Consider the following 70,789-nt stretch of genomic DNA (forward strand, 5'->3'; position numbering starts at 1 on the left):
CAATGTAACCGATCAGCGAGAACCCAGACCGCGCCACCATGGTGTCCATTCCTGCTCACCTTGTCTAGGCAGTTGACTTTTTCGGTCGGATAGACGATTTTTTTACATCTAGCGCACGGCGGATTCATTTTACAAGGCTTTTTGTTCCCTCCTTTCGTTTTTTTTTTGTGTTTTTTTTCCCCCGAGACGCAATTCAGTCTTTCCAGACGCGTGGTAAAGATTTCTCAATCCTTTTTTTTCCCCCTCCCTCGCTCGCTCGCTGGCTCTGACTCCGTTTGAATCCGCTTCTGTGCGAAGCTGTTTTCTCTCTGATCTAATCAGGGTATAAACAGGAAGGGCACCGAAGAGCGAGCACGTCCAAAGGAGAGGGTTGGGTCTGGTAGCTGGGGGTGGGGGGAAAGATTTCCAGTGAGCGCGCACTCTGTCTGAGACGTTACACGTTTAGAGGAGGGACGTGGGCTGTAAAAGAGGGAGGGAGAGTATTCACAGAGAGAGAGAGAGATCACATGGATGACGAGTTTTTATACGCCACACGCACGCAATCCACAGCCAATGTTCAATGATTGTGCATCAATGTTCAATGTTTGTTGTTCGAAGATCAGACAGATTCAACTCACTGAAGAAGGGCTACACACAAAAAAACTGGAGAAACTCAGCGGGTGCAGCTATTTCCTTCACTCCATAGTTGCCGCCTCACCCGCTGAGTTTCACCAGCACTTTTGTCTACCTTCAACTCACTTTCATTGATTGAACTGAATAAAGAAGCAGTCATGTCGGCAAACACACACACACCCACACAACAGGTTGGGCGATGATTTATGCGCCTCACCCGGGTTTATTACAAGTCGAGTTGCTGGAGAAAAACTCAGCAGCACTTTTGTCTACCTTCAACTCACTTTCATTGATTGAACTGAATAAAGAAGCAGTCATGTCGGCAAACACACACACCACCCACACGCAGGTGTGGGCGATGATTTATGCGCGGCTAGACGTGGCTGATAACGCAAGGGTTTATTACAAGTCGACAAAAAGTAAATGCTGGAGAAACTCAGCGGGTGAGGCAGCATCTATGGGACAGGATTGGGGTCTCTAGATGTATTAATTCATCGGGAAGTTGGCTTTCATAATTGATTGGAACAGAATTAGGCCATTCGACCCATCAAGTCTACCCCCATCATTCAATCATGGCTGATCTGTCTCTCCCTCAAACCCCATTCTCCTGCCTTCACCCCATAACCCCTGACACCCGTACTAATTAAGAATCTATCTCTGCCTTAAAAAATATCCATTGATTTGGCCTCCACGCCGTTCTGTGGCAATTAATTCCATAGAGGATTCCAGAGTCCCCGGTCTCTTCCTGTTGGAGGCCGCTCCTCATTGCAGCCCCAACGATAACGGAGACCCGACGAGAAAAGGTGGGGTCTCCCGTCCAGGGGGAGATTAAAAACCCCACCCCACCCCCACCCCCCCCCCACACACACCCACCCCAAGAAAATATAACAAAAACTACATAAAAACATAGACAGAAAATAATAAAACGCGGACGGGCTGCAGAGGCCGCTGCTGACGAGAGTCGCGCCGCCCACCGGATTAAATGGATTGAAGGGCCGAATGGCCTACTCCTGCACCTACTGTCTATAGTCTAGATTCACCACCTAAAGGAATATCCTTTTAATTCTGAGGCTAGTTTAGTTTAGATTATTGTCACGTGTACTGAGGTACAGTGAAAAGCTTTTGTTGCGCGCTAACCAATCAAACTAACTAATCAAATCCCTCTCACCTGTATCCACCTATCAGTCTAAAGAAAGCTCCCGACCCAAAACATCACCCATCCATGTTCTCCAGAGATGCTGCCTGACCCACAGTTACTCCAGAACTTTGTGTCAACCTATCACTATGCAGCCACCCCCCCCCCCCCCCCCCCCCCCCCCCCACCCCTCCCCTCCCCCCCCCCCCCCCCAAACTTTTCCAGGTTTCTGTCCTCCTATTACAATAAGTCCAAAGAAAGGTCCTGAAATGTCTCAGTTGTAAACACGTATTGTCTTTCCACTATCTGGATAGCATCCAAAAGAAAGCTTTTCACTGTACCTCGGTACACGTGACAATAAACTCAACTCAATGAACTAATTGTTGCCGAAGATAGATACATAAAGCTTGAGTATCTCAGCCAGTCAGACAGCATCTCTGGAGAAAAAGAATAGGTGACGTTTCACGTCGAGACCCTCCTTCAGACTGAGAGTCATAGAAACATAGAAAATAGGTGCAGGAGTAGGCCATTCGGCCCTTCGAGCCTGCACCGCCATTCGATATGATCGTGGCTGATCATCCAACTCAGTATCCCATCCCTGCCTTCTCTCCATACCCCCTGATCCCTTTAGCCACAAGGGCCACATCTAACTCCCTCTTAAATATAGGCAATGAACTGGCCTCAACTACCTTCTGTGGCAGAGAATTCCACAGATTCACCACTCTCTGTGTAAAAAATGATTTTCGCATCTCGGTCCTAAAAGATTTCCCCCTTATCCTTAAACTGTGTCCCCCTAGTTCTGGACTTCCCCAACATCGGGAACAATCTTCCTGCATCTAGCCTGTCCAACCCCTTAAGACATTTGTAAGTTTCTATAAGATCCCCCCTCAATCTTCTGAATTCCAGCGAGTACAAGCCGAGTCAGGGGAAAGGGAAACAAGAGACATAATCAAGAGTCAAGAGTGTTTTATTGTCACATGTCCCAGATGGAACAATGAAATTCTTACTTGCAGCAGCACAACAGAATATGTAGCCATAGACGGTGATACAGAGAGAAAGTGTTCAAGAAGGAACTGCAGATGCTGGAAGATCGAGGTACACAAAAATGCTGGAGAAACCCAGCGGGTGCAGCAGCATCTATGGAGCGAAGGAAATAGGCGATGTTTCGGGCCGAAACCCTTCTTCAGACTGATGGGGGGTTGGGGGGGGAGAGAAGGAAGGAAAAAGGGAGGAGGAGGAGCCCGAGGGCAGGGGGATGGGAGGGGACAGCTCAAGGGTTAAGGAAGAGAGAAGAATACAGAGAGAAACATTGACTGTCCATATCCTCCACAGACCTGTAGAGTTACTCCAGCACTTTGTGGTTTGCTCAGGATTCCAGAATCTGCAGTTCCTTCTGTCTCTACTGTCTCTTGGCTGGGTCAAAGTCAGGCGTGGCTTGATAACACTCCTGTGAACTATATCAGGATGCATTACCACTTTATAGGAGCCATATAAATATAAATGTTCTTCTGACTCTCAATTCATGCACTAATAAGTGAAAGTCATAAAAGCTGCCTGAGGGCAGTTTCCATTAAGTTAAATTAACTTAAGGGAGTGGTGGGTATATGGTGCGATCTGCCAGAGGAGGCAGAGAGGGCAGGTACTATAATTTGTTTAGAGATACAGCACAGAAACAGGCCCTTTGGCCCACTGAGTCCGTGCCAACCAGCGATCCCCACACACTGATACTATCCTATACACTGGGCAACATTTACACTTTTTACTTAAGCCAATTAACCCACAAATCTGTTTGTCTTTGGAGTGTGGGAGGAAGCCCGAACACCTCTGGAAAATCCTGCAAGGTCACGGGGAGAATGTACAAACTCCGTACACACCGTACCCATAGTGAAGATCGATCCGGGTCTCTGGCGCTGAAAAGCAGTCGCTCTATCGAGGCACCACAGTGCACACACTCGAACAGGTACATGTATAGGAAAGGAAAAGAAAACTAAACTCGGGGAGAAGAAAGGAAAAAGGGAGGAGGAGGAGCCGCGGATGCAGTAGATGAGGTTGGAGGAGATGCAGGTGAACCTCTGTCGCACCTGGAGCGACTGCTTGGGTCCTTGAATGGAGTCGAGGGGGGAGGTGAAGGGACAAGTGTTGCATCTCTTGCAGTTGCAACGGAAAGTGCCCGGGGAGGGGGTGGTACGAGAGGGAAGGGAAGAATTGACAAGGGAGTTACGGAGCGAGCGGTCTTTGCGGAAGGCTGACATGGGGGGAGATGGGAAGATGTGGCGAGTGGTGGGGTCACGTTGGAGGTGGCGAAACTGACGGAGGATTACTTGTTGTATTTTACGGCTGGTGGGGTGAAAGGTGAGGACTAGGCGGACTCTGCCCTTGGTGCGAGTGGGGGGATGGGGAGAGAGAGCAGTGTTGCGGGGTATGGAAGAATCTCATCTGTGGTGGAGGAGGGGAACCCCCGTTCCCTGAAGAATGAGGACATTTCAGATGCCCTGGTGTGGAACGCATCATCCTGGCAACAGATGCGGCGTAGACGGAGGAATTGGGAGTAGGGGATGGAGTCCTTACAGGAAGCAGGGTGGGAAGAAGTGTAGTCCAGATAGCCACTGGAAATTGGAGGAACAGCACCTCATATTTTGCTTGGGGAGTCTGCATCCTGCGGGCATGAACATTGAATTCTCCCAATTGTGTTAGCCCTTGCTGTCTCCTCCCCTTCCTCAGCCCTCGGGCTCCTCCTCCTCCTTTTTCCTTCCTTCTCCCTGCCACCCCCTATCAGTCTGAAACATAGAAACATAGAAATTAGGTGCAGGAGTAGGCCACTCGGCCCTTCGAGCCTGCACCGCCATTCAATATGATCATGGCTGATCATCCAACTCAGTATCCCGTACCTGCCTTCTCTCCATACCCCCTGATCCCTTGGCCACAAGGGCCACATCTAACTCATCTAACATCTAACATCCACATCTAAGACATCTAACGTCTGAGGAAGGGTTTCGGCCCGAAACGTTACCTATTTCCTTCGCTCCGTAGATGTTGCTGCACCCGCTGAGTTTCTCCAGCATTTTTGTGAGCCATGGGAGTCAGAAGGTTTATAGTGGATTATATTTTGATTTTCCAGCATCTGCAGTTCCTTCTTAAACAGTTTAATTTCACTACATGAGCTGACGTTGCTGGAAACCAGGGACTGTGGATGGGGCAAATTAGCATGTAAATCCAGGATCAGCTTGGATTATTAAACCCAGCATGAATGCAATCTGTGGATCTGTAATTCTCATTTTTTATCAAATGCTTTGTCCCTGAAACATATGCAGCAGGATTCAGAACATAACAAGTTGGGCGCTAACAGCTGAGAATGCTTAATTGCATCTTTTTGCACCTTCTACATGACTGTGTTCTGGACAGTAATCAGCCAGCGAGGAGCTCATGGGTGCCCTCTCATGGAGAGATGATTTGATTTGTAGATGGAACATGTTATTTCAAGAGTCAAGGTCATAGCTACTGAAATGGAAGTATGAAATTCTTACTTGTGGCAGCACAATGTATATGTGAGCACGGTACTCTGTAAACACCGTCATAAACAACACAAAATAAACTCAGTATGGAACAATAATAGTGCAAAGACAAAATTAATTTCCCCAAAGTCTATCAAGTTCAGAGTGTAATTGTAACTTGTAGCATAAAATCTCCAAACATCTTTTTGGAAAATTGACTTTTTTTAACTAATAAAAACCTATTCTGACAGTAGGTGCGGGCTCTCCACAACTTGCATCTCCATTCTTTAAGTGACTTGCAAAATTCTCAGATAGACCACTGATTCGTCAGAATTAGGTGTGTGAATTGCGGTTCAGTTATTAATTTAGTTTATTGTCACGTGTACAGTGGTACAGTGAAAAGCTTTTGTTGCATGCTATCCAGTCAGCAGAAAGACAATACATGATTATAATCGAGCCATTTACAGTGTATAGACACATGACAAAGGGATAATGTTTAGTGCAAGGTAAAGCTAGTAAAGTCCGAACAAGGATAGTCCAAGGGTCATCAATTAGGTGGACAGATGGATAGTAAGATGAAGGATATGGAGGCTTTGGTGCAGGACAGGTTTACCTGAATGCCAGACCCGTAACGTCACCTATCCATGTTCTGCTGAGATGCTGCCTGACCCAAAATGCTGGAGTAACTCAGCGGGATAGGCAGCATCTCTGGAGAGAAGGAATGAGTGACGTTTCGAGTCGAGACCCTCCTTCACCCATTCCATCTCTCCCGCTGAGCTACTCCAGCATTTTGTGTCTACCTTCGATTTAAAACAGCATCTGCAGTTCTTTCCTACACATGCTGCCTGACCCATTGAGTTGCTCCAGCACTCCCTGTCTTCATTACCAGATTTACCAGTGTTACCTTAAGAAGAGGTTGGACAAACTTGGATTGTTTTATCTGGAGAGTCAGGAGGCAGAGGGGCGACCTGATAGAAGATTATAAAATTATGAGAGGCGTAGATAGGGTAGACAGTCAGAACATTTATCCCAGGATGGGAATGTCAAAGTTTGGAGAGCATAGGTTTAAGGTTTAAGGGACAAAGTTTAAAGAAGATACTGTATGTGGGATGTTTTCTCCTTCACATGGAGAGTGCTGGAATGAGGATGAAATATGAAGAAAGACTGGATAGACTCGGCTTGTACTCGCTAGAATTTAGAAGATTGAGGGGGGATCTTATAGAAACTTACGACATTCTTAAGGGGTTGGACAGGCTAGATGCAGGAAGATTGTTCCCAATGTTGGGGAAGTCCAGAACAAGGGGCCACACACAGTTTAAGGATAAGGGGGATGTCCTTTAGGACCGAGATGAGGAAAACATTTTTCACACAGAGAGTGGTGAATCTGTGGAATTCTCTGCCACAGAAGGTAGTTGAGGCCACAGTTCATTGGCTATGTTTAAGAGGGAGTTAGATGTGGCCCTTGTGGCTAAAGGGATCAGGGGGCATGGAGAGAAGGCAGGTACGGGATACTGAGTTGGATGATCAGCCATGAGGAGACAGATTCACTTCTGTGACCAGCATGCAGAGAATCGCCGAGCTTGGGTGCTCTAGGTGGTTTATGCATGCAACCTATAATGTAGCTACCTCATCACCATTAACACGCCCCATCATATCAGTATAACTATGATCTCCTCCCCTTCCTTCCTCCCATTTAGTCCTGGTACGCCTGAAGGCTGGATGCAGCCAGTGCTGGGACGTGTGCCATGTGCTATAATCAAGGCTCTAGTAAAGGTTACTGTGCGTCAGACTGAGTCCCTTTACAGGTGCCATACTGTAAGTGGGTCCCCACTACTCCAGGCACCATCCTGGTGAATCACCTCAACACTCTCTCCAGCACAAATCAATTCTTCCTACAGTGTGTGGGGCAGAACTGCACACTGTAATCATATCTAATCATGTCAGTGTTCGGTAACGTTGTAACATACAACCTCCTGACTTTGATAGTTATTATTGAATCTCCCTCTACTGTATGGTAACTCAAATCTCACTGTAACACTTGGTGCATGTGACAATAGACAATAGGTGCAGGCGTAGAGGACATTAGGCCCCTCGAGCCAGCATCGCCATTCAATGTGATCATGGCTGATCATCCCCGATCAATACCCCGTTCCTGCCTTCTCCCCATATCCCCTGACTCTGCTATTTTTAAGAGCCCTATCTAGCTCTCTCTTGAAAGCATCCAGAGAACCTGCCTATGAGGCAGAGAATTCCACAGACTCACCACTCTCTGTGAGAAAAAGTGTTTCCTCGTCTCCGTTCTAAATGGCTTACTCCTTATTTTTGAACTGTGTGTGGCCCCTGGTTCTGGACTCCCCCAACATCGGGAACATGTTTCCAGCCTCTAGTGTGTCCAAGCCCTTAACAATCTTATATGTTACAATAAATGTTATTTGAACTTGGTTTCTGATCCATAGGCCAGCTATCAGGGCCAGCACTATTAGTGAAATGTGACTCTAATGCTGTTGGGCAGCAGAGCAGAGCAGCGGTAGAATTGCTGCCTCACCGCGCCAAATAAAAACTCTCGATTAGTCTATTTCGCCTAGAATTTATAGGTTTGGATAGAGTGGATGTGGAGTCATTGCCTCAAAATTAAAGGATGTTCTTTTAGGAAGGAGATGAGGAGGAATTTCTTCAGTCAGAGGGTGGGGAATCTGTGGAATTCTTTGCCACAGAAGGCTGTGGAGACAAAATCAGTGGATATTTTTTAAGGCGGAGATGGACAAATTGTTGACTAGTACAGGTGTCAGATATTACGGGGAGAAGGCAGGAGGGTGGGGTTAGGACAGGGAGATAGATCAGCCATGATTGAATGGTGGAGTAGACTGGATGGGCCGAATGGCCTAATTCTAATCCTATCACTGATGATCTTACTACCTGGCTATCTACCTTACTATCTGCCAAGGCAGGAGGGTGGGAGTAGGGGTTCGGCCGAACTTCACTAGGACTTCAGGGAGAGGTGCAATAGATCAGCCAAACAAAATGATTGAATGGGACTGGCTGCTACGTGGCAAACTGCCATGCGGTGATGGAGCCGAAATGGACCGCCTATCTCACCAGGGACTAACTCTACAGAACGTCCTTCCATTATTTATTATGTAAATGAATATGTGTGTTATGATTGTGTTTATAATTTGTTTGGTTGTTTTGTTGTTTGTCTTTTGCACAAAAGTCCGCGAGCATTGCCACTTTCATTTCACTGCACATCTCGTATGTGTATGTGACAAATAAACTTGACTTGACTTGACTTGGCTCCACAGATTGACTTATTGAGTGACTGGCACAATAGAAGCGACAAGATAGCCGGGGACAGAGAGGGAGGAGGGGGTGGGGGAAACGAAGACAAAATGTGCAAACTGGAGTTTAGAAGGATGAGAGGGTATCTCATTGAAACATATAGGATTGTTAAGGGTTTGGACACGCTAGAGGCAGGAAACACGTTCCCGATGTAGGGGGAGTCCAGAACCATGGGCCACAGTTTAAGAATAAGGAGTAAGCCATTTAGAACGGAGACGAGGAAACACATTTTCTCACAGAGAATTGTGAGTCTGTGGAATTCTCTGCCTCAGAGGGTGGTGGAGGCAGGTTCTCTGGATGCTTTCAAGAGAGAGCTAGATAGGGCTCTTAAAAATAGCGGAGTCAGGGGATATGGGGAGAAGGCAGGAACGGGTTACTGATTGGGGATGATCAGCCATGATCACATTAAATGGCGGTGTTGGCTCGAAGGGTTGAATGGCCGACTCAATTCAATTGTTTTCAATTTAAAAACTTTATTGGCATGATAAAAACATTGTTATATTGCCATAGTATAAAACATGACATACATATTTAAAATGCATAAGTATAAATACAAGTATACAGTGCATGGATAGATATGTCCCTGTACATAAACTCGCAATAGGCCTAAAGCCCTTTATTGATTGCTACACATTCTTGCAGCTGTATGCAGTACAACACAATAGCAAGTTTAGCAATTCAATATTAATTTCTTAGATTCAGATTCAGATTCAGATTCAACTTTAATTGTCATTGGCAGTGTACAGTACAGAGGCAACGAAATGCAGTCAGTTAATGTCAATTAGTGTGTGCGTGCATATGTTCATGTTGGTCATTCACCGTCTCTCAGGTTATGGCATGCTGTTACGTATTGTGCATCAAGATGTGCCGTATTTCCTTCGCCAAGGATTATTCTTAGTTTTGATGTGGTGAATCTCTGGAACTCTCTGCCACAGGGGGTAGTTGAGGCCAATTCATTGGCTATATTTAAGAGGGAGTTAGATGTGGCCCTTGTGGCTAAGGGGATCAGAGGGTATGGAGAGAAGGCAGGTACGGGATACTGAGTTGGATGATCAGCCATGATCATATTGAATGGCGGTGCAGGCTCGAAGGGCCGAATGGCCTACTCCTGCACCTAATTTCTATGTTTCTATGATGTATCATCTAGTTCTTTAAAATCAGGGGTTGCCACCCTGAGTTTGTCAAAGTATGCTTTCCTGCACCTATTGTCTATTATCTATAAAAGCAAACAGCCAGGAGAGGGTCCAGACCAAAGATCCTATAGCGGAGGATCTTTGGCCCAGACCTATAACTTACGAGTCTGAAGAAGGGTTTTGGCCCGAAACGTCGCCTATTTCCTTTGCTCCATAGATGGACTGTTTGCCCTCCTCCCATTAGGGAGGCGGTACAGGAGCCTCAGGTCTCGTACCAGTAGGATGAGAAACAGCTTCTACAATAATACCATCACATTGCTGAACTCGGAGTCCTGCCGATAGACTTCTCCAGTCTCTCCGTCCACATTGTTCGATTATTGTTTGATTATTCTGTATTTTTATTTTTATTTCTATATTGCACTATACTACGGACTGACGCTAAACTGCATTTCGTTGTACCCATACTCGTATTTGTGCAATCACATTAAAGTTGAATTGAATTGAATTGAATGTCTTGTATCCAGGACAAGGGGTCACAGCTTAAGGATAAGGGGGAAATCCTTTAAAACCGAGATGAGGAGAACTTTTTTCACACAGAGAGTGGTGAATCTCTGGAACTCTCTGCCACAGAGGGTAGTTGAGGCCAGTTCATTGGCTATATTTAAGAGGGAGTTAGAAGGGAGTTGACTCTGACATCGGGGGGAGAGGGAAGTGCAGGGGAGAGATACGTTTTTTTTTCCTTCCATCACAGCGAGGTGGAGATGCGCTGTGATGGATGTCTGTGTAAATTGTGTTGTGTCTTGGGTCTTTTTTTTATTGTATGTATGACTGCTGAAAATTAGTTTTCACTTGTTTTGTTATTTGTTCAAGTGACAAATAAATTGTAGCATTGCCACTTGTCATTTCATGCACATCTCGTATGTGTATGTGGGGATAAGAGGGTATTGACTTGTATCACAGCTCGTAACACCAAAGATCCTATAGCAAAGCCATGATCATATTGAATGGTGTGCAGGCTCGAAGGGCCGAATGGCCTACTCCTGCACCTAATTTCTATGTTTCCATGTATGTATGTTATGATTGTGTTTATAATTTGTTTGGTTGTTTTTGTTGTTTGTCTTTTCCACAAAAGTCCGCGAGCATTGCCACTTTCATTTCACTGCACATCTCGTATGTGTATGACTCTGACATCGGGGGGGGGGGGGGGGGGCAGGGGAGTGGATAGATAAGTTTATTTTGGCCTTCCATCACAGCCATGTGATGGATGTTTATGTAAAATGTAATTATGTTGTGTCTGGGGTCTATTTGTGTGTAATGTATGGCTGCAGAAACGGCATTTCATTTGGACCTCCAGGGGTCCAAATGACAATTAAATAGACTATTGACTATTGATATGTGACAAATAAACTTGACTTGACTTGTGTCACAGCTCCTAACACTTCCGCATCCCTGGTCATTTCCTGGTCCCCCCGTCACGTGACGAGGTTGAATCGCGCCCCCACCCCCCCGGCTTCAGGGGGAGTACGCGCTTGCGTCATCGCGCGTTACGCGTTACGTCGATATATCCCAGAATGCACGGCGCGCGGCCTCTTTCCCTGCGCCAGCCACCATGTCTAAGCGAGGTAAGCGGGAGGAGAGACCGGGCCCGGCATAATCCGCCGCCATCCGCTGTCGGGGTTACAACATCATGGACGTTACCGCCCCAGCCCGTCGTGTAACCACCCTAGCCGTCTTTCCACCCGGGTATTGGTCGACCATCAACTAGATTACGCGGGTGGTAGATAGATGTTGGGAGTTGTTCTCCGGTGGCCCTGCCGCCATGTTGGGGGGGATGGTGGTGCTGGTGGGACTGGTCCTCCTGCTGGTCCTCCCAGCCAGGCCACTGTTCTGTGCATTGCAGTCAGCAACATGGGCTTGAGGACTCTCTTGAGGACTCTGGATCCCAGCTGGTGGGGCTGGTGCTCCTGCTGGTGGGGCTGGTGCTCCTGCTGGTGGGGCTGGTCCTCCTGCTGGTCCTCCCAGCCAGGCCACTGCTCTGTGCATTGCAGTCAGCAACCTGGGCTTTGGGGCTCTCTGATGAGGAGGAGGCCTCTGGATCCCAGCTGGTTGGGCTGGTGCTCCTGCTGGTTGGGCTGGTCCTCCTGCTGGTGCTCCTGGTCCTCCTGCTGGTGCTGCCAGCCAGGCCACTGCTCTGTGCATTGCAGTCAGCAACCTGGGCTTGAGGACTCCCTGATGAGGAGGATGAGGCCTCTGGATCCCAGCTGGATTCATGCATCTCTCAACTGTGGAGCCAGAGTGATGCAAAGGCCACTTCATGGCACAAGTCAGCAGCCTTGTACTTCCACGGTCCCTTTCCCAGCACTGTAGTTCTGTGTGTGCCTCCTTTAACAGTCCTGTCTTTCTGGTTTCATAGAAACATAGACATTAGGTGCAGGAGTAGGCCGAATGGCCTACTCCTGCACCTAATTTCTATGTTTCTATTCGGCCCTTCGAGCCTGCACCATTCGCCATTCAATATGATCATGGCTGATCATCCAACTCAGTATCCCGTACCTGCCTTCTCTCCATACCCCCTGATCCCTTTAGCCACAAGGGCCACATCTAACTCCCTCTTAGCCAATGAACTGTGGCTTCAACTACCCTCTGTGGCAGAGTTCCAGAGATTCACCACTCTCTGTGCGAAAAATGTTTCCCCCTGTAGTCCTGTATGCCCTCCCTCCTCTTTAGCAGTTGTGCAGGGTCTTGGTGAGAGTGAGACTATTATCCAGGTCAAGGGGTCACAGTTTAAGGATAATGGGGAAATCTTTTAGGACCGAGATGAGGAAAACTTTTTTCACACAGAGAGTGGTGAATCTGTGGAATTCTCTGCCGCAGAAGGTAGTTGAGGCCAGTTCATTAGCTATATTTAAGAGGGAGTTAGATGTGGTCCTTGTGGCTAAAGGGATCAGGGGGTATGGAGAGAAGGCAGGTACAGGATACTGAGTTGGTTGATCAGCCATGATCATATTGAATGGCTGTGCAGGCTCGAAGGGCCGAATGGCCTACTCCTGCACCTATTTTCTATGTATCTATGGAAAAAGTCAGCAGCCTTGTACTTCCATGGTCCCTTTCCCAGCCTTGTAGTTCTGTGTGTGCCTCCTGTCTTTCTGGTTTCCCCCTTTAGTCCTGTATGCCCCCCCCCCCCCCCCCCAAACAGTTGTAGTTCTGTGTTCTTTAGCAGCCTTTAACAGTGTTGTAGTCATGTATGGCCCCCCTTCAGCAGTCTTTACTTTTGTACCTCCTCCCCACAAACTTAGTAGCCCTGTACCCCCTTTAGCAACCTTGTTTCCAGCTATCTTCCCATTCCTTGAAGAACACCAAAATATTGGATTGCAGCATCAATTGCAGTGAATCTTTCGTTTTCTACTAAGTTTATGTTGAGGTATGTGCGCCTTTGAACTGCTGCTAGGCTGGGAAATGGTAGTTCTGGTTCAGTGTTCTTCACTCTTTATTTTTCACTTTTGCACTACCTGATGTACCTGTCAATGATATGAATTGTTGAGAGGTGTGTAAGACACTTGGCCATGATAACAAACAATACCAATACAAGGCCTTTTATTGCCACGTGTACCAATGTTAGGTCCAGCGATGTATCCTTATCACCTTGAATATAATATGAAGGACTGGCATCCCTGTCCTAAGATATAAATGTGCTTCACCAAGTTAATTATTGAGTTGAGTGGGTAACAGTTGTCACAAGCAGAGTCAATGCAGTCTTGAATTTAGAACGGCGGTGATCTTTTTAAATGGGTATTGTTTGTTTTAAAATTTCCTCTGACTTGAGGTGTCTTAAATCAAGAGGTCGGCCCCAATAACGAGTGTAAAAAGGAAAGGTAAAAAGTCTGAACAAGGGTTCTGACACAAAACATCGTCCATCTCATTTCTCCAGAGATGCTGCCTGGCCCACTGAGCTGCCCAGCATTTTGTGTCTTATCGCACAAAACAATTGGCCATTTGGGGCTGGGAAATTTCTTGACATGAGAATAGTAACGCTTTTGAATTCTCTAGCCAATAAGGACTATGGAGATTTAAACGTTAATGATTTTTAGATACTAATGCAAGGCAATATTTTAGACCAGGTTTGAGGGAAATACGAGTGGACTTGAATTAATTCTAGTAATTAAGTATTTTCCTCCTGGGTTAAATAATCCACTCACCTCTATAAATCCTTGTGTTTTGGTTTGTTACAGGACGTGGCGGCTCCTCGGGAGCGAAATTCCGCATTTCCCTCGGTCTTCCCGTGGGAGCTGTAATCAACTGCGCTGATAACACGGGTAAGAGCAGAGCTAAATACCTGGTGAGGTAGAAGAAACAGTGCACAACCTGTGAGTCACCGTATCTAAGGATTGGTATAAAATGTGCACTGTGGTGCAGTTGGTAGAGCTGCTGCCTCACGGCACCAGCGACCCAGGTTCGATCCTGATCTCAATGTGCTGTTTGCACTTTCTCCCTGTGACTACCTGGGTTTCTTCCGGGTGCTTGGGTTTCCTCCCACATCCCAAAGACGTGCGAGCTTGTAGATTAATTGGCTTCGCTAAATTGCCCGTCGTGTGTGGGGAATGGATGAGAATGTGGGATAACAGAACTAACAGAACTTTGAATGGACAGACACTAAATGCTGGAGTAACTCAGTGGGACAGGCAAGGAATGGGTGATGTTTTGGGTCTCGACCTGAAACGTCGCCCATTCCTTCTCTCCAGAGATGCTGCCTGTCCCACTGAGTTACTCCAGCTTTTAGTGGCTTGGGTCTAAACCAATTTCTGCAGTTCCTTCCTACAGAGTTGGAATGGTGGTCAGTGGAGATTTAGTGGGTGGGAGGGGCCTGTTTCCATACTGAATCACAAATTGTTTTATTTCCTGTGGTGTTTGTTATTTGCAGAGGCCGTTTGTTTTGTTGACCCATTCGCTCGATTGAGTGCATTGTTGTGTTTAATGCAGTTGTTTCTGGCTGCATTGGTTGCTGATTATGAATCAATCCAAAGCCTGCAGTTAACTTGCATAAGACACCTGATTATATCTAATAAGTTGATGGTGAAAGTCAATCCTCCCCATCATCGACTACATCTGCCTTTCACACTGCCTTGGGTAGGTAGCTAACATAATCCATGGCCCTTTACACCCGTGGTCATAAGGCCAGATACAAAACCTGGAAAGTGATTCAATAACAAGGTCCCACATAAGAGATTAGTATGCACACTTAAAGCACACGGTATTGGGGGTTCAGTATTGATGTGGATAGAGAACTGGCTGGCAGACAGGAAGCAAAGAGTAGGAGTGAACGGGTCCTTTTCAGAATGGCAGGCAGTGACGTGGGGTACCGCAAGGCTCAGTGCTGGGACCCCAGCTATTTACAATATACATTAATGATCTGGATGAGGGAATTGAATGCAACATCTCCAAGTTTGCGGATGACACGAAGCTGGGGGGGGCAGTTGTTAGCTGTGAGGAGGATGCTAGGAGGCTGCAAGGTGACTTGGATAGGTTGGGTGAGTGGGCAAATACATGGCAGATGCAGTATAATGTGGATAAATGTGAAGTTATCCACTTTGGTGGCAAAAACAGGAAAGTAGATTATCTGAATGGTGGCTGATTAGGAAAAGGGGCGATGCAACGAGAACTGGGTGTCATGGTACACCAGTCATTGAAAGTAGGCATGCAGGTGCAGCAGGCAGTGAAGAAAGCGAATGGTATGTTACAAATTCATAGCAAAAGGATTTGAGTATAGGAGCAGGGAGGTTCTACTGCAGTTGTACAGGGTCTTGGTGAGACCACACCTAGAGTTTTGTGTACAGTTTTGGTCTCCTAATCTGAGGAAAGACATTCTTGCCATAGAGGGAGTACAGAGAAGGTTCACCAGACTGATTCCTGGGATGGCAGGACTTTCATATGAAGATAGACTGGATAGACTCTGCTTGTACTCGCTAGAATTTAGAACATTGAGGGGGGATCTTATAGAAACTTACAAAATTCTTGTATTGGGTTGGACAGGCTAGATGCAGGAAGATTGTTCCCGATGTTGGGGAAGTCTAGAACAAGGGGTCACAGTTTAAGGATAAGGGGGAAGTCTTTTAGGACCGCGATAAGAAAAATATTTTTCACACAGAGAATGGTGAATCTCTGAAATTCTCTGCTACAGAAGGTAGTTGAGGCCAGTTCATTGGATATATTTAAGAGGGAGTTAGATGTGGCCCTTGTGGCTAAAGGGATCAGGGGGTATGGAGAGAAAGCAGGTACGGGATACTGAGTTGGATGATCGGCCATGATCATATAGAATGGTAGGCTCGAAGGGCTGAATGGCCTCCTGCTTCTATGTTCTATGTTTCTAACAGCTTCTTCCCTGTTGTTTCAGACAACAAACCAGTTCTGCCAGAAGCTGGGGTGTGGTGCCCATCTTCAAGCCTACCTCATTGTGAACTTTTTTCCCCGTAGTACTATATTCTACACTTATTTTGCCTCTGTACTTGTTTATGACTTGATAGTACTTGTGTATAGTTTGATTTGAGTGGACAGCAAGCAAACAAATCCTTTTCACTGTATTTCAGTCCACATGACAATAACAAACAATATCAGGTGCCAGAACTGCAGCTTTTATTCTGAGCAGGTGTGGGTAGCAAAGTTTCATCAGTCTTTCGGCCATGTGCTTTCAGGTGCCAAGAACCTGTACATCATCTCTGTGAAAGGGATCAAAGGGCGGCTGAACAGGCTGCCAGCCGCCGGCGTTGGAGACATGGTCATGGCCACCGTGAAGAAGGGCAAACCAGAGCTCAGAAAAAAGGGTGAGTGAGCTCTTCGAAGTCGCGAGGATGCGGCGCCATGCAAGCGCCTAATAAGTCCGTAGATCATCCCGCCACAATAACCTGTTAGTCCACAGAAAGGTAATTCTGGAATGTAGATGTGCTTTACATTCCCTTCCCGTGGACAACCCGGAATGTAAATCTGGATGAAATCCGTTCATTTTTCAGCCAAATTATCTATTGTCAGGTAGTGCTGGGAATGGTTTATTGCTCCATGGTGTCTACACTCTGCGGCACAGCGGCAGAGACCCAGGTTCCACCCTGACTATGGGTGCTGTCTGTACGGAGTTTGTACGTACTGCCCGTGACCTGCGTGGGTTTTGGTTTGCTCTGGGGTTGCTCCTACACTCCCAAAGACATAGGTTTGTAGGTTAACTGGCTTGGTATCATTGTAAATTGTCCCCGGTGTGTAGGATAGTGTCAATGTACAGGGATCGCTGGTCGGTGTGGACTCGGTGGGTCAAAGGATCTGTCTCCGTGCTGAATCTCCACACTAAAACACAGCACGGAGATGGTGATTTCAGGAAGTATGGAGACCAATTTTGAGCAGCCACTTCAAATATTGGAGGTTTGTTGGGTTATGTTGTGTTTCTTTTTCATCATTAAATCACTGAGTGAAAGTCTACTGTAGTTTGCCTATTGAGTACCCATGTCATGGAATATCCTGACTTGGTTCCACTGACAGAATGGGTCACCCTCCTAAAAGCACTTGCTTGGTCCATGCCGTGGCTGTGGTGAGTTGTCGTGGATGGGGAAAGTAATTCATTCATTGCTCTTGGGTGAGATTGCAGATATTTTGTGCTGTACATTCTCAATCGACAGTGGAACAGTTCAACAGCATTACCTATTGCTTGGCGGAAAGAATGACCTGCTTCAATGTCACGCCTTCCATGGCCTGGGAACATCGCGCAGTGCATTTGATCTGTAGTTTCTGGGGTAACTGCGAGAGAGCAGCAGCCAGTCTGCACATAGCAGCATTGCATACATTCCTGTGCAATAATTCTTTTAAGATAGAACTGCAGATGCTGGAAAAATCAAAGGTAGACTGAAATGCTGAAGAAACTCAGTGGGTGAGGCACCATCTATGGAGATAGGGAATAGGAGGCCTTTCGGGTCACGGCCCTTCAGAATCTATACAAAACTATGCAAATCTATGTTTATGGAGAGAAGGAATAAGTGACGTTTTGGGTCGAGACCCTTCTGTCGCCTATTCCTTCTCTCCGTAGTTGCTGCCTCACCCGCTGAGTTTCTCCAGCATTTTGTGTCTACCTTCCTGTGGGATAAAACATTTTTAGTTTGTAAATCCTGGTCACGGTACCAATAACTTGAATGAACAGTGCCATGAATTTTATCTTCTGTCATCAGCATAACATTATAACAGCTTAGGTGGCCTAGTGGCGCAGCGGTAGAGCTGCTGCCTTACAATGGCAGATACCCGGATTTGATTCTCACTCTGGGTGCTGTCTGCACAGTTTGCATGTTCTCCCCGTGACCATGTGGGTTTTCTCCAGGTGTTCATCCCACATTCCAAAGACGTACAGGTTTGTAGGTTAATTGGCCATGGTAAGTTGTAAAATTGTCCCTAATGTGTAGAATAGTGTTTATGTGCGAGGTGATCGCTGGTCGGCGTGGACTCGAGCCAAAGGGCTAGTTTTCGCGCAATGAATTCAATGAATTACTGCTGATAATGCAGAGTGTTCATGTCTGGAGTGGCGGGTTGAGCTCGTAACCTTTGGATTCAGCTGGCAATGCTGCTGACAAACTTCATGCAATACTATTTAGAGCCTTTTTTTGTATCTTGTTCGTGCTATTTAAACACTCTTTAGCCAAACTCTTTGTGCATGTAACTACCACAACATGCGTGTTGGCAACCAAACCAAACTCAGTCGCTGCTGATGACTTGGAACGAGTCCGGGGTATTGTTCTTTGTGCCGTGCCGTCAGTAAAGGAGGGGGCTCCTGCAAATCGTTAAGTGAAATTATTTCAACTGAATCAACCCATGTGTGAGAAGATATGAGAGATTGGCGTGCAGGCTCGGTCAGTCAGAGTGCGGACTGCTGGTTGGGATGCTGCCCGTTTTCCACTGTATCTCATGTTTCTGTGTGGTCCTGTTGCAGTGCACCCTGCAGTTGTGATACGGCAGCGGAAAGCGTATCGGAGAAAAGACGGCGTGTTCCTTTACTTCGAAGACAATGCAGGAGTAATAGTAAATAACAAAGGAGAAATGAAAGGTATGGATGGGCATCTTGAGTTGGAATTAGCCTCTTGCTGTAAATTTGAAGCTGATTTAAAATTTAAAATTTGACTTTGAATTAAACACTAGTTCAAACATTCTGAAGAGGTATCCTGTGTCCATCAGCATGGATAAGGGCAGCATTATATCGATGAATGGCTCCAATACGTTTTTAACCTTTTCAGAACTCAATAGTTTTATCTGTCAGATGGTCTATTCCCTTCCAAAAAGCACTTGCTTTGCCTGTTCTCAGTGGCTCGGTGAGTTGTCAAGGGAGGCAAAGAAACACATTGCTTTTGGGTGAGGTGGCAGCTTTTAACGTGCTGTTCAATCTCAATCAGTGATGTGACATTTTTCCTTTAGATCTTGTCACTTTACCACATCAAGGTACTGAGGTATCTGGGTTGGTGTCGCTAAAGTAGGAGTGAGTCACTTGGTCACCACGCAATAGCTTACAACCCAACGGTATAAACATTGAACTCTCCCATTTTTATGTAGCCTTTAAAATCCACCCTTTCTCCCTCGCATCTACAATACACGGCACCTCAGGAAGGCCGTTAGCATTCATAAAGACTCCTCACGCCCTTGCAATAGTCTGTTCGAACTTCTACCATATGGCAGACGGTTCAAGGCCTTCTACCCCCGCACCTCCACTCTTAGGAGCAGCTTCAGCCCCAGAGCTATAGCTGCTCTGAACCGGCCCTGCTGAGTGCCCCCGACTCCCCACATGAACTGTCTCCCTCGGATGGTCACGTCGCCCATTGACCCGGGCACAGACATATTTGCACTTTCTACTGCTTTAACTTTTTTTAAATCTTGTTTCTCTGGGTGTCTACATTTTTAGCTAATTAAGTTATTACATCGGATGGAAATTGCATTCCAAATCTCGTTGTACCTCTTGTGCAATGACAATAAAGATATATTATTATCCTCACTTTCTCCACCCACGCCTGTGCCCCACCACCTGAACTCGCGCCTATTTCTCTCCTCTCCTCTGGCTTCACAATTTGCAGCTCTTCAATCTTTCTGACTCGCACCTTTTTTAATCTCCGGCCTGTGTTCCAACCATCTGTCTTATCAAAACCCGTATGAGTCTGAATGTCTGAATGAGGATCTCATCCGAAACATCCGCTATCCATGTTCTCCAGAGATGCTGCCTGACCGACCCAGTTACTCCAGCACTGTGCCCTTTATATATTAACTTTTTCTTGCTTTCCTTTCTGGTTTTATTAGAAGCTTGTTTATTCATTCTATCAGCTCCACTTGCTACCATTCCTAGACGTGGAAGTATGTTTTATCCCGACCTGCGTGGTCCGTGCGGGCTCTGCCACTTGAGGTTCCCCTGTTCTCCTTCCTGATGGTGTTTCTGGTTTGTATTTCCAGGCTCGGCGATCACAGGCCCCGTGGCCAAGGAGTGCGCAGATCTGTGGCCCAGGATTGCTTCCAACGCTGGCAGCATTGCATAAGAGTTGGAAAGGTTTCCTGTCAAGATTTCTGTACAATTCAATAAATTTTTACCCAGCCAGAAAAATGATTACTGATTTATTTTTGACTTTTATATCGCGAGTTTTATTTGTAGTGTTCTGTAAGTAAAGATGCAGATTTCAATCCCCATGTTTGTAAATAAATTATCAATATTTAATGCATTCTTCAATTAGTCTTGCATTTTGATGTCTTTTTGACACAGTGAATTAGTACATGTGTGAACTTTATCCATCAATCTATCATGTTCATTCTCCCAGCCTTGGTCCTCTGCCTAATTAGGCAATGTTCTGAGTGAAAGTTACGCCCCCTAAACATAATAGTGGCGCAGCGATAGAGTTGCTGCCTCGTGCAGCGCCAGAGACCCAGGTTTGATCCTAACTGCTGGTGCTGTTTATATCTTCTACCTGTGACCACGTGGGTTTTCTCCAGGTGCTCTGATTTCCACCCACACTTCAAAGACGTACGGGTTTGTAGGTTAATTGGCTTCAGTAAACATTGTACATTGTCCCTGGGGCTATCTTTGATCAGACTTTACTGGCTTTACCTTGCACTCAACGTTATTCCCTTGTGCACATTGTCATTCGCACCATTGTAATCGTGTACTGTCTTTCTGCTGATTGGTAAGCGCAACAAAACCTTTCCATTGAACCTCAGTACACGTGACAATAAACTATACTGAAATTGTCCCAAGTATGTAGGGTAAAACTATCCTTGAGTATAGGAGCAGAGAGGTTCTGCTGCAGTTGTACAGGGTATTGGAGTCGGGATATGGGGAAAAGGCAGGAATGGGGTACTGATTGGTCATGATCAGCCATGATCACATTGAATGGTGGTGCTGGCTGGCTCGAAGGGCCGAATGGCCTACTCCTGCACCTATTGTCTTTCTACTATTTCACTTCCCAAGGCTGCCTTCTGGAACATTTGTAATGAGAGCACTTCCACACTTCCATTGTCTATTATCTCAAATTGGATCTCAAAGTGGTTCAGAGACTTGGCAACATTCATATTGGATGATATAGGCTGGGTTATAATTCGGCTTGTACTTGCTAGAATTTAGAAGATTGAGGGGGGATCTTATAGAAACTTACAAAAATTCTTGTCTACCTTCTGAGGAAAGACATTCTTGCCATAGAAGTACAGAGAAGGTTCACCAGACTGATTCCTGGGATGTCAGGACTTTCATATGAAGAAAGACTGGATAGACTCGGCTTGTACTCGCTGGAATTTAGAAGTTTGAGGGGGGATCTTTAGAAACTTACAAAATTCTTAAGGGGTTGGACAGGCTAGATGCAGGAAGATTGTTCCCAATGTTGGGGGAAGTCCAGAACAAGGGGTCACAGTTTAAGGATAAGGGGGAAATCTTTTAGGACCGAGATGAGAAAATCATTTTTTACACATCGGTGAATCTGTGGAATTCTCTGCCACAGAAGGTAGTTGAGGCCACAGTTCATTGGCTATATTTAAGAGGGAGTTAGATGTGGCCCTTGTGGCTAAAGGGATCAGGGGGTATGGAGAGAAGGCAGGGAATGGGATACTGAGTTGGATGATCAGCCGAATGGCCTACTCCTGCACCTATTTTCTATGTTTCTAATTCTGTTTCCGCCCACACGATGGAGACTGCAAGGCCCTGGTGCCAACTTTACCTGGCTAGTCCTCTTGACAAGCTTCTTCATCGCCTTGCCGCCGAAGGCGTGTTTGGAGTAAGGGTCTTTCTGCGCGTTATAGGGAGGGATTATATCAGACAGCTTGGGATGGACTCTCTCGTAGGCCAGGGATTTGTTGGAGTATTGCGTACAGTTTTGGTCTCCTAATCTAGCTCTCTTGAAAGCATCCAGAGAACCTGCCTCCACAGCCCTCTGAGGCAGATAATTCCACACACTCACCATTCTCTGTGAGAAAAAGTGTTTCCTCGTCTCCGTTCTAAATGGCTTACTCCTTATTCTTAAACTGTGGCCCCTGGTTCTGGACTCCCCCAATATCGGGAACATGTTTCCTGCCTCTAGTGTGTCCAAACCCTTAACAATCTTATATGTTTCAATTAGATACCCTCCCATCCTTCTAAACTCTAGAGTGTACAAGCCCAGCTGCTCCATACTCTCAGCATATGGCACTCCCGCCATCCCGGGAATTAACCTGGTAAACCTACGCTGCACTCCCTCAATAGCAAGAATGTCCTTCCTCAAATTAGGGGACCAAAACTGCACACAATACTCCACATTCTGTGTGAAAAAAACAAACTTTAAGCTTTGCTCCATTCTTACATGTTATTTGTTTCAATAACTGAGCGCAGGAGTAATTTCCACCACCTTCACGTTGCCTTAAAGAGGATTAGGTGAGATAGCATGTGTCGGAAGGAACTGCAGATGCTGGTTTACACCAAAGACAGACACAAAAAGCTGGAGGAACTCAGCGGGACAGGCAGCACCTCTGGAGAGAAGGAATGGGTGACGTTTCTGGTATCGTTCGCCATATGACAGGATCCGACAACCTGACGAACATTCCCCCTCCAGTACTTTACACGAGTTGCGTTTAGTCGCTTCCCCTAGCTCTCTCTCTATCCCTCCCCCACCCTAGTTATCCAACTGACAATACCTCAGCTGACAATGCACTATCGTAGATTTCCTTAAGCATCGCCTGCTTTGATATGCTGTTTTCACACCTCACTCTTCCATATCTCTAGTCTCCCCTGACTCTCGGTCTGAAGAAGGGTCTCGACCCAAAACGTCACCCATTCCTTCTCTCCAGAGACGCTGCCTGTCCAGTTACTCCAGCATTTTGTGTGTATATCTTAGTGGAGAAAAACGGAGCCGGGAACAGTTAGACACGGCAGAAGCTGATCGATAAACCCCTTGGATATCGTAACAAGTAGGAGCATTTCTTCAATAGTAATACGAGAAGGTCTTACAGACTATTTGTAAATTGTCCCTAGTGTGTGGGATAATGTAAGGCATACGGTAGTCGCTGGTCGGCACGGACTCTGTGGGCCGAAGGGCCTATTTCTGCCTTGTATATCTAAAGGTAACCAACATCAAAACTGCACAAATTTCCAGGTGTTTAAGAAGGAATTGCAGATGCTGGAAAAATCGAAGGTAGACAAAAATGCTGGAGAAACTCAGCAGGTGAGGCAGCATCTATGGAGCCAAGGAATAGGTGACGTTGAAGAAGGGTCTCGACCCGAAACTCCACAGATGCTGCCTCACCCGCTGGGTTTCTCCAGCATTTTTGTCCACCTACAAATTTCCAGGTGCTCAGCCAGCAAGGCCCCACCGTGTTCCTCTTTGAACACGTTCTCGGTGACTAATACCAAAGGTAGACAAAAATCATAGCAAAAGGATTTGAGTATAGGAGCATTCATAGCAAAAGGATTTGAGTGTAGGAGCAGGGAGGTTCTACTGCAGTTGTACAGGGTCTTGGTGAGACCACACCTGGAGTTTTGCGTACAGTTTTGGTCTCCTAATCTGAGGAAAGACATTCTTGCCATAGAGGGAGTACAGAGAAGGTTCACCAGACTGATTCCTGGGATGGCAGGACTTTCATATGAAGAAAGACTGGATAGACTCGGTTTGTCCTCGCTAGAATTTAGAAGATTGAGGGGGGATCTTATAGAAACTTACAAAATTCTCAAGGGGTTGGACAGGCTAGATGCAGGAAGATTGTTCCCGATGTTGGGGAAGTCCAGAACAAGGGGTCACAGTTTAAGGATAAGGGGGAAATCTTTACCTAGTCCTGCACCTATTTTCTATGTTTCTATGTAAAATGCTGGAGAAACTCAGCGGGTGCAGCAGCGACTATGGAGCGAAGGAAATATTCAACGTTTCGGGCCGAAATCCTTGTTCAATATACCAAATTCTACTTTTGGCACGTCTTAGTACTACCACAAACATAGCTCGATGCTGCTTCTTTGAGAGAGAATGTTTTTAAACCAACTTTAGATCAAGATGGCCCAATCTAAATGGTTAGTGAAGCAGCCTCTGCTGCTCCTTATATCTAAGCGTGTCAGCCTGTTCTTTGGAGCTAAATCTATACCTCGCTGGAGAATTGGAAAATAAAATGTGATTATTTTACTCGCGTCGCAATTGAAATTTGCAGGAATATTGTTTATTTCATTTGCATCTGGGGTTTTTTTTTTAATCGTCGGCTAAAAATAGTATAACATGATATTTAAAGAAACGTAACAGTGGTTTCCCTGCATGTTGCCGCTGTGACATTTTGTGCCATTTGGTCGGGGCCGGTTTTTATATGTCGGCGGCGGTCGGGAGGCAGGCAGATTTGAACCGGCGCTGCAGTCATGACTGATCGTTCCTGTCCTTCTGAGCTTTGTTGCCTGGATTATGGATACTTCAAGAAAGAGAAGGGTTTCGTGTTGGACAGCGTGGCCGTGTCCCACAAATCCCTGGCCTACGAGAGAGTCCATCCCAAGCTGTCTGATGTAATCCCTCCCTACAACGCGCAGAAAGACCCTTACTCCAAACACGCCTTCGGCGGCAAGGCGATGAAGAAGCTTCTCAAGAGGACTAGCCAGGTAAAGTTGGCAACAGGGCCTCGCAATCTCCATCGTCTGGGCGGAAACAGAATTAGAAACATAGAAAATAGGTGCAGGAGTAGGCCATTCGGCCCTTCGAGCCTGCACCGCCATTCAATATGATCATGGCTGATCATCCAACTCAGTATCCCATCTCTGCCTTCTCTCCATACCCTCTGATCCCCTTAGCCACAAGGGCCACATCTAACTCCCTCTTAAATATAGCCAATGAACTGGCCTCAACTACCCTCTGTGGCAGAGAGTTCCAGAGATTCATCACTCTCTGTGTGAAAAAAGTTCTTCTCATCTCAGTTTTAAAGGATTTCCCCCTTATCCTTAAACTGTGACCCCTTGTTCTGGACTTCCCCCAACATCGGGAACAATCTTCCTGCATCTAGCCTGTCCAACCCCTTAAGAATTTTGTAAGTTTCTATAAGATCCCCCCTCAAACTTCTAAATTCCAGCGAGTACAAGCCGAGTCTATCCAGTCTTTCTTCATATGAAAGTCCTGACATCCCAGGAATAAGTCTGGTGAACCTTCTCTGTACTCCTTCTATGGCAAGAATGTCTTTCCTCAGAAGGTAGACAAGAATTTTTGTAAGTTTCTATAAGATCCCCCCTCAATCTTCTAAATTCTAGCAAGTACAAGCCGAATTATAGCCCAGCCTATATCATCCAATATGAATGTTGCCAAGTCTCTGAACCACTTTGAGATCCAATTTGAGATAATAGACAATAGAAGCGTGGAAGTGCTCTCATTACAAATGTTCCAGAAGGCAGCCTTGGGAAGTGAAATAGTAGAAAGACAATAGGTGCAGGAGTAGGCCATTCGGCCCTTCGAGCCAGCCAGCACCGCCATCCAATGTGATCATGGCTGATCATCCCCAATCAGTACCCCGTTCCTGCCTTCTCCCCATATCCCCTGACTCTGCTATCTTTAAGAGCCCTATCTTGCTCTCTCTTGAAAGCATCCAGAGGACCTGCCTCCACCGCCCTCTGAGGCAGAGAATTCCACACTCAGCTACCAAGACAGACGTGTACAGCAATTCATTTTCTCTCCACACAATTAAAGCAGGAATAATCTCCACCCTACCATAGTTACCCAACCAGACGCAACTAAATTTAAGGTAGCTCTTCTTCTCCAAGAACCCTTTTTTTGCTGAAGTCCACCCTCCGCCACCTCCAGTTTAGATTCCATTTGGAATATTTTTGGAGGATCAAGAACTATTTCTAAATTATTTGACTGAATTATATGTTTATTAGATGTTATAGAGTCATAGAGTGTGGAAACAGGTCCTTCGGCCCAAACTGCAGACACCAACCAACATGTCCCATCTAAGATAGTCCCACCAGCCTGCGTTTGGCCCATATCCCTCTAATCCTGTCCTATCCAAGTACCTGTCCAAATGTTTCTTAAACATTGCCCTGGTACCTGCCTCAACTGCCTCCTCATTCCAAACACCTACCACCTTCTGTGTGAAAAGATTACCCCTCAGGTTCCTATTAAATACCCCCCCCCCCCCACACTAAACCTATGTGCTCTATATTACCATATAGTGGAGTATAGAGTATACCATATAGTGGAGTAAGACTGGATAGACTTGGTTTATACTCTCTAGAATTTAGGAGATTGAGAGGGGATCTTATAGAAACTTACAAAATTCTTAAGGGGTTGGACAGGCTAGATGCAGGAAGATTGTTCCCGATGTTGGGGAAGTCCAGGACAAGGGGTCACAGCTTAAGGATAAGGGGGAAATCCTTTAAAACCGAGATGAGAAGAACTTTTTTCACACAGAGAGTGGTGAATCTCTGGAACTCTCTGCCACAGAGGGTAGTTGAGGCCAGTTCATTGGCTATATTTAAGAGGGAGTTAGATGGGCCCTTGTGGCTAAGGGGGTCAGGGGGTATGGAGAGAAGGCAGGTACGGGATACTGAGTTGGATGATCAGCCATGATCATATTGAATGGCGGTGCAGGCTCGAAGGGCCGAATGGCCTACTCCTGCACCTAATTTCTATGTTTCTATGTTTCTATATGCTTTAGTTTCGTTTCGAGATACAACATGGAAACAGGCCCTTCAGCCCATCAACTCCACATGAGCCATCGATCACCCATTCTATGTTGGTCACTAGTTCTATGTTAGCCCACTTCCATGTCCACAACTTTATCTTCCACAATATGTTGTACATCTCTCATCTGTACACAGTGGACGACTTGATTGGAATCATGTATCGTCTTTTCTTTGGATAACATAGAAACATAGACAATAGGTGCAGGAGGAGGCCATTCGGCCCTTCGAGCCCGCACCGCCATTCATTGTGATCATGGCTGATCGTCCCCTATCAATAACCCGTGCCTGCCTTCTCCCCGTATCCCTTAACTCCACTATAGATAGCATGCAACTAAAAGATTTCACTGCCTCAGTACATGTGACAGTTCTAAACGGAACTCCCCAACACACTGGGGACAATTTACAGGGACAAATGCACCAACAATCCCCTTAGTCTTTGGGACGTAGAAGGGAACCAGAGCACCTGGAGGAAACCCATGTGGCCACAGGGAGAATGTACAAACTGTGAAGGCCCTGGTTTAACTTCACAAAATGCAACACCTCGCACTGCTCTGCATTAAACTCTTATCAGCTGTTCCTCAGCCCGCGTCCAACTGATCAAGATCCCACTGCAATTTTTGATAACCATCCACAATACATATAACAGCCTCATATATCCAGCACGGAGGTCGCAGAAGAAGACCAGGCCGACATGCTGGTGCAGCGGAGTTGCTGCCTCACAGCGCCAGAGACCAGGGTTCGATCCTGACATGGGATGCTTGTCTGTACAGAGTTTGTACGTTCTCCCCGAGAGCTCCAGTTTCCTCCCACCCTCCAAAAACCTACAGGTTTGTAGGTTAACTGGCTTGGTATAATTGTCAATTATCCCTAGTGTGTGTAGGATAGTGTTAGTGTGCGGGGATCGCTGGTCATTGTGGACTCGGTGGGCCGAAGGGCCTGTTTCCGCGCTGTATCTCTAAACTAAACTAAACTAAAGTTCTTGGCACATATCTGAACATTTTTTGGAAAACATGGGCAGAACTAAAAAGATAAGAGCTGAGTAAAAGATGAATGCAAGGACTACCTTATTAATAAGTATTCTTTATTAGGATCACGGTGGCACATCAAACAGCGGCTGGCTTGTGGACTATTTTTACAAAAATGGACCTGCTCAAAGATACCTCAGCAAGAGAAATATCAATGGAGCAGGTAAGTTATTTTAGATCCTTTTGTGTAGGGGGGTTGCAGGCAAGGTCATCGGGTCAAAGGGCGTGACGCACGGAGCAGCTCAATCCATGTGGAGGATATGGTGGCCTCGGTATATAACACACGAAACGTATACTTTCTTTCCTGTTAAAAACCGCCAAAATGATCATTTTTTGCGCTGTAAATAATTGGGTGCTGTCATTGAAAGCAGGAATGTATCATGTCTAAACTGGTGTTATCTCATGATGTAGAGTCTTTTACAATCCACCACAAATTGCCTCCTTCATTAGCGTGTCCAGAGACAGCATCATCTCGATAAGCCTTCGCTAAAGAAAGCGAACTTTAGATGCAGGAAGATTGTTCCCGATGTTGGGGAAGTCCAGGACAAGGAGTCACAGGTTAAGGATAAGGGGGAAATCCTTTAAAACCGAGAGGAGGAGAACTTTTTTCACACAGAGAGTGGTGAATCTCTGGAACTCTCTGCCACAGAGGGTAGTCGAGGCCAGTTCATTGGCTATATTTAAGAGGGAGTTAGATGTGGCCCTTGTGGCTAAAGGGATCAGGGGGTACGGAGAGAAGGCAGGTACAGGATACTGAGTTGGATGATCAGCCATGATCATATTGAATGGCGGTGCAGGCTCGAAGGGCCGAATGGCCTACTCCTGCACCTAATTTCTATGTTTCTATGAACTCAAAGTCAGAGCAATTTGGTTGCAATATTGTGGGGTTATGTTTTTGGGTGACTGGGCGCTCAGAACTAAATGCTCTAGTATCGTTGCTCAGAACCCGAGCGCCACGGTGTAAGCGGCCAAAGGAGCGCATCCCTCGGGGCAGCCCCCGGGGTCAGCGGTGTCCGGCCACAGCCACCCAAGCAAAGTTGGGGACGGTCTGCTCCCTCCGCCCACCCAGAGTTACTGATCGCGCTGCACTGACCCGCTCCTCCCCCCACCTCTCTCTCCCTCCCCCCCCCCCCCCCCCCCCAACCTCCCTCCAAACCCACTCCTCCCCCCCCCCGGGGATAGACGGCCCGGGGTCCACGATTGTGCAACCAGTCCGGAATGTGGGCCAGAAGAAGGGCCGGCTGTGCCAAGCCGGCAGCCATAGTAAATGCTTACCTGCAGTTCATCGCCTGTACTCCAGTTGGCGTTGCGTGGCAACATTACGGGTGAAAGGTCGTGACCTTGACTGCGTCCAACCTGCCTATAAAAATAATCCTATTATTGATTTCCTTTGATGATTTGTGAAATATTACAAAAGGGGGGCACAGTGGAGTTTGTACGTTCTCCCCGTGACCTGCGTGGGTTTTCTCCGGGATCTCTCGTTTCCTCCCACGCTCCAAAGACGTATAGATTTGTAGGTTAATTGGCTTGTATTAATTGTAAATTGGACCAAGTGGTGTGTAGTCTAGGGCTAGTATATGGGGATCGCTGGTCGGAGCAGAATCGGTGGGCCGAAGGGCCTGTTTCCTCGCTGTATCTCTAAACTAACCTAATCTGAGTGTGAAAGATTTGCTCTTGGACGGCATCCTTTGTATATAAAAATTCTTCCAGAATGACTCTCTTGAAAAAAAAAAAAGAAATTGCAGGCTCGAAGGGCCGAATGGCCTACTCCTGCACCTATTTTCTAGGTTAAATTATTCATTTGGCACTGGCAAATCGACCATGTGTCTTTCATGGGGGGGTCCAGAACCAGGGGCCACAGTTTAAGAATAAGGAGTAAGCCATTTGGAACAGAGACGAGGAAACAGTTTTTCTCACAGACAGTTGTGAGTCTGTGGAATTCTCTGCCTCAGAGGGTGGTGGAGGCCGGTTCTCTGGATACTTTCAAGAGAGAGCTAGATAAGGCTCTTAAAGATAGCGGAGTCAGGGGAAATGGTGAGAAGGCAGGAATGGGGTACTGATTGGGGATGATCAGCCATGATCACATTGAATGGCGGTGCTGGCTCGAAGGGCCGAATGGCCTACTCCTGCACCTATTGCCTGTCGTCTATTGTCTATTTCACTTCCCAAGGTTGCCTTCTTGAACATTTGTAATGAGAACACTTCCACACTGCCACTGGGGTTCGGGGTCACGTGTACAAGCTCAATAAACTTAGGAAATAAGTTGATGAACATTCACAGACACTACAATGAGACCTTGCTTTAACACAGCCATAACTGACGCATGGCACAGTGGCACAGCGGTTAGAGCTGCTGCCCCACACCCCCTGACACCTGGATTAAATCCTGACCTCAGCGGGACCGGCAGCATCTCTGGAGAGAAGGAATGGGTGACGTTTCAGGTCGAGACCCTTCTTCAGAATGCCTGTCCCGCTGAGTTACTCCTGCATTTTGTGTCTACCTTCACAATATTAACAATAGACACCCTAGGGACAATTTACAGAGACTAATGAACCCACCCGCCACCCTTTGTGTGATAAAATTACCCCTCGGGTTCCTATTAAGTCCTTCCCCCCTCACCTTAAACCTATCTGCTCTGGTTCTCTATTTCCTTACTCTGGGCAACAGACTCTCTGAATCTGCCCGATCTATTCGTCTCATGATTTTGTACACAGTCTGAATAAGAAATTTTCAGTCTTCTGAAATGATCAACTCTGTCAAACATGAAATGTACAAAAGAATGAATCCCTAAAGGGTAAAATATTACGGATGTCAAGATGCATCCTTTATGTCTTTGTGGCGCTCTGTAATCAGACAAGAACAGCGTGAAATGATGTAATTAAAGCAACATTGGGGAAAAATAGCCCGCAGAAGAATTGTATTCTCAGATTAAGCATAACTGTGAGGACAGGCAGAATATAAATGTAGACATTAATGCCATCTTGGTAACTCACAATGAATTGATTGATAATATCCATTGACTCCAATGACAGGCTGTGTGATTTAGTGCCTAGTAACATGACATAGTAACAGCATGAGTTTGAATATCATTGTCCCACGATATCTCTTGTTAGCTGCTGCGGGCTGGCGCTGAATCCCCTCTTTAGAAACAAGTTGGCATCGAACACCATTCAAAGGCATTTTCGTCTTTGCCAGAGAGGTACAGTGGGCAAACTTGGTGGCGCAGCGGTAGAGTTGCTGTCTCACAGCGCCAGGGACCCAGGTTCAATCCTGACCACAGGTGCTGTCTGTACCGTACCTTCTCCCCGTAGAATTGTCCCTAGTGTGTAGGATAGAGCTGGTGTACGGGGATCGCTGGTCGGTGCAGACACAGTGGGTCGAAGGAAGGGCCTGTTTGAGCGCTGTACCTCTAAACTAAACTAAAGGGGAGATGTGATGTTTAGAGGTGAGTGGAAAAATGTGGCTGAGGGGGGCACCAAGGTCTTTGAAGATCATTAGGGGCATGGATAAGGTGAACACTCAGTCTTTTTCACAGGGTAGAGGATTGTAAAATTAGATGACATGGAGTGAAAATTAAGTACTTTTGAATTTTAGAGATGCAGGGCAGAAACAGGACCTTCGGCCCACCGAGTCCGTACCGACCAGTGAACCCCGTACACTAGCACTCTCCCACACACATAGACACATAGAAAATAGGTGCAGGAGGCCATTCGGCCCTTCGAGCCTGCACCGCCATTCAATGTGATCATGGCTGATCATCCAACTCAGTATCCTGCTTTCTCTCCATACTAGCCTTCTCTCCATACCCCCTGATCCCTTTAGCCACAAGGGCCACAACTCCCTCTTAAATATAGCCAATGAACTGTGGCCTCAACTACCTTCTGCGGCAGAGAATTCCAGAGATTCACCACTCTCTGTGTGAAAAAAGCTTTCCTCAGATTCAGATTCAGAATCAATTTTAATTGTCATTGTCAGTGTACAGTACAGAGACAACGAAATGCATTCCTCATCTCGGTCCTAAAAGATTTCCCCTTTATCCTTAAACTGTGTGACCCCTTGTTCTGGACTTCCCCAACATCGGGAACAATCTTCCTGCATCTAGCCTGTCCAACCCCTTAAGAATTTTGTAAGTTTCTATAAGATCCCCCCTCAATCTTCTAAATACACTAGGAACAATTTACCATTTCACCAAAGCCAATAAATCTACCAACCTGTACGTAGATTTGGAATGTGGAAGAAAACCGGAGGACCCGGGGTAAACCCACACGGCCACAGGGAGAACGTACAGCACCACCAAGTCCGTGCCAACCAGCGATCATCCCGCACACAATACAGAACACCAGTGGTGTAAGGTTAAATTGAGCTGTGGTTAATTAAAAAAAAAGAAACAACAGCAGAGTTTGGAAGCTCAGCATCGCCAAGGACTGCTCTCACCCCAACCATGGACTGTTTACCCTCCTACCATCCGGGAGGCGCTACAGGGCTCTCCGTTGCCGGACCAGCAGGTCCAGGAACAACTTCTTCCCTGCGGCTGTTATACTACTCAACACTGTCCCTCGATGACTGCCAATCCCCCCCCACCCCCCGGACACTCCTCCCACCAGGAAAAAAGTACTATGACTGTATGCACGTAAATAGATTTATTTATTGCTCATATTTATGTCGCTCTTCTAGAGAGATGCTAACTGCATTTCGTTGTCTCTGTACTGTACACTGCACAATGACAATAAAGTTGAATCTGAATCTGATCTGATCTGAAACCTACGTAAGAATTTTGAATAAGAATATGGGCGATGAAATGGTGCAAGGGGTTTGCATTGATTCTGTGCGCATTGATTTTGCAGGTCACGCGTTCAACGAATTCATCGGACACAGGGGATACTTAATGGATGCCAAACCCATTTTTGGATACAATGGACAGTTTGGCTACAGGAGGAACACCCCCGGCCTGAGACTGAAGCCACATATATTCGGAGATATCTTCAATCTACCACTGCATTAGTGATCAGAGGATTCTTCTCTCAAGAGGACCAAGAAATCAGGAGAAAATCATACGTTTTAAATAAGGATGTCTTTTTTTTTCAAGGACGTTAGCTATTCTGAAGGACTGACTTAAACGCAATAGCAAGGAGAGTGTTGTGAGTTGAGACAAAAGATGCGTGTGACTGAAAATATGAAGTAAATCCTTAAATAAAGCAGTTATGGAACGGCAGAATGTTATCAATGTTTGCTTAATTTGGACGTTAGTCCTGTGTTTGATATAAATCCACTTTGTAGGTGTCTCCATGTTGTATAGCAGAACACAGAACAGTACAGTGCAGGAGCAGGCCTTCTGCCTGCTATGTATATGTCAAACATGATGCCAAATTAAGATGTAGAAACAAGGAACTGCAGATGCTGGATTACAAACCAAGACATCATCAGTGTTTAGTTTAAGAAGGAACTGCAGATGCTGGAAAAATCGAAGGTAGACAAAAAGTGCTGGAGAAACTCAGCGGGTGCGGCAGCATCTATGAAGCGAAGGAATAGGTGAAGTTTCGGGTCGAGATCCTTCTTCAGAATGATGTGGGGGTGGTGGGGGGCGGGAAGAAGAAAGGAAGAGGCGGAGACAGTAGGCTGTGGGAGAGCTGGGAAGGGGAGGGGAAAGAGGGAGAATGCAAGGACGACCTGAAATTGGAGAAATCATTGTTCATACAGCTGGTACACAAAATTGCTGGAGAAACTCAGCGGGTGCAGCAGCATCTATGGAGCGAAGGAAATAGGCAACGTTTCGGGCCAAAACCCTTCTTCAGACCGCTGGGATGTGTTTAGTTTAGATCAGAGTGTTTAGTTTAGTTTAGTTTAGTTTAGATTAGAGCAGTTTCGAGATACAGAGCAGAATCAGGTCATTCAGCGCACCGAGGTTGCGCCGACCAGCGATCCCCGTACACGAGCACTAACCTACACAATAGAAACATAGAAACATAGAAATTAGGTGCAGGAGTAGGCCATTCGGCCCTTCGAGCCTGCACCGCCATTCAATATGATCATGGCTGATCATCCAACTCAGTATCCCGCACCTGCCTTCTCTCCATACCCCCTGATCCCCTTAGCCACAAGGGCCACATCTAACTCCCTCTTAAATATAGCCAATGAACTGGCCTCAACTACCCTCTGTGGCAGAGAGTTCCAGAGATTCACCACTCTCTGTGTGAAAAAAGTTTCTTCTCATCTCGGTTTTAAAGGATTTCCCCTTTATCCTTAAGCTGTGACCCCTTGTCCTGGACTTCCCTAACATCGGGAACAATCTTCCTGCATCTAGCCTGTCCAACCCCTTAAGAATTTTGTAAGTTTCTATAAGGGTCAATTTACAATCTTTATCAAAACCAATTAACAGATGGTGTAACTCATCGATTCTGGCAGTATCTGCAGAGGGAACGGAATCATTCCCTCCATAGATACTCGACGCTCCAAAGTTGATCGATGATCATATGCGGAATGTTGCAGTTAGGAGGAGGGATAAGGAGCGGACCTTGGACGACCAAATTTGGTTCTCGATTCCCCCCCACTCTGGGCAGGAGAATCTGTGCATTTACCCGACCTATTCCCCTCGTGATTTTGTACACCTCTATGAGATCAGCATGATTGCAGAAGGGATTATTATCATCTAGTGCAGGAGGTGGCAGCAGAGTTCAGCTTTAGTGACATAGAGGAGCTGCTGTAGCGGCGGCCTCCAGCCGCAGGGGGCAGTAGCCGGTCCTCCAGTTGGTCCTCCGGCCCGCAGTGGGCAGTAGCTGGTCCTCCAGCCGCAGGGGGGAAGTAGCTGGTCCTCCAACCGATCCACCAGCCGGCAGGGGGCAGTATTTTCTGGTCCTCCGGCCCGCAGGGGGGGAGCAAAGATCCTATAGCAGAGCTATAGGATCTTTGGGGGGGAGGGCGGTAGCTGCTCCTCGGTCCTCCGGCCACAGGGGGCAGTAGCTGGTCCTCCAGCTGGTCCTCCGGCCCGCAGTGGGCAGTAGCTGGTCCTCCAGCCGCAGGGGGGAAGTAGCTGGTCCTCCAACCGATGCTCTCCAGCCGCAGGGGGGCAATAGCCGGTCCTCCAGCCGCAGGGGGGCAATAGCTGGTCCTCCAACCGATCCTCCAGCCACAGGGAGCAGTATTTTCTGGTCCTCCGGCCACATGGGGCAGTAGCTGGTCCTCCAGCCACTGGGGGGGCAGTAGCTGGTCCTCCAACCGATCCTCCAGCCGCAGGGGGGCAATAGCCGGTCCTCCAGCCGCAGGGGGGCAATAGCAGGTCCTCCAACCGATCCTTCAGCCGCAGGGGGCAGTATTTTCTGGTCCTCCGGCCGCAGGGGGCGGTCGGGTCGAGGCCGAGTCCCGGCAGTGGCGGCTGACGCTGACGCTGACGCTGACGCCGACGCTGACGCCGACGCTGACGCCGGGCCGGGGGGCAGCTGTTGGGCAGCGATGGGCGGCGGGGATCTGGTGAGTGTCCGACACACACACACACACACGGGCCCGGGGAGAGGGGAGACCGGGGACGGGGAACGAGAGAGAGAGAGAGAGAGAGGCATGGAATCGAGGGGCTCGGGCACACTGAGGCCTAGCGGATGTGGAGGGGAGGGGGAGGGGAGGGGGGAGAGAATGAGGGCTGAGTCAAGTGAGGGGTGGATGGATGGAGGGGGAGAGAGTGCCAGAGGAGGAGGGAAGGAGTGGAGGAGGAGAGGAGATGAGGAAGGGGAGGGAATTTGGTGTCTTGGTCCTCCAAAATATTCCAAATGGAATTTAAACTGTGGAGGTGGTGGAGGGAGGGCTGAAGCCAGAAAGGGTTATTGGGAAGAAAGAGCTACTTTAAATTTAGTTGAGGAGGGGAGAGAATGAGAGGAGATGAGGAATGGGGAGGGAATGAGGGGTGATGGCGAGCTGGAGGGGAGGGGAGGGGTTGTGTCCTGTCAAAGTGATCCACCTGTGTCCTGTCGAAGTGACCCAGTTGTGTCCTGTCAAAGTAATCCACCTGTGTCCTGTCAGAGTGATCCACCTGTGTCCTGTCAGAGTGATCCACCTGTGTCCTGTCAGAGTGATCCACCTGTGTCCTGTCGAAGTGACCACCTGTGTCCTGTCAGAGTGATCCACCTGTGTCCTGTCAAAGTGACCACCTGTGTCCTGTCGAAGTGATCCACCTGTGTCTTGTCAAAGTGATCCACCTGTGTCCTGTCAAAGTGACCCACCTGTGTCCTGTCAAAGTGACCCACCTGTGTCCTGTCAAAGTGACCCAGTGCCATCATAACCCATGTCTTGGTTTCTTGGTCCTCCCAAAATATTCCAAATGGAATTTAAACTGGAGGTGGTGGAGGAAGGGCTGAAGCCAGAAAGGGTCTTTGGGAAGAAAGGGCTACTACCTGTGAGGGGTGGGAGGTGATTATTTTTGTTGTGAGTTTTTCAATCCTGTTTACCAGCAAGGATAGACACAAAGCACTGGGGTAACTCAGCAGGCCAGGCAGCATCTCTGGAGAACAGCGACAGGTGATGGTTCGGGTCCTTCAAGGACTTTGGAAGTTACTCTGACGTTCGACAAAGCGCAGGCAGACACCACACTGAAGACTAATGTCAAGCATTAACTCTGCTCCTACTCTCCTCTTCTGTATCAAAGTGCTATGGGTTGTTTTCAAGCACAGTACAGTCCAGAACCTTGCATTCCCTCTATCTCCATCCCTTCCCCACCCTAGTTCTCCAATTAGTTTCACTGTCCTCCTGATTCATTTTCCTGTTTGCATGCCTCGTTGTCAGCTTCCCTTCAGTCAACAATGAACTATTGTACATTTCCTTGATCAATGTCTGCTTTGATCTGTCCTTTTCATACCTTACATGCTCTTTGTACCCTTCCATACCTCTAGTTTCCCTCTCCCCTTGCTCCCAATCTGAAGAAGGGTCTTGACCCGAAACATCAACCATTCCTTCTCTCCAAAGATGCTGCCTGACCCTGAGTTGCTTGATCATTTTGTGCCTATCTTTGGTGTAAACCGGCATCTGCAGTTCCTTCCTACACAGTACAGAGATTGTTGCACCTCCTCCAACCTCATCTACTGTAGCCGCTGTTCCAGGTGTCAGCTTCTGTACACATCGACGAGACCAAGTCCAGGTTCGGCGATTGTTTCGCTAAACACCTCCGCTCAGTCCGCCTCAACCTACCTGACCTCCCGGTTGCTCAGCACTTTAACTTCCCCTCCCATTCCCAATCTGACCTTTCTGTCCTGGGACTCTTCCATTGTCAGTGTGAGGCCCAGCGTAAATTGGAGGAACAGCACCTCATATTTCGCTTGGGTAGCTTACACCCCAGCGGTATAAACATTGACTTCGCTATCTTCAAATAGCCCTTGCTTTACTTCTGTCTCCATCCCTTCCCCTTCCCAGTTCTCCCACCAGTCTTACTGTCTCCAACTTTCTATCCCTGTCCCGTCCACTCCCCCGACATCAGTCTCGACCCGAAACGTTGCCCATTCCTTCTCTCCAGAGATGCTGCCTGTCCCGCTGAGTTACTCCAGCATTTCTTTGGGAAGATGTGATGGCTCTAATGAGAGTGCAGGAAAGCTCTCCCGCTTTTCCCAAATAACTGTTTGAAATGCTAACATTCTTTTCAGCACAATGTTTAGTTTAGTTTATCATTGTCAACGTGTGCTGAGGTACAGTGAAAAGCTTTTTTATTGTATGCTATCCAGTCAGCGAAAAGACTGTCCATGACTGTACATCCCTAATCTGAGGAAAAACATTCTTACCATAGAGGGAGTACAGAGAAGGTTCACCAGACTGATTCCTGGGATGTCAGGACTTTCATATGAAGAAAGACTGGATAGACTCGGCTTGTACTCGCTAGAATTTAGAAGATTGAGGGGGGGATCTTATAGACACTTACAAAATTCTTAAGGGTTGGACAGGCTAGATGCAGGAAGATTGTTCCCGATGTTGGGGAAGTCCAGAACAAGGGGTCACAGTTTAAGGACAAGGGGGAAATGAGAAAGGACCGAGATGAGAAAAACATTTTTCACACAGAGAGTGGTGAATCTGTGGAATTCTCTGCCACAGAAGGTAGTTGAGACCAGTTCATTGGCTATATTTAAGAGGGAGTTAGATGTGGCCCTTGTGGCTAAAGGGATCAGGGGGTATGGAGAGAAGGCAGGGATGGGATACTGAGTTGGATGATCAGCCATGATCATATCGAATGGTGGTGCAGGCTCGAAGGGCTGAATGGCCTACACCTGCACCTATTTTCTATGTTTCTATGTTTCTATTACAATCAAGCCAAGTTGGTGTATAGATACAGGATAAGGGAATATCATTTAGTGAAGTCTAATGACCGATTAAAGTTTTCCGAGGGTCTCCAGTGAGGTAGATGTTTGCTCAGGACTGCGCTCTGGTTGGTGATAGGATGGTTCAGTTGCCTGATAACAGCTGGGAGGAAACTGTTGCTGAATCTGGAGGTGTGCGTTTTCACACTTCTATACCTCTTGCCTGATGGGAGAGGGGAGAAGAGGGAGTGGCCTGGGGTGAGACTGGTCCCTGATGATGCTGGCCTTGCCGAGGTAGATGGGAGGGAGGGAGGTTGGTTTGCGTGATGGTCTAGGCTGTGTCCGCAGCTCTCTAAATTCCCGTATTCTTATCCTTGCTGATCTTTTTCTTCTGAATTATATGGCTTATTTCAAAGTAAAATCTCCTTCATCTGTCACTTGCAGAATCTAAAGAAGAGCTGGCATCCACAGACCTTGAAAAATGTTGAACGAGTGTGGAAGGCAGAGCAGAAACATGAAGCGGAAAAGAAAAAGATTGAGGAGCTTCAGCGGGAGCTCCGCGAGGAGCGAGCCCGAGAAGAGATGCAACGCCATGCGGAGGATAGCGGGGCCATGAAGTAAGTCGCTAGCGTTCTGGCCGTTTGCGCGCTGACTGCAAAACGGAGGAAGCCAGGAAAGCAAGAATCAATGAAGATAGACACCAATTGCCGGAGTAACTCAGCAGGTAAGGCAACATCTTTGGATAAAAAGGAATAGGTAACATTTTGGGCCAAGACCCTTCTTCAGATTGAGAGTCAGGGGAAAGGGAAACTAGAAGCATGTCTGAAGAAGGTTATCGACCCGAAACGTCACTTATTCCTTTTCTCCAGAGATGCTGCCTGTCCCGCTGAGTTACTCCTCCAGCATTTGGTGTCTATCTTCGGTGTAAACCAGCACCTGCAGCCTTAGAAATTAGAAACGGTATCGGGCCTGTGAAAGAACATCAGTGCACAATTCTGCCTTTTTTGCTTTACCCTCAAACTCCCTTTCCAATAAATCCTTACAGGCTTTTAAATCTATTTATAAAACAAGATTTTAATCTTAGTTTCAAGCCGACTGTTCTCGATCCTGACAGGTGAAGTCGATTCCCTTTCGCACCTCCCTATATCTATTGTGTGGGAATAAACTGCAGGTGCTGGTTTATACCCAAGATAGACACAAAATGCTGGAGTAACTCGGCAGGTCAGGCAACATCTTTGGAGTAAGAGGATGGGTGATGTTTTGGATCGGAACCTTTCCTCAGACTCAGAAGATGGGTTTCCAACCCATCCTTTTTCTCCAGAGATGCTGCTTAACCCGCTGAGTTAATCCAGCACTTTGTGTCTAACTTCCATAAATCTCTTGACGGTATTTAAGCCACACATTTCGACAACACCATAGCCATCTTGATTGTGGGTGAACTGTCACTATATGTCATGTTGTTACTTGCGGGCAGAGCACCAAGGCAAATTCCTTGTATATGAATACTTGGCCAATAAACTTATTCATTCATTCATAAATGCATTCATTCATGGATAATTACCCCATCAATTGAGCTGTGTGACCGCATCTTTATAAATTAGTTTGATATTTTTAAGCTCTTATTTATTAATAGCAACGCTCCACTGATAATATGTGTCTGGGTAAGTTACGCATCTTTTATGGAGAAAGTTTGCTGTTCTTTCTTTCCACCACTCTAAAATGTATTAGCAATAATTAATCTGTAGTTCTAAAGACAGAAAAAATATTTAGACCTTTGGCAAATCTTATGTCCTGGCTTATGAAGGGTTTCTGAGAAGATGCCGAAAAATGCAAAAATTAAAGGCTAATCAAGATTTTTGTGCTTGTTGAAAAAGGGAAAGAAAGTTGCAGATACTGGAAAACTGAAGTAAAATGAAGAAAGAGCTGAGTGGGACCTAATTTGTTGTTTGTTTCACTATCATAGATTGCATGTGGTGGGCTGAAGGGCCTGTTTCTGTGCTGTACAAATCCATGCATCTGTGTCTCTGAGATTCTAAAGAGGCCTTGAATATTCTGGATTTATTTGTGTTATTTCTTTCATTTCCTTTCATGTTGACAAAATTGAATTTTTATTTTTTTGAAGAAAATGTCTCTCAAGAGACATTAATTTGAGATTTTAAATTGGAATTGGTAATATCGAGAATGAGCACAGTTAATTAGTTTAGTTTGTTGTGTTTAGTTTATTATGCCGTGAAAAGCTTAGCGTACAGTCTCAACTTATTAAAATCTACCTTGTCTGTTCAGTGGTAGACTCAAACAGCATGGAAGTTGGTTCTTCAGCCCAACATGTCCATGCCAATCAAGATGTCCTTATGTGCCATTTATCCGTCTTTAGAACATGGAACATGGTAGAGTACAAGAACAAGGTTATTCGGCCCACAATATCAGTGCCAAACATGAGGCCAAGATAGATTATCATTATAGACAATAGATGCCATTCGGCCCTTCGAGCCAGCACCACCATTCAATGTGATCATAGCTGATCATCCCCAATCAGTACCCCCATTCCTACCTTCTCCCCATTTTCATAGAAACATAGAAAATAGGTGCAGGAGTAGGCCATTCGGCCCTTCGAGCCTGCACCGCCATTCAATATGATCATGGCTGATCATCCAACTCAGTATCCCGTACCTGCCTTCTCTCCATACCCCCTGATCCCCTTAGCCACAAGGGCCACATCTAACTCCCTCTTAAATATATACAATGAACTGGCCTCAACTACCCTCTGTGGCAGAGAGTTCCAGAGATTCACCACTCTCTGTGTGAAAAAGTGAAAATTTTGATATTCGTTCATGACATAATCTGGATTGGCAGCTTGTTCGTAGATTAAAGATAGACACAAAATGCTGGAGTAACTCAGCGGGACAGGCAACATCTCTGGAGAGAAGGAATGGGTGACGTTTTGGGTCGAGACCCTTCTTCAGATGTTTATTTTGATTGTATGATACAGTGGCACCTGTGGCGTATATAAGTCCCCAGAGGTCTCCTCAGTGTGAAAGTATGGATTGAGTTTATACAGTTGCCCCCTCCTTGTCTGACTTCCTCGAGCTCTTCGCAGTGTTAAAGTGTAATGTCAGGTTGGATTTTTGTCTGCAGAAAGAAATCGGACCGTCTCGACTGGATGTACCAAGGCCCCTGTGCTATGGTGAACAAGGAGGACTACTTGCTGGGCAGACCCATCGACAAGTACGCCACCGACAAGATGGTGGACGAGGAGTCTGGCCCTTCTTCAGACACTGGGCTACTTCCTGGCTCCATCTTCACGGCCACAGGGGCGAACTCTGCCTTGGATATGGCTTCCAAAATCCGGGAGGATCCACTGTTTACAATCAGGTGGGAAAACTTGCTGCCTTCCATGCACTGATACTCAAGAGTAAGATCATGCAACGGTACAGCACAGGAATGGACCCTTCGGCCCACAGTGTTTGTGCTGAACACAATGCTGTTAAACTGATCTATTCTGCCTGCACGTGATCCATATACCTCTCTATCCCTTGCACCTCCATGTGCATATCTAAAAGCCTCGTAAAAGTCATTGTCGCATCTGCCTCCACCACCACTCTTGGCAATGCGTCCCAGGCACCCATCGCTCTCTGTGTAAAACAAAGCTTGTCCTACACATTTCCTTAAAACTTCCCCACTCTCACTTCTGCTTCTTCTGCTTCTTCTTGTGTGGCGTGCACAGCCTAAAGTTGTAGGACAGCTTGGTCTATTTGGTCTTCTGTTTGTGCACGTCGAGTCGATTGCATTAGTCGAAACAGGGCGGACCACGTGAAGGTTGCAATCTTCCACCACCCCCCCCCCCCCCCCCCCCCCCCACCACTCTCACTTTATAGTGTTGGACGTTTCCACCCTGGGGGGTAAAAAAGGTTCTGACTGTCAACCCTGTCTATGTCACATACCAAAAGTTAGCTTGTTGGGAGAGAGATGAAGCCAGAAGGTTCTGGAATCTTTCAGCTTGATCTGTGTTACGCTGTACGTACACTGCTCCTTGATCCAACAATATCATGATCACATTTGACTTAACCATATAACCATATAACAATTACAGCACGGAAACAGGCCATCTCGACCCTTCTAGTCCGTGCCGAACACGTATTCTCCCCTAGTCCCATACACCTGCGCTCAGACCATAACCTTCCATTCCCTTCCCGTCCATATAACTATCCAATTTATTTTTAAATGATAAAAACGAACCTGCCTCCACCACCTTCACTGGAAGCTCATTCCACACCGCCACCACTCTCTGAGTAAAGAAGTTCCCCCTCATGTTACCCCTAAACTTCAGTCCCTTAATTCTCAAGTCATGTCCCCTTGTTTGAATCTTCCCTACTCTCAGTGGGAAAAGCTTGTCCACATCAACTCTGTCTATCCCTCTCATCATCTTTAAGGAAGGGATTTAAGAGAATCATCCACTGACCCATTTTATCGATGAAGTTCATAGAAGGATGAGTGGGGACCTCATTGGAACTTACCAAATAGGGAAAGGGTCAGATAGAGAGAATGTGGAGAGGATGGTTCCACTAGTGGGAAAGTCTAGGACCGGAGACCCTAGCCTCAGTAAAAGGATGTACCTTTAGAAAGGAGATGAGGAGGAATTTCTCTGGTCAGATGCTGATGAATCTGGGGAATTCAATGCCACAGATGGCTGTGGAGGCCAAGTCAATGGACGTTTTTAAGGCAGAGATAGATATATTCTTGATTAGTACTGGGTGTCGGGTTATGGGGAGAAGGCAGGAGAATGGGGTTAAGAGGAGAGATAGATCAGCCATGGTTGAATGACAGAGTAGACTTGAAGGACCGAATGGCCTAATTCTGTTCCTATCACTTATGAACTTATAGGGAAGGGAACCAAGGCATCCCATCCATAGTTTACAGGTGGCAAATGTGTTTCCCTATCAGTCTCAAAATGCTGGGTGAATGCAAGACCTGCCGCTCCCAATTTGATTATTTAAATACCTCGTCCTCCTTATTTTGACAGTAACAGAAGACGTTTATGGTATTGATTTTTATTGTTAAATAAATTGATGCTTGCAGGAAGCGTGAGGAAGAGAAAAAGAGAGAGACTTTAACTAATCCCATGAAAATGAAGATGATCAGAGAAATGGTGAGTTGGCCTTCGTCTAGAGCTGCTGCCTCATGGGGCCAGAGACTCTGATTTGATCCAGACCTTGGGAACTGTCTGTGTGAAGTTTGCACGCTCTCACTGTGACCGCGCGCGGGTTTCTCACGGATGCTCTGGTTTCCTCGCACATCCCAGGCATCCCACGAGGATGCTAGGCGACTGCAGAGCATGCTAGGAGGCTGCAAGGTGACTTGGATAGGCTGGGTGAGTGGGCAAATGCATGGCAGATGCAGTATAATGTGGATAAATGTGAGGTTATCCACTTTGGTGACAAAAACAGGAAAGCTGACTATTATCTAAATGGTGGCCGATTAGGAAAAGGGGAGATGCAACGAGACCTGGGTGTCATGGTACACCAGTCAGTGAAAGTAGGCATGCAGGTGCAGCAGGCAAGTGAAGAAAGCGAATGGCATGTTAACATTCATAGCAAAAGGATTTGAGTATAGGAGCAGGGAGGTTCTACTGCAGTTGTACAGGGTCTTGGTGAGACCACTCCTGGAGTATTGCGTACAGTTTTGGTCTCCTAATCTGAGGAAAGACATTCTTGCCATAGAGGAAGTGCAGAGAAGGTTCACCAGACTGATTCCTGGGATGTCAGGACTTTCATATGAAGAAAGACTGGATAGACTCGGCTTGTACTAGCTAGAATTTGGGAGATTGAGGGGGGATCTTATAGAAACTTACAAAATTCTTAAGGGGTTGGACAGGCTAGATGCAGGAAGATTGTTCCCGATGTTGGGGAAGTCCAGGACAAGGGGTCACAGCTTAAGGATAGAGGGGAAATCCTTTAGGACCAAGATGAGAAAAACTTTTTTCACACAGAGAGTGGTGAATCTCTGGAACTCTTTGCCACAGAAGGTAGTTGAGGCCAGTTCATTGGCTATATTTAAGAGGGAGCTAGATGTGGAACTTGTAGCTAAAGGGATCAGGGGGTATGGAGAGAAGGCAGGTACAGGATACTGGGTTGTATGATCATCCATGATCATATTGAATGGCGGTGCAGGCTCGAAGGGCCGAATGGCCTACTCCTGCACCTATTTTCTATCTTCCTATGTGTCCAAATAGGGATCATATATAACTAGTGTCAATGTGTGAGTGATGATCGGTCTGGGCTGAAGGGACCATTTCCATGCTGTATCTCTTAACTAAACTGAAACTACACGGTTGATCCCTGTTTTTTAAATGGTTGAAGACACGCAACACTGATGGCTCCCAAACCGTCATTACGATGAAATAACTTTTTGGGTATTTTCCTCCAAACAAACCTAGATTTCAATGCCTAACTCCTTCAACAGTTCGGGCAGGAACTGAAATTGTATGGGTGTACTTCGTTGACTATCCATAATTCAACAGCTAACTTTGCAGTAGGCAAGAGAATAAAATTACAGTCAGCCATGTTGTCAACAAAAACAACTGGAAATGCAATGTCTGTATCTTGTGAGGGTCTGAAAGTGGGTTTAGAAAGTAGAATGTGGAGAGGATGTTTCCGTAGCAGGAGGGTCAAGGACCAGAGGGCACAGCCTCAGGGCAATAGGACGTAACTATGGAATTGAGATGAGGAAGAATCTTTTCAGCCAGAGGGTGGTGAATCTGTGGAATTAATTGACTGGTGGAGACCAAGCCGATGGGTAATTTTAAAGTGGAGATGCAGAGGTTCCTAATTAGTAAAGGTGTCAAAGATTGCAGGGAGAAGGCAGGAGAATTGGGTTGAGAGGGAAAAATAGATCAGCTATGATCAAATGGCGGAGGATGCTGGATCTGCTTAATGGCCTAATTCTGCTTCAATGCCTTATGATCTTTAAGCTTATTAATGTCATGTGTACTGATGTACAATGAAAATGCTATTCAGTCAAATGTGGTAATACTATACACTAATGCAATCAAGGGAAACTCGGATACAATAAGTAGAAGAAAGAGCTCAGCATTAGACAATAGACAATAGGTGCAGGAGTAGGCCATTTGGCCCTTCAAGCCAGCATCGCCATTCAATGTGATCATGGCTTATCATCCCCAATCAGTACCCCGTTCCTGCCTTCTTCCCATATCCCCTGACTCCCCTATCTTTAAGAGCCCTATCTAGCTCTCTCTTGAAAGTATCCAGAGAACCGGCCTCCACTGCCCTCCGAGGCAGAGAATTCCACAGACTCACAACTCTCTGTGTGAAAAAGTGTTTCCTCGTCTCCGTTCTACATGGGTTACCTCTTATTCTTAAACTGTGGCCCCTGGTTCTGGACTCCCCCAACATCGGGAACATGTTTCCTGCCTCTAGCGTGTCCAAACCCTTAATAATCTTGTATGTTTCAATAAGATTCCCTCTCATCCTTCTAAATTCCAGGGTGTACAAGCCCAGCCGCTCCATTCTCTCAGCATGTGACAGTCCCGCCATCCCGGGAATTAACCTGGCGAACCTACGCTGCACTCCCTCATTGTAGCACACCAGTTCCAGAGACAAAGTCCATTGTCTGCAATGGGGTAGAGGACAGCAAGTTCTTTTCCCAACGAGAAATGGTGCTTGATTTAAAGGTAGAAAAGAGATTTAAAAGAGTAGGGTGAAGTATGAGATGATAGCAGCGACAAGTCGTAATTGCCCTGGCTCCAGCTTTGCCAATGTCGTTTCACTTTGTGGAGTGACGGTTTACTCCAGATTTATGTGGGATCTTAATTAACGGGATCCACAGAGATCAGATGGTGCAGAGTCAGATGCATGATTTAAATATGTATATATATACATACATAAAAAGCAGAAAGAGAAATAAGTGTCCAACTCTCTTTCTTTCAAAAGCTAAAAAAGAACCTGGATAAAACAGAAAAGAAGAAAAAGAAGGAGAAGAAGAAGAAGCACAAGAAACATCGGCACTCCAGTTCCAGTGATAATGGGCAGCACAAAACAAAGTACAGTATATTAACCATATAACAATTACAGCTGATCCGTGCCGAACCTGTGCCGAATATTAGCTGATAATGTCAGCACCGGCTGCAGTATTGTGCCCAATCCTGGCTACCACACTTTGGAAAAGACCAAGGCTCTACGTTGGGCTGAGGGATATGGTTTAGTTTAGAGATGCAACGTTTTAAACTCTCTGCCACAGAGGGTAGTTGAGGCCAGTTCATTGGCTATATTTAAGAGGGAGTTAGATGTGGCCCTTGTGGCTAAAGGGATCAGAGGGTATGGAGAGAAGGCAGGTACAGGATACTGAGTTGGATGATCAGCCATGATCATATTGAATGGCGGTGCAGGCTCGAAGGGCCGAATGGCCTACTCCTGCACCTATTGTCTATGTTTCTATGTAGAGCAAAGGGGAAGATACAGAGTGCAGAAGGTACTTCTCAAGAGTGCAGGAGGATGTATGGTGATCCTATTGAGGCGTACAAGATCGTGAGGAGGTGCAGGCTTGAAGGGCCGAATGGCCTACTCCTGCACCTAATTTCTATTTTTCTATGTTTCTAAACAGGCTCTTTGGCCCACCGAGGCCACCCCAACCAATAATAACCCAGTCACTCTAGTTCTGGGGTTCCCAACCTTTCTCGTCCCGTTTCCCCCTGGCAACTTGAATAGCACATAACGATGTTATTTCACTTATTTATGAACAACTAATGATGAAAGCAAATGGTATGTTGGCATTCATAGTAAAAGGATTTGAGTATAAGAGCAGGGAGGTTCTACTGCAGTTGTACAGGGTCTTGGTGAGACCACACCTGGAGTATTGCGTACAGTTTTGGTCTCCTAATCTGAGGAAAGGCATTCTTGCCATAGAGGGAGTACAGAGAAGGTTCACCAGACTGATGCCTGGGATGGCAGAACTTTCATATGAAGAAAGACTGGATAGACTCGGCTTGTACATGCTAGAATTTAGAAGATTGAGGGGGGATCTTATAGAAACTTACAAAATTCTTAAGGGGTTGGACAGGCTAGATGCAGGAAGATTGTTCCCGATGTTGGGGAAGTCCAGAACTAGGGATCACAGTTTAAGGATAAAAGGGAAGTCTTTTTGGACCGAGATGAGAAAATCATTTTTTACACAGAGAGTGGTGAATCTGTGGAATTCTCTGCCACAGAAGGTAGTTGAGGCCACAGTTCATTGGCTATATTTAAGAGGGTTAGATGTGGCCCTTGTGGCTAAAGGGATCAGGAGGTATGGAGAGAAGGCAGGGATGGGATACTGAGTTGGATGATCAGCCATGATCACATTGAATGGCGGTGCAGGCTCGAAGGGCCGAATGGCCTACTCCTGCACCTATTTTCTATGTTTCTATGAACAGATACCGGTATACCGGGACCAAACACAGTCAGTCAATGAGAAAAAATATGTAAAATCCCGAATCAACAAATGTACCTCCTGGGTAGGTGAAATTTACCCCCAGCTTGGGAGCCCTTGCTCTTGTTCTATATTATCTCATATTCACGCCCTTCACACCAGGGCCAATTTACAGAAAACAATTTACCTGCATCCCTGTGATAAACTCAAAATGCTGGAGTAACCTAGTGAGTCAGGCAGCATCTCTGGAAAACAATGGATCAGGTGACATTTTGGGGCAGGACCTTCAATTCAATTCAATTCAATTCAATTCATCTGCATCTAAAGTTCTTTTTTATTACATTTAACCTACAAACCTGCATGGATTTGGAATGTGGGAGGTAACCAGAGCATCCAGAGAAAACCTATGCGGTCACAAGGGGAACGTGGAAACTCCGCAAAGACAGCACCCGTAGTCAGGATCAAACCCGGGTCTCTGGCGCTGTGAGACAGCAACTCTGCCACTGTGCCACCCCTATTCAATAAATGTCTGAACAGGGATTTGAACTCAGGACACCCGAAGCATCAGAATTACACATTACTCCCTCGTGAAAACCATACCTTTAAGCCAATAAATCAACGTCAGTTATTCAGTTATGTTTGAGGACAGAAAAGTTAGTCAAACCACAAAGGGAATAAGATTTGACAGAACCGTTTAAAATGACGATAGCATAGATACACAGGGATCATTCTCAGTGGCAGGCGGGTCAGGAAATCAGAGAACAGATTAATTGGCTGATTGAACAATATTTCATTAGGCCTGAAAGGTGCTTCATAAATACAAGTCTTTAGTTCGATTGATTGATTGATTGATTGATTGAAGGTACAATATGGAAACAGGCTTCTCAGTCCACGTTGACCATCAATCACCCGCTCACACTGGCCTGTCTATTTCCTTCCACAAATGCTGTCTGACCCTCTGAGTTACTCCAGCAGTTTGATTTTCCTCAGGTTTCCTGCATCGGAAATCTCTTGTCACCCTAGCTCTGTTGTATGTGATGTTGAATAGCTATCCTCAATCAGCGTGATAAATGAATGATTGTTTAGTGGGCGTTTTGCTGGGAGAAAATTGACTGCTGCGTTTCCTATATTACAATAGTGACTGCATTTTGGAAATACTTTACTAGCTGTACTTTTTTGGCACTCCCTGGGCCCAAGTAATATGCTGTAGAAGTCCCAAGTTTTCTTTACAGGCATCGCATGTTAGGGTTAAGAAAAATCCATTAAAAACTTTGTCCTCATTAGTTATTCCCTGACAGGTATTAGAGATGAGAAAAACATATTTCACACAGAGAGTGGTGAATCTCTGGAATTCTCTGCCACAGAAGGTAGTTGAGGCCACCGTTCATTGGCTATATTTAAGAGGGAGTTAGATGTGGCCCTTGTGGCGAAAGGGATCAGGGGGTATGGAGAGAAGGCAGGGATGGGATACTGAGTTGGATGATCAGCCATGATCATATTGAATGGTGGTGCAGGCTCGAAGGGCCGAATGGCCTACTCCTGCACCTATTTTCTATGTTTCTAACATGTAGGTACAGCACATTACCTGAGAGAATGTATTGGCTGAAGCTCCATGATTGTCAAGTATTGATCTATTTTCAAATTTATATAAAGACACTGAATTAGAAGCCTAAATATAGGGGGGGGGGGGGGGGGGGATGGGGGGGAGGGGAGGGGGGGGGGGGGATGGATATATATAGAGAGAGAGCGAGAGAGAGACTTGACAGGATGGGGTTTTTTTTAAGTTCCGTGTTATTTGAAAACTTGAATTTGGGAACGTTTGCAGTGTAACAATCAGTTTGTATTTCTTTACTCTGGAACAGAATCAACCTATATTTTTAAACTATTGCAGACGGCGTGAAAAGAGCACTTCACCCACGTCAGTCCAGAAGAAAATCGCTGGTTACGGTTTAAAGGTTTGTCCTCGTGCATCTTTGCTGCTTCTAAAATGCCTGGGTTTTTCTATTCGGTGTGTTGCAAATCCAGGTAATTGCTCTCAAAATGAAAAGCGTCCAAGTCTCTCATCATAGACGACACACACAACAATTTGGTGTCTTTATGTTATTGCAGCCAACCAGTGTGTCATTACGGCAGGTTTTAAGTGAACGTATCCATAACTTAAAATGTAATGATCACTCTTGACTCTAACTGCGCAATTGTAGGTGATTAAAGCTCTTTAATAACACACGGCAGTTGAGTTGGTTGTCATATTAAATATATCAACAGCAGATTAAAGTATTAATCGCCAAACTAATTATCAGATGTGTCATTGTTGTTGCTTTTAACAGTACAGTTGAAATCCTAGCCTTTCATCACATAAAGGGTCGGGCTATGATACAAGTTTACGTTTAATACTGTCGTATGTAGTGAGGTACAGTGAAAAAACTTTGTGTTGCATGCTTTCAGTTAGGTCAGTTCTGGAATTAATTTAAATGTGTGCTCACTGAATATCAACAGTTTATCCATTGTCTTTTGTTAAAATTTCATAATTTTAAGCATATAAAATGTCCCCTGCTGAAGTTGCTCAGCATGTTTCACAGGAGTGTGGTTATTGCAATGCATAGCACAGTATTTTCTCCCTACTCAGTTTTAGGAATCTGCAGTTTTGTCTTTATCCATCGACATAGCAACAGAATTAGGCCATTCGGCCCATTGAGTTCAATCATGGCCAATCTATCTTTCCCTCTCAACTCCATTCACCTGCCTTCTCGCCGTGCTGTTGGGGGGGGGGGGGGGGTCCAGAACCAGGGGCCACACAGTTTAAGAATAAGGAGTCGGCCATTTAGAAAGGAGACGAGGAAACACTTTTTCTCACAGAGAGTGGTGAGTCTGTGGAATTCTCTGCCTCAGAGGGCGGTGGAGGCAGGTTCTCTGGATGCTTTCAAGAGAGAGCTAGATAGGGCTCTTAAAAATAGCGGAGTCAGGGGATATGGGGAGAAGGCAGGAACTGATTGGGGATGATCAGCCATGATCAAGTTGAATGGCGGTGCTGGCTCAAAGGGCCGAATGGCCTACTCCTGCACCTATTGTGTATTGTACTGTTTGACCGCATTACCACGCAAGCACCTGTAAATCTCCTTTAAAAAATTCCCATTGAGGTGGCGTCCACAGCCGTCTGTGGCAATGAATTCCACAGATTCACCATTTCGTGTTTCACAGCCTTAAATGGGAGGATGTTCCTTTCCGCCTTTCAGTGATCTTGCCATCTGCTCTCCAGGTGAAAGATTCTCACAGGATTAAACAACGACCTGCTTCCCCATCCCTTGACCACGGTGAGGTGGCGCACAAAAGCAGGCCCAGGTCCAGGTCACGGTCGGGGAGCCACTCGCGATCAACAGCGCGGCAGTCTCACAAACGCAACAAGCATGAAGATTCGCGGGGTCGAAGATCCAGGTCATCATCTCGATCCCCTCCAAAGCACTCGAAGGCGCATTCACAGTGAGTAAGACAAAATGTTTAAGCAAGAACGGCAGATGCTGGAAAAATCGAAGGTAGACAAAAATGCTGGAGAAACTCAGCGGGTGAGACAGCATCTATGGAGTCTGAAGAAGTGTCTCGACCTGCAACGTCTCTTACTCCTTCGCTCCATAGATGCTGCCTCACCCGCTGAGTTTCTCCAGCATTTTTGTCTACCTTCACAGTGAGTCCATCACCTATCTCACCTGCTTTGTTATTGAAAGAAAGTTTTGTTTAATTCTTCCTCTCCTGCAGTTGCTGACGTGCTACAGTGCATGTTAGTGGCCGGCAGACTCTTATCCCAAATGCCAGGCTTGACGGTAACCACGGTAACCACAGGGTGGTGCAGCAGAAGAGTTGCCGCCTCACAGCGCCAGAGACACGGGATCCTGACCGCAGGTGCTGTCTGTGTGGAGTTTGCATGTTCTCCCTGTGACTGCGTGGGTTTCCTCCCAAGTGCTCCGGTTTCCTCACACGCTCCAAAGACGTACAGGCTTGTTACCACGCTGTATCTGTCAAACTAAAAAACTAAAACCGGACGGAGCACCTGTGGAAACCCACCGGGTCACAGAGGGAACATGCAAACTCCACACGGACAGCACCCGAGGCCTGGATCGAATCAAGGTCCCTGGCGCTCTGAGGCAGCCCTAAAATTTCGGGAAAACATTTTTTTTGAACGAGAGACCCGGGTTCGATCCTGACTTCAGGTGCTGTCTGCACAGAGTTTGTACCTTTTCCCTGTGACCGTGTGGGTTTTCTCTGGGTGCTCCGGTTTCCTCCCACATTCCAAAGATGTGCAGGTTTGTATCTTAATTGGCTTCTGTAAATTGAGCCTAGTGTGTCGGATAGAACTGGTAAACGGGTGACCGTGGGATGAGCACGCATGCCAAGCTGCAACGGCTTGTGTTCCTAATACCATCCTAGCCATGTAGATTCAGATTCAGATTCAGATTCAGATTCAATTTTAATTGTCATTGTCAGTGTACAGTACAGAGACAACGAAATGCATTTAGCATCTCCCTGGAAGAGCGACATAGCAAATGATTTGAATAAATAATAATAAGTGTCCGGAGGGGGTGGTGATTGGCAGTCACCGAGGTACGTTGTTGAGTAGAGTGACAGCCGCCGGGAAGAAGCTGTTCCTCGACCTGCTGGTTGGGCAACGGAGAGACCTGTAGCGCCTCCCGGATGGTAGGAGGGTAAACAGTCCATGGTTGGGGTGAGAGCAGTCCTTGGCGATGCTGGGCGCCCTCCACAGACAACGCTTGCTTTGGACAGACTCAATGGAGGGGAGCGAGGAACCGGTGATGCGTTGGGCAATTTTCACCACCCTCTGCAATGCCTTCCAGTCGGAGACAGAGCAGTTGCCATACCATACTGTGATACAGTTGGTAAGGATGCTCTCGATGGTGCAGCGGTAGAAGTTCACCAGGATCTGAGGAGACAGATGGACCTTCTTCAGTCTCCTCAGGAAGAAGAGACGCTGGTGAGCCTTCTTGATCAGAGTTGAGGTATTGTGGGTCCAGGAGAGGTCATCGGAGATGTTGACTCCCAGGAACCTGAAGCTAGAAACACGTTCCACCTCCGTCCCGTTAATGTGGATGGGGGTGTGCGTGCCGCCTCTGGACTTCCTGAAGTCTACAATGAGCTCCTTGGTAGACATTGAAAGAGCTGTAGAATGATCAGTTCTAACGAGAAGGTAGACAAAAATGCTGGAGAAACTCAGCGGGTGAGGCAGCATCAATGGAGCGAAGGAAAAGGTGACGTTTCGGGTCCAGACCCTTCTTCAGACTGATTGGGGGTGGTGGGGGCGGGAAGAAGAAAGGAAGAGGTGGAGACAGTGGGCTGTGGGAGAGCTGGGGAGGGGAAGGAGGGAGAAAGCAAGGACTACTTGAAATTGGAGGTCAATGTTCATACCGCTGGGGTGTAAACTACCCAAGCGAAATATGAGGTGCTGCTCCTCCAATTTGCAGTGGGACTCACTCTGGCCATGGACAGAAAAAGTTCTAACGAGAATTTATTTTTGAAGGTACTCTGACACGGGAAACACCCAAGCACGAAAAATATCCCCAAAGAGAGAAGGATACCAGAGGAAGCCTCATTCCAGTCAGTCCAGGTATTTGTCACTCCAGCTCCATGCAAATGGGGTGGGGAGATATTAATGTTTAAAGCTATAACGTAGAATGGAATCAAAATACATGATTGCTTTTCATTTAATTGATCTTGCTGGGATAAAAGGGAAAATAAAAAATATAAAACTGTTGACGTATTATCATAATATATCATCAAAATAATTTGCCAGGGAATACCAGACTACCGAGGGAGGCAACAGCAAATCTAATCTGTACCTTATCTCAAACCCTAAGCCAAGTGAAATCATGAGCTGCTTTAGCTTTTATTTTGATTAATTGCGCCCCTTGTACTGTTCAATAAGTCCAAGGCTGGTTTTATTTTTTCCCCTTAGCGTCACTTTCCCGGGTTTAACTTTGTGTTCCTTCCTTCCTTTAAAATCTAACAAACCCTGTCTTGAGCATTCTTGGCAGCTGAGAATCCACAGCCTTCTTGGATAAAGAATTACAAATTATCGCCAACCTACAAGGAAAGACATGTTGTCTTCCCCCAAGCCCTGAAAAGCAATCCCTTACTTTGAGACTCTGGTTAGTAGTTATAGAGTCATATATAGCATGGATCCAAGCCCTTCGACCTTAACTTGCCCATACCGCCCAATGTGCCCCATCTCCACTAGTCCCACCTGCCTGCATTTGGCCCACAACCTTTCCTATCGATGTACTTGTCCAAATGTCTTTTAAATGATATGATACCTGCCTCAACTACTTCCTCTGGCAGCTTGTCCCAATATACCCACCACCCTCTGTGTGAAAAAAGTTGCCCCCCGGGTACCTATTCAATCTTTCTGCTCTTACCTTAAACCTATGTCTTCTGGTTGTTGATTTCCCTACTCTGGGCAAAAGGTTCTTGTCATGCTGTGGATTGCGGGCATAATGGAGGCAAATGGGACTAGCCCAATATCCCAACTTAGTCGGCATAGACAAGGTATGTCAAGGGCTATTTACACGTATATGACTATGACACAAGTCAAGGAAAGCACCAATTCTGTATCTACCCAGTCAGATCCTTTAAGTTAATTTTCTTCAATTGTTTTGAAGAGATTCTTCTGAACTTGAGCGTTTAGGCCTGGTCTGCTTTTTCATCAGGCTGATGGCCAAAATTATCATGGCAGACGGCTTAACAGTTCACTGTTCTATGTCCTGGTAATTATGTATCGTGATATCTTCTTGCAAAACACATGCTCAACATCTAGGTGCTTAGTATTCCATAACTAGACTAGGCTTGTATTCACTGGAGTTTAGAAGGATGAGTGGGGGGAGGGGTCTTATAGAAACATGTAAAATTATAAAAGGACCGGACTAGCTAGATGCAGGAAAAATGTTCCCAATGTTGGCCGAGCCCAGAACCAGGGGCCACACTCTTAGAATAAAGGGGAGGCCATTTAAGACTGAGGTGAAAAAAAACATTTTCACCCAGCGAGTTGTGAATTTGTGGAATTCCCTGCCACAGAGGGCAGTGGAGGCCAAATCACTGGATGGATTTAAGAGAGCGTTAGATAGAGCTCTTGGGGCTAGTAGAATCAAGGGATATGGGGAGTACGCAGGCACGGGTTATTGATTGGGGATGATCAGCCATGATCACAATGAATGGCGGGTGCTGACTCGAAGGGCCGAATGGCCTCCTCCTGCACCTATTGTCTATGTTTCTATATTTCTATGTAATCCAGAATATAATGAGCAGATATAGAGGAGGGTTGATCAATTGAGTTATCTTTGCTTGCTGCAGGCTCCGAGCAAACACTTGGAGCTTGTGTGCAGCCATTAACAATGGCCTGCAACACCCCTACATACGATGCTATACGGTCCATAAGTTATAGCAGCAGAATTAGGCCATTAGTCTACTCCACTATTTTATCACGGGCGATCTATTTTTCCCTTTCAAACCCATTCTACTGTCTTCTCCCCATGACCCCTGACACCCGTACTAATCAAGTCAACCACTGCCTTAAAAATATCCATTGATGGCCTCCACAGCCGTTAGTGGCAATGAATTCCACAGACTCACCACCCTCTGACTAAAGAAATTGATCCTCATCTTCTTTCTAAAGGTACATAATTTTATTCTGAGTCTGTGACCTCTGGTTCTAGACTCTCCCACTAGTGGAAACATCTTCTCCACATCCACTCTATCCAGGCCTTTCAATATTCGGTACATTTCAATGAGGTTTTCCCCTCACCCTTCTAATGAATGTGTTGGGATTCCTGCAGGAACCTTTCAGCAGAGGAGCTTGAACACAGACGTTTGGAGATGATGGAGAATGCTAAGTGGAGAGATAAAACCCGAGAGAGTAACATCAAGAGGTACAAAGAAGAGGAAGCATTGGAGCAAGAACTTGACAAAAGAGATTCCAAGGAAGCGAAATTCCTCCAGTAAGTATTGCGTATGTTAGCGTTGTGATCTGCTTATGATTTTAGGAATCCCACACCATCCTGGCCACACACTCATCTCCCCGCTACCTTCAGGTAGACGGTACAGGAGCCTGAAGACTGCAACAACCAGGTTCAGGAATAGCCACTTCCCCACAGCAATCAGGTTATTAAACTCGGCTCGGACAAAGCTCTGAACATTAATAACCCATTATCTATTATTTTGCACTTTATCAGTTTATTTATCCATGTGTGTATATATTTATACAATGGTATATGGACACACTGATCTGTTCTGTAGTCATGCCTACTATATTCTGTTGTGCTGAAGCAAAGCAAGAATTTCATTGTCCTATCAGGGACACGTGACAATAAACTCTCTTGAATCTTGAATCTTGTGCAGGTGGTTCTTGTAAAATGCTAGTTGGATGCAACATATGTGTAACACTCTGTATCACACAAGTCGAATTGGTTATAATGCAACTTAGATCAGGAAGTAGAGTGGTGGTAGCGCTGCGATAGAGTTGCTGCCTCACAGCGCCAGAGACCCAGGTTCGATCCTGACTACGTGACCTGTCTGTATGGAGCTTGTACCTTCTCCCCATGACCAGCGTGGGTTTTCTCTGGGAGCTCCGGTTTGCTTCCACACTCCAAAGAAGTACACGTTTGCAGGCTAATTGGCTTAGGTAAAATTGTAACTTGCCCCTAGTGTGCGGAGGATAGTGTTAGTGCGCGGTGATCGCTGGTCGGCACGCACTAGGTGGGCCGAAGGGCCTGTCCCTGCGCCGTATCTCTAAACTAAAGGAAACTCAGCTAGAGAACCATTCAAATGTTACTTTGGGAATTGACATGCAGAAAAAAAGCTGTCTCAAGGAAACTTTATGAAGAAGGGTCCTGAACCTAAATGTCATCCGACCATCTCCTCCCAAATTACGATACGATAAAACTTTATTCATGACCGGAGGGAAATTGGTGCCTGACCAGCTGTTCCTCCAGTGGTTTTTTACCTAATGCAATGCTTGTCCAGTTCCTACCTGCATACACACCAGCAGAGGCCAGTAGAGAGCAAACAAGGAAGGCAGCAGTAACAATAGAAAATAAGGTGCAGGAGTTGGCCTTAATGGATCTCATGGATACGTGTGTTCAGTTAATGCACTGCGTTGAGATATGTGCATTCAGATAACAATGGACAGTAGACAATAGGTGCAGGACTAGGTCATTCGGCCCTTCGATCCAGCACCGCCATTCAATGTGATCATGGCTGATCATCCCCCAATCAGTACCCCGTTCCTGCCTTCTCCCCATATCCCCTGACTCCACTATCTTTGAGAGCCCTATCCAGCTCTCTCTTGAAAGCATCCAGAGAACCCACCTCCACCGCCTTCTGAGGCAGAGAATTCCACAGACTCACCACTCTCTGTGAGAAAAAGTGTTTCCTCGTCTCCGTTCTAAATGGCTTACCCCTTATTCGTAACGATACTAGAGGGTCAGACAGCATCTTAAAGGAACTAACCATTAGGATCCAAATGAGTATCAGATTAATTCCAACAGATGAGTCCACTTGGCTTTTGTCAGCCTCTGGCACAGTGGCACAGTGTGTAGAGTTGCTGCCTTATACCGGTAGGACAAGGTCCCATCCTGACTACGGATGCTGTTTGCATGGAGTTTGTAACTGCCGATATGGCGACTGCACATCTGCGGGTTGTTCGAAGGAATTTCACTGTGCTATATTGAACAATTGAACCGCTGAGATAATTTAACTTGGCGTCATGTTCAGCACAGACATCGTGGGCTGAAGGGCCTGTCCTTATGCTATATTGTTCTATCTATGCTGCCACATCGTTTTTTGTGGATTTGCTGAAGGAAAGGATTTTTTTTTAATTACAATTACTATCTTGCCTAAATGCATTGGGGGATTTTGGTTTGACAATTGTTTTTTTAAAATGTTCACGATTGGCTATTTTTCAGCAAGATGAAGCTACAAAGTACGTCGACATCTTCGCTAGAAGACCGCATGAAACGCAACATTCATTCCTTCCAGCGGACGCCAGCAGCATTGGAGAAGAACTTCATGAAGAAGTGAATCGGGCTGTGAGTGTGAAACCGAGGAGAGGTCCAGTCCGAAGACGGTTCACCCAAAATATACAGCAGCTGCCACTTTTGCCTTTTCCTGAAGAAAAAAAAATAATTCAGGAGCTAGAAATCAATATTACTCAGGGAAACGCCATCTCCAATGCTAATTGATTCTGTGCCCATCGCAGTTCCCCAACGAGCTCCAAGCATATCCAAAGATACCAGCCCAGTTTTTTTTTCAAAGTGTGTCAGTACAAAACAGGAAACTTTCAAGTCAATGGAATTAGCAGACTTATTCCTTGGAGACTGCCCCGGCCAGATCTCACTATCCTGCCCATTATGCCTGGTTTGTTCATGGTCCAGAATTGGCCATCGGTGGTCAGATTTCCCATGAAGGTGCTTGCCCCATTAAGGCGATCAATGTTGATCCGCATGCACAGATAAACCCAGGGTGGTTATATTTCCATGTGGGGCAGAAGGATGGCATTCGGCCCATCAAGTTCCTGCCAGCTCTCCGAGCAATTTTGTTTTCCGCTAATTTTCCCTGTTCCACTATTCTCCCCCACATTCCCATCCTTTCTAAAACCCATGTATACCAGAGGCAAATTATTAACAATGGCCAATCGTCCTCCACCCTGGAGACGTGGGAGGAAACCGGAGCAACGGGGGAAGCCCAAGCGGTCACAGCGAGAGTGAACAAACTCCGCATAGCATCATAAGCCAGGATTGAACCTGCGGCTTAGCGGCACTGTGGCGTAGCAGTAGAGTCGCTGCCTTGCTGCGCCGGAGACCCGGGTTCGATCCCGGCCACGGGCGCTGTCTGTACAGAGTTTGTACGTTCTCCCCGTGACCTGCGTGGATTTCCTCTGAGATCTTTGGTCTCCTTCAACACTCCAAAATTGTACAGGTTTGTGGGTAAATGTACAAATTGTCCCTCGTGTGTGTGTGATAGTGTTAATGTGCGGGCATCGCGGGTCGGCGCGGACCCGGTGGGCCGAAGGGCCTGTCTGCGTGCGCTGTATCTCTAAACTAAACTGAAGCTGCTCCATTGTGCAACTGAGGTCTGTTGAGTAAATGCTGGTGTTTAAATACAAGTGTGTTGCAGAGAGATTCTTGACAAGTTCAATATATCTAGTGTGAAAAGGAACTAATGGGGTCAGGCAGCATCTGTGGAGGGAGGAACAAGTGTTGAACTTCCTGAAGTTCTGATACATGTAAGTTCTGATATGTAGTTTCTCTCTCTACGGACTTGAATATTTGGAGTGCTTCTCTGTATAGAGTTTATTATCTGCGTTTTTTTTGCTTTCCATTGTTTAGGTAATGAGTGAGGCGTGTGGTTTTTGAATCTCACTCCGGGTGGCTGGCCTAAGCTGGCAACTGCAAAGTAATTGTCAGGCCAGTAAAACTGAATGGGAAAAGTCAGCATTGCAGTGTTGCCAGGCATGTTGAATACAGATGGGGCTGGAATTGTGCTCCTCATATGGAATAATTAATGATGCGTGTATAGATTCAGATGTGCGTGGCCATCCCAGTTTACCAACTCCCGAATTAGGTACACCACGTACGTGGGTACAAGCATTTGGCTGGTGGGGTGCATTTGCTGACTGCTGCAGGGCTGCAGGGCTGCATGCATGCATCTTGTGCTGTGCAGGAGCTCGGAACTCTTCTAGTTTGTGAACGATTCTTGGCGTCAGACGTCTCCTGTAATCCGGAGCGGACCCAAGCGGTCATTTTGTGATTCGATGACATACTTGTACATCTTATCCCCATAATGTCTCAGCCGGGAGTTTCTCCCTGTTATCTTTCTTAGAAAGGTTGTTACTGTTTTCTGGAATTCTGCGCTCCTGTTTCTCCACGCTGAGATTGAGTATTTGCCTCTCCCCCCCCCCCCCTCTTCCCCTCTTCCCCTCTCCCCCTCCCCCTCTAACTAACCTGATGCTTGTCAAGTGTCATAGGGATTAGTCAATTTAGGGCCCGGTAGCTGAGAAGAAACTGCCTTGTACACATGCCACTGTCAGCATTCTCATCCCACAGGTACAGCTATCATTTTCAAACAGTCATACTCAGCTGGGCTATTTATCCTGAGCTTTGTACCGCTGTCACCTGATGTGTGCACACAAACGCAAGCCAGCAGAGATTAATATAAGGGTAGAAACCAGGTTAATTCCTCTCCTCACCCCTGAGGTTGCCCAGCGCTGTTGGGGTTAGATTAATGAATGTGTTCGATTTCTCTGCCTGAATCCAGCGACTTCAGTGCAACGGAACAGCTGAGTGGCAGCATGACAGCATTAGTTTTCTAATTACTGCACCACCAAGTCACACACATTCACTAACTGAACAACAGGGAGGGTGCAGAGGGATGAATGTTACCAGAACATTCCTTTGAGAATAGACACAGAATGCTGGAGTAACTCAGCGGGACAGGCAGCATCTCTGGAAAGAAGGAATAGGTGACGTTTCGGCTCGACACCCTTCTTCAGTCTTCAGTCAAGACTCTTCTTTGGTCTGAAGAAGAGTCTCGACCCGAAACGTCACCAATTCCTTCTCTCCACAGATGCTGCCTGTCCCGCTGATTTACTCCAGTATTTCGTGTCTACCTTTGATTTAAACCAGCATCTGCAGTTCCTTCTTACAAACATTGTGTTTCATCAACTTATATGTAGTGTAAATAATTATCAATTGTATTTGGTTGCCAGAAGGGTATCTTGACAGTCGGGTATTACACCTTTGATCTGTTTGCACAAATGAATCTGTATATAACTACCTGATTTATTTGATACTTTTTATTAAAGCTGATGTATAAAACTGAGTGTTTAAATTCCTGGGAAATTTGATGGCAACATTTCTAATGGCATAATTTTGTATATTTTAAACAATAAAGCCATTTAAACATTCATTTTTTTCCCTGTCTGATTGATCCGAAAAATCAACATGGCAACAGGCCCTTCAGCCTAGCGAATCCATGCTGGCCCGTTCACAATCACCCGTTCACACTTGTTTTGTTATCTCACTTTCACTCACTGCACAACAGGGGGAAATTTACAGAGGCCAACTTACCTACAAACCCGCATGCCTTTTGGGATGTGGAAGAGACTTGTGATTATGCAGAGGATGTGCAAACTCCACACAGACAGCACCTGAGGTCAGGATCGAACCAAGATCTCCACCGCTGTAAGGTTCACTGTTATATTCATTATGTTTTAGTCATTGGCAATGTATTATACAGCATGGAAATAGGCCCTTCGGCCCAACTTGTCCCATGTTGACCAACATGCCCCATCTACACCAGTCTCACCTGCCCGCATTTGGCCAGTATATAAACCTATCCTATCCATGTACGTGTCCACATGTTTTTTTGAACGTTGTGCTAGGGTCCGCCTTGTCTTTGCATATTCTAAAGAATGCTCTAAATCCGATCTTATAGAGTTGTACAACATCATGAAAGGAATAGATCGGGTAGATGCACAGCGCCTCTTGCCCAGTATAGAAGAATCGAGAAACAGATGACGTATTTTTAATAATAATAATAATAATAATAATATATTTTATTGTCATTGCACATCAGTGCAACGAGATTTAGTATGCAGCTTTCAACTGATGTCAAAAAAATAAATAAATAAACTGCGACGTGACCATCTGAGGGAGACAGTCCAGGGGGGATGGGGGGCACTCAGCAGGGCCGGTTCAGAGCCGCTATAGCTCTGGGAATGAAGCTGTTTCTGAGTCTGGAGGTTCGGGCGTAGAAGGCCTTGTAACGTCTGCCGGAGGGAAATAGTTCGAACAGTCCGTTACAAGGGTGTGAGGAGTCTTTGTGGATGCTGACGGCCTTCCTGAGGCACCGTGTGTGGTAGATGCCCTCCAAGGCTGGTAGCTGTGTCCCAATAATCCTCTGCGCTCTGTGGACGACACGCTGAAGAGCTCTCCTCTCCGCCTCCGTGCAGCTGAGATACCACACAGAGATGCCATACGTTAGTATGCTCTCCATGGTGCAGCGGTAGAACGTTGTCAGCAGCTGTTGAGGCAGACCAGTCTTTTTCAATGTCCTCAGGAAGAACAGTTGTTGCTGTGCCTTCTTGACCAGCGCAGCGGTGTTGGTGGACCATGTGAGGTCCTCCCGAAATGTGAGTGCCCAGAACCTTAAAGCTGGACACTCTCTCCACACTGTCCCCGTAGATGGAGGTTGGGGCATATTCTCCATTATGGGACCTCCTGACGTCAATAATCAGCTCCTTGGTCTTGGAGGTGTTTAGTGACAAGTTGTTACGTGCGCACCAGTCCGCCAGGTTCTGCACCTCCGCCCTGTATTTTGTTTCATCATTCATTTAGGGTGAGGAGGAAAAGATTTAACAGGAACCCGAGTGCCCCTTTTTTCACACAAAGGGTGGGGGGGGGGGGGGGGGGTGTATGGAACGAGCTGCCGGAGGAGGTAGTTTAGACTGGTACTATCATAACATTTAAGAAACATTTAGATGGATGGGACAGGTTTAGAGGGATGTGAGCCAAACACAGGCAAGTGGGACTAGTGTAGATGGGTCATGTTGGTCGGTGTGGGCTAGTTGGGCCGAAGGGCCTGTTTCCACGCTATATATGACTCTACAAACAGTTAGTGCGTAACAGGCAATTAAGGCTTTGCATATCCCCGCTAGGAAGGAAGGTGCCTGATTTATTTGACTAGTAACTTTCATTTGTGTGACTCAAGTTACTAACATTATCCGGCCATGGTGACTGCTCCTCGTTGTTGTAAAAGGAAAAAGACGACCCGGATTAATATACTCTTCTTCCATGACTTAAGGACTTCCCAAAGGACTTTTTACAAGCAGTTAAATACTTTATTATGGGATCACTGTTGGTAGGCAAGCTCCCACAAACAGCCATGTGACAGTGGCCAGTTCATTTCACTCAGTGATGTTAATTTGGGAGTTATATATTATTCAAGGCATGGCAAAAACAGCACTGTGCAATTGTTTTCAAATACTTTGGACAGCAGGCAGGCCCCTATACTCTATATTTAATTTAAAAATCTGGGACATTGACAGGTAGTCCAGAAGTCGAGAACAAGGGGTCACACAGTTTAAGGATAAGGGGGAAGTCTTTTAGGACCGAGATGAGAAAAAAAAAAATTTCACACACAAAGAGTTGTGAATCTGTGGAATTCTCTGCCACAGAAAGTAGTTGAGGCCACAGTTCATTGGCTATATTTAAGAGGGAGTTAGATGCCCTTGTGGCTAAAGAGATCAGGGGGTATGGAGAGAAGGCAGGTACGGGATACTGAGTTGGATGATCAGCCATGATCATATTGAATGGCGGTGCAGGCTCGAAGGGCCGAATGGCCTACTCCTGCACCTATTTTCTATGTTTCTATGTATTGACAACTAGGGAGGACAGACTATCCTACACCCATTCTGCAATACCAGTCTGAAGAAGGGTCTCGACCCGAAACGTCACCCATTCCTTCTCTCCCGAGATGCTGCCTGTCCCGCTGAGTTACTCCAGCTTTTTGCGTCTATCTTCGGTTTAAACCAGCATCTGCAGTTCCTTCCTACACATACCAGTATACGGTACAGGAGAGGGATAGTCATACATTCTGAGAATGACCAAAAATATCCAATTAATCCCAGTCTTTCCCCATAACCCTATCATATTTCCAACTCAAATAATAACTTTTTAAACTCGGTACTGAATTTTCTTCCTCTATTTTCGGGCAGTCCGTCACAGTTCAGAGAACAAAATATTTTATCAGGAGAATGGTCTCGACCCCGAAATGTCAGCTATTCCTTTTCTCCAGAGATGCTTCCTGGCCCGCTGAGTGTACTCCAGCATTTTCTGTCTATCTTCAATGTAAACCACCATCTGCAGTTCCTGCACAATTTTATATTAATCAGCCTTATATCTGGTTGTTTACCCAAGATTTTAAAACTCTATTAAATTTTCCCTTTCGACTCGGCTCGTCGGAGAATGATATTTACTTATGCAGTCCCCCTGCGCAACTGAACACAACTGAAATCCCTGGGAAAGTTCCAACACTGCATCCTCTCCAAGGCCCTATGTTCTGTGAATCTGCCCAGCTACTCAACCTTTTGCAAATTTCCATTTATTAGCAAAACTAAATAATGTCATATCAATTGGAATAAAACTACATTTATTACCTAATTTGAGTTTATGAATTCCCTGCTGAGATTTGAGGGGAATGTGAAAGATATGGAATTTACATTTGGTGTGTTTTGTTCCTCCTGTAATCGATAGATATGTTGGGAAATGAATTGGTTGCTAAAAAAGACCTCAGTGTGTTAATGAATCAAAGGGGAGTTTAGTTGAGAGATACAGCGTGGATACAGGCCCTTCGGCCCATCGAGTCTGCACTGACCCATGATTCCCGCACATTAACACAAGCCTACACACACTAGGGACAATTTACACTTATACCAAGTATACAAACACAAGCCAATTAACCTACAAACCTGTACGGACTTTGGAGTGTGGGAGGAAACCGAAGATCTCGGAGAAAACCCACGCAGGTCACGGGGAGAACATGCAAACTCCGTACAGGCAGCGCCCGTAGTCAGGATCGAACCCGGGTCTCCGGCGCTGTAAGGCAGCAACTCTACCGCTGCGCCATCGTGCCGTCCTTGAAAGAGCATCTGTCAGAATAAGTTGCAGGAGTACAAGGAGGGGGAATGAAGTCTAATGAGATTCTTCTCACATCACCCTATTTGCAATCCAGCAAAGACCAGATGGGCCAAACGGCCTGTGCCTCCTTTTGTTTTGAGACACAGAATGGAAACAGTGTCTACCATTCAGTGGTGGCCAGTGCTCTGTTTTTTGCTGTGGCCTGTTGGGGAGAAGGCGCCCGAATAGCGGACAAAAACAGACTGGACAAGCTGATCAGGAAGGCCGGCTCAGTGGTCGGGGCAGAGCAACTAACGGTCCAGCAGGTGGCAGAGGCCAGAACTCTGAACAAACTGGGTTCAATAATGACCAACCCCACTCACCCACTCCACGCCCTGAAGGTGATCAAGAGCAGCATCTTCAGTCAGAGACTGATTGCACCAATGTGCAAAACTGAGAGATATAGGAAGTCTTGTATACCAGCTGCTATAAGGTTTTATAATGCACAAAATTTTAACTTATTATGTATTGAAGATATCTGTTGAAATGTGTGGTGTTATGTCTCTTGAAGCTGTTGTGGCACTGTAATTTCCTGTAAAGGATTATTAAAGGTTATTATTATTATTATTATTATTATTATCAGCCTATCCTGTTCCCACCGCCCAATCATTGCCCATTTGCATTGGTTCTACGTCCTCCCACTTTAACATCCACTCCCGACACACTAGGGGCAGCTAGCCTACAAACCCGCACATCGAGGAAACCCACGCGGTCACAGGGAGATCGTGCCAACTCCACACATCCATCACCCGAGGTCGGGATGGAACCCAGGTCTCTGATGCTGTGAGGCAGCAGCTGTGTCACTGTTTGTTGGAAAGAAACACAGCAACCGTCTGTTAGACCGGAAGGCATTGCAGAGGGTGGTGAAAATTGCCCAACGCATCACCGGTTCCTCGCTCCCCTCCATTGAGTCTGTCCAAAGCAAGCGTTGTCTGCGGAGGGCACTCAGCATCGCCAAGGACTGCTCTCACCCCAACCATGGACTGTTTACCCTCCTACCATCCGGGAGGCGCTACAGGTCTCTCCGTTGCCGGACCAGCAGGTCGAGGAACAGCTTCTTCCCGGCGGCTGTCACTCTACTCAACAACGTACCTCGGTGACTGCCAATCACCACCCCCCCCCCGGACACTTATTATTATTTATTCAAATCATTTGCTATGTCGCTCTTCCAGGGAGATGCTAAATGCATTTCGTTGTCTCTGTACTGTACACTGACAATGACAATTAAAATTGAATCTGAATCTGAATCTGAATCTTAGAAGCAGGCGTTTCATTTTTCATTAGATCTATGAAGACAGTACGCTGAAAAATAGTGTGGGGAAAAATGAATTAAAAAATCGATCGAGAAAATAGTATTTCGCTCGCTTTAGTTCCAAGCCCTGGATATTTTGAGGTGAACCAGAAAAGACCAGTTTCTTGCAATCAAATGTGATTTCTGAGATTATAACATACTTTAAATGACTTGTTAATATTGTGAATGGTTTCAGACACTATTCAGAGGTTTATGCCAAAATCCATAAACAAACTAAACATGTTGTCTCCAAGACTGAAGTAAAATGGATCAATGATCAGCTAATCAGGAAAGAAGTGACCTTCATCAAACATTTATGCTTTGAAATAAGGACAGACCTTCGAGAATCACAAGAGAACAATAGTTTTTTAAATGACCTAGTTACTTATAGTTGGAAAAGTAAACATGTTAACCATATATTAGATAATAATTGGCTGTGCAAGATGCAACTAATAACCCTCTTGATGCATTTAATAAACTTGTGGGTTCTCCTGTGTATTTTCCTTAAGCCAAATTTAATTACTTGTCTGTGGAATGATTGCCTGCATTGATTATCTCTTTGTGATCTTTGGCCTTGATGTCTCCACTTGCCTGGCTTATCCCCATCCTTGACCTCTGAGCCTCTATGTGTCTCTCTCTGCATTTATATTTCCAATTGCTTGTCCTTGTCGAACGAGAGCCAACTCTCATCAACGAGAAGTCGTAGTCTGATCCTCGGTGGGATTAGTGCAGAATTGTCTCAGTTCTCAGGCATCTTTAAGCGATCATGAGTCCAGAATTCTGCCTTTCCGCACATCCACTTGATTGCACATCTCTGATTGTTATCATGTTGCATCACTCTCTCTCTCTCTCTCTCTCCCCGTCCCTCCCTCACCCTTAGTCGTTGTACTAGTTTCACTGTCTTCCTGGTGAGTTTCATTGTCAGTATAACTCGCTAACATCTGGCCCACATCCAACAACGGAGCGCTTCCTTGATCATCATTACTTTTCTGCCTCCCTCTCCCCGACCCTGTGTGAGAAGAAGGATCTAAATGGTGGCCGACTAGGAAAAGGGGAGATGCAGCGAGACCTAGGTGTCATGGTACACCAGTCATTGAAAGTAGGCATGCAGGTGCAGCAGGCAGTGAAGAAAGTGAATGGTATGTTAGCTTTCATAGCAAAAGGATTTGAGTATAGGAGCAGGGAGGTTCTACTGCAGTTGTACAGGGTCTTGGTGAGACCACACCTGGAGTATTGCGTACAGTTTTGGTCTCCTAATCTGAGGAAGGACATTATTGCCATAGAGGGAGTGCAGAGAAGGTTCACCAGACTGATTCCTGGGATGTCAGGAATTTCATATGAAGAAAGACTGGATAGACTTGGTTTATACTCTCTAGAATTTAGGAGATTGAGAGGGGATCTTATAGAAACTTACAAAATTCTTAAGGGGTTGGACAGGCTAGATGCAGGAAGATTGCTCCCGATGTTGGGGAAGTCCAGGACAAGGGGTCGCAGCTTAAGGATAAGTGGGAAATCCTTTAAAACCGAGATGAGAATAACTTTTTTCACACAGAGAGTGGTGAGTCTCTGGAACTCTCTGCCGCAGAGGGTAGTTGAGGCCACAGTTCATTGGCTATATTTAAGAGGGAGTTAGATGTGGCCCTTGTGGCTAAAGGGATCAGAGGGTATGGAGAGAAGGCAGGTACAGGACACTGAGTTAGATGATCAGGCCATGATCATATTGAATGGCGGTGCAGGCTCGAAGGGCCGAATGGCCTACTCCTGCACCTAATTTCTATGTTTCTATGTTTCTATCTCGACCCGAAACGTCACTTATTCCTTTTCTCCAGAGATGCTGTCTGACCCGCTGAGTTACTCCAGCATTTTGTGTCTATCTTCTGATTTTTACCATTCTGCTACCGGATGTCCTGCAAGGACATTGAACAAGGAACAGCTTCATCTTCTTGCCTATGGTGTGCACAGCCTAACAACGCACTACATCTGTGCCTATGTGCGTGCGGGTTGATAGCATTAGTTGAAACAGGGTGGACCACTCTCCCACCCCAACAAGGAACATTGAAGTGCAGAAAAGGAACAGGCCCTTCGGCCCATAATGTCTGTGTTGGCCATGATCCAAATTCAAACGGTACACCTGCCTGCACGCTGTCTATAATCTCTCCATTGTTCATGTGCATGCCTCTTAAATATTGTTATTGTATCTGCTTCTACTACTTCCCCTGGCATCATGTTCCAGGCATCCACCACTCTACATTAAAAAAAAATTTGCTATGTCAACAAAATAGAGAGAGTACAGAGGAGATTTACTAGAATGTTGCCTGGGTTTCAACAACTAAGTTACAGAGATAGGTTGGATAAGTTAGGTCTTTATTCTCTGGAGCACAGAAGGTTAAGGGGGGACCTGACAGAGGTCTTTAAAATGATGAGAGGGATAGACAGAGTTGATGTGGACAAGCTTTTCCCTTTGAGAATAGGGAAGGTTCAAACAAGAGGACATGACTTCAGAATTAAGGGACAGAAGTTTAGGGGTAATATGAGGGGGAACTTCTTTACTCAGAGAGTGGTAGCGGTGTAGAATGAGCTTCCAGTGGAAGTGGTGGAGGCAGGTTCGTTGGTATCATTTAAAAATAAATTGGATAGGCACATGGATGAGAAGGGAATGGAGGGTTATGGTACGAGTGCAGGCAGGTGGGACTAAGGGGGAAAAAAGTTGTTCGGCATGGACTTGTAGGGCCGAGATGGCCTGTTTCCGTGCTGTAATTGTTATATGGTTATATGTAAATCTCCTTTAAACTTTCCCCCCTCTCACCTTAAAACTATGCCCAGAGATATGTGACATTTTCACCATTGGAGAATGACTCTGACAGTCTATATCTCTCTGCCTCTCGTCATTGTATTTACGTCTAGCTGATCTCCCCTAAGCCCCTGACACTTCAGAGAAAACAATCCAAGCTTTTGATTAGTACGGTTGCCAGCGGTTACAGGGAGAAGGAAGGAGCATTGGGTTAGGAAGGAGGGATAGGTCAACCATGGGTTGAATGGCGGAGTAGACCTGATGGGCCGAATGGCCTAATTCTGCTCCAATCACATGGCCTTTCCCCAACATGGACCTCATTGAAACTTACGGAATAGTGAAAGGCACAGATAGAGTGGATGTGGAGAGGATGTTTCCACTGGTGGAAGAGTCTAGGACCAGAGTGTGTATTACTTCCTATATTTCATAGTTGCACTAGTGGTAGAGTGGAACTAACATGTATTGTACTGTGCCACTATGACTGATGATTAAAGCTGACTTAAACACCATACAGTGTCCGTACACTCAAGAAAATTCCATGAACATTTAACTTTGTCAATGACAACATTTCGTTGTCTCCAATGCATTTCGTTGTCTCCAATGCATTTCGTTGTCTCTGTACTGTACAGTGACAATGACAATTAAAATTGAATCTGAATCTAACTCAATGTCTGCAGTATGCTATTTGCACTTTTCTATGTTGCACCTTTATTATTGCACTTTAATAACATACCTCAAAATGTTACTACAGTCTGGCACACTGTGAATATTTTAAATAATGTATATTTTCTATCTTATTGGTATATTGTCTGTCTGTGTTATAAATATTACTTGCACATTTGGAGTATGGGGAAACGCAATTTCAATCTAATTTATTTGAATTGACAATAAAGTTTACTTTGAACTGTGAACACTTGTTTACACAGAGGGCCATAGCCACAGAAGGACAATTTTTTAGAAAGGAGATGAGGAGGAACTTCTTTAGTCAGAGGGTAACATTGTCACAAAGGGCTATGGAGGCCAAGTCAAAGCCCGGTCTCATGGTAGGAGCTGACTACGAGGTACCCCGAGTTGTGTACGAAATCCCAAGTGCATGATCAAGAGTTTAACCGAGTTCCCACGGGTGTGACAAGTTTGCCGTTTTCTGCGATGTTCCAAGTTCGTCTCCCGAGTTACTAAGTTCACCTCCCGAGTTACTCTTGAGTAACTACCAGGGTAGCGGGAGATGGTGGCGGAAATATTGAATGGAACACAAGCCTTGCTGTACTGTGGACTCTGCAGAAACCTGGTGGGTATGAGAGGTTTAGAGGGATAGGGGCCAAATGTGAGACGAGGTCATCCCTCAGCCACTGCAAGGAAAAAAAAAACCTCAAACCTATCTTCTTCAAATTCTTAATTAAATCGGGTGCAAGGGTTATGGGGAGAAGGCAGGAAAAAAAGGGATAAGTAGGCTGAGATCAGCCATGATTGAATGGCGGAGTGGACTCGATGGGCCAAATGGCCTAAATCTACTCCTATAACCTGTGAATAGTAACTTTATTTGGCACCAGTGTGCCTTCAGTGCTTTTGGTGAGGGAAGTCAATGATTAGCTGACAGGGACACAAAAATGCTGGAGAAACTCAGCGGGTGCAGCAGCATCTATGGAGCGAAGGAAATAGGCAACGTTTCGGGCCGAAACCTATGCAGCGAAGGAAATAAAATAGGCAACGTTGCCTATTTCCTCCGCTCCATGCAAAGAGTTGAACAATCTCCACTATAGGAAATAGGCAAGATTTCGGGCCGAAACCTATGGAGCGAAGGAAATAGGCAATGTTGCAACAAAGAGTTCAACCATCTCCACTATAGGAAATAGGCAACGTTTCGGGCCGAAACCCTTCCGGGTTTCGGCCCGAAACGTTGCCTATTTCCTGCGCTCCATTGATGCTGCTGCACCCACTGCGTTTCTCCAGCACTTTTGTCTACCTTCGATTTTCCAGCATCTGTAGTTCCTTCTTAAACGATTAGCTGACAGTTCCTGTTTCCAGCTAACTGTAAGATAATTGAATGGAATTTGCATTACAAATCCTCCATGGGTGGGTCCCTTGACATACCTGTTCTCCAGGTAGAGAAAGATTGCAAGTGAGAATGGAAATCTGTTAAAGGATATAGACAGACACATTTTCGGTTTGGGAGCTTCTGAGCTTTGGGAGCTTCTGAAGAAAGGTCCTGACCTGAAACTGCAGCTGCCGGTTTATACCAAAGATAGACACAAAGTGCTGGAGGAACTCAGCGGGTCAGGCAGCGTCTCTGGAGAAAAATGATGGATGATGTTTTGCTTGGGATCTTTTTTCGGACTAAGTCTGAAACATAGAAACATAGAAAATAGGTGCAGGAGTAGGCCATTCGGCCCTTCGAGCCTGCACCATTCGTCATTCAATAT

The 70,789-nt window shown here is 46.1% G+C and overlaps 4 protein-coding genes and 1 non-coding gene across 6 annotated transcripts in view; 4 read left to right on the forward strand and 1 right to left on the reverse strand.

Annotated features, from left to right (window-relative positions):
• lasp1 (LIM and SH3 protein 1) overlaps positions 1-408 on the reverse strand; it is a 129,298-nt gene extending 128,890 nt beyond the window's left edge. For both annotated transcript variants that reach the window (XR_008725633.1, XM_055656806.1), the window contains exon 1: positions 60-408. Coding sequence is in view for 1 of the 2 variants with exons in the window: in XM_055656806.1 (XP_055512781.1) it covers positions 60-128 (69 nt within the window). In the remaining variant the exon portion in view is untranslated. The remainder of the gene's footprint in view (positions 1-59) is intronic.
• Positions 409-11,221: 10,813 nt separating this feature from the next.
• Positions 11,222-20,304, forward strand: rpl23 (ribosomal protein L23). Its single transcript, XM_055656808.1, has 5 exons — positions 11,222-11,329; positions 13,937-14,020; positions 16,394-16,522; positions 18,658-18,771; positions 20,157-20,304. Exons 1-5 carry the CDS (start codon positions 11,317-11,319, stop codon positions 20,237-20,239), a joined length of 423 nt encoding a protein of 140 aa, XP_055512783.1. The 5' UTR covers positions 11,222-11,316; the 3' UTR covers positions 20,240-20,304.
• LOC129710412 (small nucleolar RNA SNORA21) lies at positions 18,992-19,127 on the forward strand. Its single transcript, XR_008725678.1, has one exon. It is a non-coding gene; the product is annotated as a small nucleolar RNA SNORA21 (small nucleolar RNA).
• A 4,130-nt stretch (positions 20,305-24,434) lies between the features above and the next one.
• LOC129710093 (uncharacterized protein C17orf98-like) lies at positions 24,435-33,085 on the forward strand. The gene is made up of 3 exons (XM_055656807.1): positions 24,435-24,780; positions 27,939-28,038; positions 32,720-33,085. The coding sequence occupies exons 1-3, from the start codon at positions 24,547-24,549 to the stop codon at positions 32,875-32,877; spliced, it is 492 nt and encodes a 163-aa protein (XP_055512782.1). The 5' UTR covers positions 24,435-24,546; the 3' UTR covers positions 32,878-33,085.
• A 2,166-nt stretch (positions 33,086-35,251) lies between these two features.
• cwc25 (CWC25 spliceosome associated protein homolog) lies at positions 35,252-60,515 on the forward strand. Its single transcript, XM_055656805.1, has 10 exons — positions 35,252-35,339; positions 38,582-38,754; positions 41,273-41,509; positions 43,214-43,283; positions 46,084-46,193; positions 49,449-49,512; positions 50,814-51,034; positions 53,082-53,168; positions 55,390-55,551; positions 57,517-60,515. Exons 1-10 carry the CDS (start codon positions 35,322-35,324, stop codon positions 57,629-57,631), a joined length of 1,257 nt encoding a protein of 418 aa, XP_055512780.1. The 5' UTR covers positions 35,252-35,321; the 3' UTR covers positions 57,632-60,515.
• Positions 60,516-70,789: the final 10,274 nt, after the last annotated feature.

This window comes from Leucoraja erinacea, chromosome 27 (assembly GCF_028641065.1).
Source record: "Leucoraja erinacea ecotype New England chromosome 27, Leri_hhj_1, whole genome shotgun sequence".
Classification (NCBI taxonomy): domain Eukaryota; kingdom Metazoa; phylum Chordata; class Chondrichthyes; order Rajiformes; family Rajidae; genus Leucoraja; species Leucoraja erinaceus.

What these genes read in the sequence shown, in the direction of transcription:
- rpl23 (XM_055656808.1), top strand. An exon ending in CAACTGCGCTGATAACACGG is followed by an intron (nt 14,021 to 16,393) that starts GTAAGAGCAGAG and finishes ATGTGCTTTCAG; the next exon opens with GTGCCAAGAACCTGTACATC. An exon ending in TAACAAAGGAGAAATGAAAG is followed by an intron (nt 18,772 to 20,156) that starts GTATGGATGGGC and finishes TTGTATTTCCAG; the next exon opens with GCTCGGCGATCACAGGCCCC.
- LOC129710093 (XM_055656807.1), top strand. Translation starts at nt 24,547, where the DNA reads ATGACTGATCGTTCCTGTCCTTCTGAGCTTTGTTGCCTGGATTATGGA. An exon ending in TTCTCAAGAGGACTAGCCAG is followed by an intron (nt 24,781 to 27,938) that starts GTAAAGTTGGCA and finishes ATTCTTTATTAG; the next exon opens with GATCACGGTGGCACATCAAA. An exon ending in GAGAAATATCAATGGAGCAG is followed by an intron (nt 28,039 to 32,719) that starts GTAAGTTATTTT and finishes TTGATTTTGCAG; the next exon opens with GTCACGCGTTCAACGAATTC.
- cwc25 (XM_055656805.1), top strand. An exon ending in TCGCTGGTTACGGTTTAAAG is followed by an intron (nt 49,513 to 50,813) that starts GTTTGTCCTCGT and finishes TCTGCTCTCCAG; the next exon opens with GTGAAAGATTCTCACAGGAT. An exon ending in CCTCATTCCAGTCAGTCCAG is followed by an intron (nt 53,169 to 55,389) that starts GTATTTGTCACT and finishes GGATTCCTGCAG; the next exon opens with GAACCTTTCAGCAGAGGAGC.